This window comes from Diabrotica virgifera, chromosome 7, assembly GCF_917563875.1.
Source record: "Diabrotica virgifera virgifera chromosome 7, PGI_DIABVI_V3a".
Lineage (NCBI taxonomy): Eukaryota > Metazoa > Arthropoda > Insecta > Coleoptera > Chrysomelidae > Diabrotica > Diabrotica virgifera.
Window position 1 is genome coordinate 133,529,952 of NC_065449.1, and position 72,089 is coordinate 133,602,040.

Here is a 72,089-nt window from a genome sequence, read left to right on the forward strand (position 1 = left end):
AGTAAATTAGACGAAGTATGTAGATATATACAGGGTGTAACAAAAATACAGGTCATAAATTTAATCACATATTCTGGGACCAAAAATAGTTTGATTGGACCTAACTTACCTTAGTACAAATGTGCACACAAGAAAAGTTACAGCCCTTTGAAGTCATATATATATATATATATATATATATATATATATATATATATATATATATATAATAGCACCAAGGGTCTTAGAGGCCCATGGCTTGAAAAGTTTGTTTTTTTTTCTTCATTTTCACGTTTCTTTATGTACTGAGATCTGCTCTGGCTTGATATGTGATTTTTCTCCATTCCTTCCTGTTACTCATTTTTCTTTTCTGACCCTGTAGCACCATTCTTTCCAAATCTTTTTCGACCTCTTGCTTCCATCTATTTTTCGGCCTTCCTCTTCTCTTTCTTGAAGCTGTAGTGTAGTTTAGTACCATTTTTGGAGTCCTCATGTTTGGCATCCTTTCAATGTGACCTCGCCATCTAAGTCTCTGTGCCTTTATCATTCATTTGAAGTTACAAGATGAAGTGATTTTTTCCAATACATCGAAAACTATTAGAGATTTTTTATTGAAAATGGACATGTGGCATTATTATTGCTTTATTATTGGACACCCCATAAAAATTTTATGGGGGTTTTGTTCCTTTAAACCCCCCAAACTTTTGTGCACGTTTCAATTTAATTATTATTGTAGTACCATTTAAACACAACGTTTTAAAAACTTTTTTGCCTCTTATTGCTTTTTCGAAAAGTCAATTTTTATCGAAATATTTTGAATATTTGTCAAATCCACCACATATTTGTATATGGTTAAGTACGATTATGGAGACTTGGTAATAATATGCAGACTTATTTATGCTTTACATTTTTAGGGATATTTTGAACCATATTAAAAAAGAAGCCAGATCTCGATAAAATGTGCCTTATCGAAAAAATACAAAGAGGCAAAAAAGTTTTAAAAACATTCTGTTTAACTAATGGTACCTCAGTAATAGTTTAATTGGAACGTACACAAACATTTGGGGGGTTTAAAGGAACAAAACCCCCATAAAATTTTTATGTAGACATGTTAAAAAAGAAGTCGCAACTCGATAAAAACTGCCTTATCTGAAAAATACTAAGAAACAAAAATATTGAATTTAATTAATGGTACCACAATAATAAAATTGAATTGGAACATACACAAAAGTTTGGGAGGATCTAAGGGATCAAAACCCCCATAAAATTTTTATGGGGTGCACAAATTTCACCATAATTTTTATTTAAGATATTCCTGCCATAATATTGCCACATGTCCATTTTCAATAAAAAATCGCTAATAGTTTTCGATATAATCGTAAAAAATCGATTTTCATTTTGTAATTTCAAAGGGCTGTAACTTTTTTTATGTGCATATTTTTGTACTAAGGTAAGTTAGGTTCATTCAAACTATTTTTGGTCCCAGAATATGTGATTTAATTTATGACGTGTATTTTTGTTACACCCTGTATATACAGCCGATTACGCACCACCTTAAAAATTTAGCATTTTTGATGTCTCGAATTTCCTAAACCTGTTGTTGCATCTAAGTGATTTTTTTATAATATTCTAGCCTAGGCCCTAGGCTATTGGCTCCGTGCGTCTCCCCTCTACGTACAGTCACGTGATACGCTGTCAGATTTTGTAAGGACGTTTTAACATTGAGTCTTATGGGATTATTTTGTTAAACTTGAATATTTTATTTTGTAGTGATAATAACCGAATACAATTGTTAGAATTCATTAGTTATTAATTTATACTGTAATTTATAGTGCAACAAAATATTTTCTTTTTCGTTAATAAATATTTATTGACATAAACTGCGATAGTGAGGTTATGCATACAAAATCAAACTGATAATCAATATTGGAAAGTGAAGAATTTAGAGTGTGTTTTTATTTTCTGTTTATATTAATACATAATATCACTAGCGTGACACGACATTTTTTTAAATGTCTCATTTAAACATACACAAAGCGTCCTTATAAAATTTCAAAAAACCGCCACCATGAGCAGGTCGGTCGATTTTGCTTTGACACTTTGTTAACGCTCGGAGCGAATAGGTTAAGTACCTCCTTATGCTTGTCATGCATGGGGAGCTATACTGTAATATATATTATATCACATCGCACTCTATTGGGACCGTGCAAGTTCGGCAAAGCGACCTCTATTTCTACGCTCTGTACTTTTATTCGCACTTTTAATTATATTGGCCAATTATATTAGTCCTGGTTGCTGGATAATTGTCAAGGCCATAGTCCAAAAAAATAATAAGAAGAAAAAATAAGATGCAGGTTATGTTATACAAACGTAAACAATTGTTTGTAGTAAATAAAATTAGTTATTAAAATGCAGTACTGCAAGCAAAATACAATTAATTAAATTTATCTTTATATAATAATTGCATATCATATCAATATTGTGGAGCAATATATAATTTTTCTGCTTCAATGACAGAAGGTATGAAATATACGTCAATTTGACAATTTCAATTGACAATATGAATTATTTAAGATAGTTGCAATATTTCTCCGCGACTCGTGCACGGTCGTTTCTCGTTTCCCTTCCAAGTACTTGCACACCGCGAATAGTAATGAGTGAGCCTGCACATATGGAACCATTTGTTTTCTGTCTGCAGGCTCACTCATTACTATAGAGAGCGATATGATATAATGTACATATATTACAGCATAGCTCCCTGTGCATGACAAGCTTAAGGAGGTAACCTATAGCCTAGGCTATAATATTATAAAAAAATCACTTAGATGAAACAACAGGTTTAGGAAATACGAGACATCAAAAATACCCCATATTTAAGGTGGTGCGTTAATTTCTTGGAGAAGTGTATTGTAATTTAATGTAAATAATGTAATATCCAATAATTGTAATTTAATATAAGATGTAATATAAGTTCCTTAAAAAATATATTTTTTATTTCCCACGACATTAGATGGATGTTCAGCAGCAAGACATTGGACCAAACTGGGACGTCCTATGAAGGCCCAATTGACGCCCACCGAACGTCCCTTCGGATGTTAAGTGGACCTCCATTGGGCGTTTGGCAACGTGGCATTTGGACCAAAATGGACGTGCTGTTAAGGTCCAATTCACGTCCCCTAGAACGTCCGGTTAAGGTCCAATTTACTTCCGATTAAGGTCCAATTTACGTCCGATTAAGGTCCCATTTACGTCCGATTAAGGTCCAATTTACGTCCTATTAAGGTCCAATTTACGTCCGATTAAGGTCCAATTTACGTCCGATTAAGGTCCAATTTACGTCCGATTAAGGTCCCATTTACGTCTGATTAAGGTCCAATTTACGTCCTATTAAAGTCCAATTTACGTCCGGTTAAGGTCCAATTTACGTCCGATTAAGGTCCCATTAAGGTCCAATTTACGTCCTATTAAGGTCCAATTTACGTCCGATTAAGGTCCAATTTACGTCCGATTAAGGTCCAATTTATGTCCGATTAAGGTCCAATTTACGTCCGATTAAGGTCCAATTTACGTCCCCTAGGACGTCCGATCAAGGTCCAAATTACGTCCGATTAAGGTCCAATATACGTCCCCTCGGACCTTAGATGGACGTCCAATGGACGTTCGGTAGCGCGACATTTGGACCAAAATAGGACGTATAAAGGACGTTCCTCGGACGTCCAATGGACGTCCCTAAAGTCCGTGAAGGACGTCCAATGGACGTCCTTGTGCTATTAGGGTATTGGTCCATTTCCCTGGTAACACCTCCATGGCTTCTAAAATTTGCAAGCCAGATGGATGCTGCAGTGAAGACAAGAGGGAATTCTAAAAAGTTGCAATTCACAACCCCCGTCCGCAGCTTGGTAAAGTTAAAACGGAAAATGGACCTAGTTACTCTTCTTCTTTAAGTTCCATCTTCTATCGAAGGTTGGAAATCATCATAGCAATGCGGACCCTGTTGACTGCCGCTCTAAATAGCTCTGCACTACTGCATTCGAACCATTCCCGTAAGTTCTTAAGCCAGGATGTTCTTCGTCTTCCCACATTTCGCTTTCCTCGGATTTTGCCTTGCATAACAAGTTGTAATAATGAGTATTTTTGCCCTCTCATCACATGTCCCAAGTACTCAAGTTTTCGTCTTTTGATAGTTAGTATTATTTCCGGTTGATTTCCTATCCTTCTAGTTACTTCCACGTTCGACATTCTTTGAATCCATGTATTCGTAGGATTCTTCTGTAACACCAAAATTCAAAGGCGGCCAACTTATTCAAATGGACTTGTTTCAACGTCCACGCTTCCAAACCGTAAAGAAGAGTAGAGAACACGTAACATCGAAGCATCCTTAGACGTAGTTCTAACCTTATATCCCGACAACAAAGAAACTTTTTAAGTTTTAAGTTGGATTTATAGTTTGACGTAGCGTAGACGTAGACGCAACGGAGACGTAAGAAACGGACTGGAAACGTAAGAAAATATTATGTCAATTTATAGTTCGACGTAGCGGAATTTTTGCGCATGAGTAGAAAGAGTAAACAATGACTTAATTCTAATTCAACAACATAGCCTCTGGTAATACTATATATTATTTATCTATGACATAGCCTATAAATTATGCGAACAGTAATAAACAAACTTTGTGTTTATTTATTTATACTTATACTACTATTTATTATATTTATCTGTTTTGTGTGTTACATGGATTAGGAAATAAACGAAGATATGCTCCTTGGTGCCACATGCCGTGGGATTTCCAACTATTTTGTTTCATTTCTGGTCTTTAAAATGTTTATTGGATTTACCTATCGTATAATATGTGTATATAACCCCGAATTAGGCTAATAAACAACTCATATTTATCTGAAATATTGAAATGACTCTATGATATATTTTTATTAAATTAATAACTTAACATCCATTGTATTCAAATAATTAACAAAATTCGAGTATGTTGATAAACAACTTTATCTTTACAAAATTGATGAGGGAGTGTCCACTTTGGGTGACAGAACAAAATTCTTAATTTTGATTGGCCAGACGTAAGAAACGCACTGTAAAAGATGAAAGTTGGTCATCTCTTCCGTTACGTTACGTTTCTCTTATGTTCCGTCAGGCGCTTGCGTTCATTTATAAATACGAGTACACAAAATTCAGTGTTGATCTTTTCCACTGCGTCTCCGTTACGTCTACGTCTACGCTACGTCAAACTATAAATCCGACTTAATGAATGATGCACGTGCATGATTATAATGTAATACCAACAAGGACATGTTGGTAAAGGGGATTAACATTGATATGGCCCAAGATAGAATTGTGTGGAGAAATGCAATTAGGGAAGCCGACCCCGCATAGGGATAAGGCAAAGAGAATGATGATGATGAATGATGCACGTGCTATTTCAATACGTGTCTTAATTTCTTTGGTTTGGTCTACATTTGATGTTATCCATGTTCCTAAGTATTTGTAATTATCCACACTCTCAATCACAGTATCTTCAATAGTTAATTGGATGTTTACTTGTGCTGATTTAGTTATGATCATGCATTTAGTTTTCTTTAAATTCATCTTCAGTCCGTACTCATGACAGCGTTCATTAAAGCGTTGCAGAACGTTCTGTAAATCATTGTTGTTATCTGTTATTATTACTGTATCGTCTGCAAAACGTAAGTTGTTCAAAACTTCTCCATTGATAGATATACCTTCTATTGAATTTGAGAGCGCTTCTTGAAATACCGCTTCACTGTAGACATTGAAAAGTAGTGGAGACAGCACGCAACCCTGACGGACTCCTCTCTGTATTTTGATATCTTTGGTGTCCTGGTTGTCAACTCTTACCTTGGCAGTTTGATTCCAATATATTTTAGATATAATTTTCATGTCACGACTGTCAATATTTTTGCTTTTTAATATATCTACAAGTTTTTTATGTTGAACTTTATCAAATGCCTTTTGAAAGTCTACAAAACATAAGTACATATCCTGATTCATGTCCATGCACCTATGGGCCAGCACATTCAAGCCGAACAAAGCATCTCGCGTGCTCATACCATTTCTAAAGCCAAATTGTGTGTCACTGATTTCATATTAGAGAGTTTTAACAATTCTACTGTGTATTATTTTCAAAAATGTTTTAAGTGTGTGACTCATTAAAGATATTGTTCTGTGATCCGAGCAGGTTGTTGCACTTGACTTTTTGGGAATTGCTACAAAGGTCGATTGCAGCCATTGTTTGGGGATTGTGGCAGTCTGATGTATTAGGTTAAAGAGTTCAACCATTACATCAATACCATCTTCATCAATAAGTTTTAATAATTCGATGGGCACATCATCTGGTCCAGTAGCTTTACCCTCTTTCATGTTTTGAATGGCATAGATGACTTCGTCTCCTAATATTGGTGGTCCGGTATCCTCTGTGATTTCTAATGACAGTTCTCATCTTTCATCATTAAAGAGTTGTTGGATGTAATTGGTCCATTGACACAATCTCTCCTTCACGTCAGTAATAATATCCCGTTTATCATTTTTAAGGGTATTCGTTCTTGTGCTTTTTCTAGAACCTGTCATTTCTTTGATTTTTTGTGTAAATTACTCTATACGAGTAATACTAATATAAAATAAAAATGTATAACATTTTTATTCAGTTGCAATGCGAAGGCAAAACAATCTTATTTTTCACTTAGAACAGGGAGCGCAGTCCAGCCCTCTGAATCGACGATTTTCGACTCTTGCGCCTACGCCTCTCCGATGATGACTCCAATAAGAGTCGAAAATCGTCGATTCAGAGTGCTGGACTGCGCTCCCTATTCTAAGTGAAAAATAAGATTGTTTTGCCTTCGCATTGCAACTGAATAAAAATGGTATACATTTTTATTTTATATTAGTATTACTCCTATAGAGTAAGTAGGTCCATTTTCCGTTGGAACTTTACCAAGCTGCAGACGGGGGTTGTGAATTGCAACTTTTTAGAATTCCCTCTTGTCTTCACTGCAGCATCCATCTGGCATGCAAATTTTAGAAGCCATGGAGGTGTTACCAGGGAAATGGACCAATAAGTTTTCAATTTAAAAATCTTTTAGTAATATTTTTAATATTTTTCAATATTATTGTAATATTCAAACGAGCGATTTCGTATTTATATACGACTTTATTAATTATTTATTTATACAAGTTTTCTTTTACAAACTCTAGCTTAAAACTAAACTCAAATAAAAGCGCGCTCCGCGTAAATAGCAAATAACGTTATTCTCGATCATTCCAGACTTCGCCACCTCTAGCTATTGTGTGACCTTCCACATACCGCACGTCTTTCTCCACCGATTCCACGTACATCGTGCTTCCGCAAGAATGTTCTGGAGATGGAACCGTTTGGAACTGCTACTTGCGGCCGGTGATTCATTATTTTGCTACATTATTAATGTTGCTATTAGGATTGAAAACTTTACCTTTAAGTTGCCAGATGACGCTAGTCACCTACTCCATACACGTCAGTTCCAATGCGGGGATAAACTTTCATGGTTTGGTCACTTTGAGCAGAGAGCAGCAGGCCTACGCCTCTCCGATGATGACTCCAATAAGAGTCGAAAATCGTCGATTCAGAGTGCTGGCCTGCGCTCCCTGTTCTAAGTGAAAAATAAGATTGTTTTGCCTTCGCATTGCAACTGAATAAAAATGGTATACATTTTTATTTTAAAGTATAAACACTTTGACAGTGATTTGGAGGCATCGAAAAGGTGAGTTCATTGCCTTTATTCTTCAATATGAATCCTTCTCTATATATAATATTTAAAAAGGTACTTACCATGTTCATTGGTCGTTTTGCTTCCTCATACCATATGGTGTGAATTAGAATCGTGGCCGATGCTGACTTGTAGTCAATTCCTTCTACAGTGTTAGATTACTTTCCAAATCGCCATGGAGGGGGATCTGTAGCTGCTCTATCACCTGGAAAGTATGCCGAGCATACGATTATATCACGTCTGCCCTCTTCCACCCATACCTATAGTGATTTGTGCTGCAGTCACATCTTCCGTGTAGAAACTTGAAAGTAAGATGTGATTAATATCTTTCCTAAGTACAATACACGCTCTGGGTTTTATCCCATTTGAGCAATACAGTACCATAGTTAAGACGGATTCACGGCCGCCAATTCGGGCTGTTCCAGTAACCCAAGGCTCCTGGATTAGTGCTAAATATGTAGCTTGCATACGAAACGGCCTTGGAATGTTAAAAATTCGCCTGTATAAATTCAATCATTGTTAGCTATTGGAGTGGAGGGAAGACTTCTTATCCCCCAGACCCTTAGGTAGAGACATCTCTATTGGTTCTACTTTTAACCCTTTCTCGTGGAGGTAATTCAGCCTTTAGAGGGATTTTCAGTTGCATATCTTTTCGTTTTCGCAGTTGCTGGCCTTGTGAGGATTTCCCCTTTCTCTTTTGCCGGTCTGATTAAACTTTCCGGAGAATTTTGCTGTTCTCCCCTTACTTCCGTTTTCATCGGCCGTGATTTCTCCGAGGAAAAAGACGTCTCCTTTCTTCTTGCATCGTTTGGTCTGATGAGAACCTGACCAAAGTCGAAGAAGAGGCCGAAGTTTAATTTCTCAAAGGCCTTCGTAGATGGATACATACTGAGAAAGTCCATGTATTTTCTGGAAAAGATTTATCGTAGTGGAATACTTTCCAGTCCTACGTCTTCAAGCCCCAATTGATCTTCCTTAGTCTGTTGAGAATATTTTCAGCAAACATTGAGATATGTTTTTCTTCTTTAGGTATGTATCCAGTACATATCTGAGTTTTAGACAGATCAGTTCCTTCGCTTGCCTCAAGTTTTGATCCTGCCCATGGGTTGGGTCTTTCAGTCGTCTCAATAAGCCATCTATTTGGAACTTATGTTGTCAACACATATTATCTGAAGCCATCCTGGGCGATGGATGTGAGCAGCTGTAGAATTTAACTTCTGCCCAGTTTTCGGGTAGATCCTCGATGTAAGATTTCGGTCAACAAGGCCAATTTACTCAAAATAATCCAGAATAATCAAGTCTGGATGTGAGATCTAGTCTTTTTGCTTGCGTACACTCTGTCTTGGGATACGATACAGTATCTGAAATGCCTTTCAGCACTGGTAGTGATAATCTCAGGTAGCTTTGATCAAAGATTAGGAGATCATAGAGGGATCCACTATATGTGATCCAAGCTTGAAACGGTTCAAAAGGACTCAAATGTTTTGCCTCATCTAGAAACCAAAAATCGTAAATGTCATTGTTACATATTTTTATCTCACCATGTAGACATAAGAATATCGCTTCATATGCCAAGCGAATGTAAGGAATTCATTTCTGTTCCGAAAAAAAAAATCGTGAGGATTGTAGTTTATCAGTTTTGTTAAAGAAATACGTTATATTATTTTGCAGTCATGTCTAATTTCGGCTTTGTGTTTATATCATCGCTCGAAAATTGAACTTTTAACGTTCAGTTTGTGATGTAAAAAACAGTATCATTGTATATTATAATGGCCTTTGGTGCAGCGGTTTTTGGAGTTTAGATACACAATACGTGCTAATATCAGTATCAGAGAAGCGCAGGTGTAGGATTGTGCACTCAGCAATATCTTTCCTGAGAACTGTAGAACGAAGTGAGTTTTGCTGACTTTGCAAACTAATTTTGGATGGTTCCCTACTACGTAGGTTGGCCTTAGCCTTAGAATATGTTTTGTTTTTCCCTATTGGTCGATAAAAAGTATAGGAAGTTTAGTTATTTTTTTATTAGTCAATGATGAAAGAAGGAAGGATTAAAATTTTTTCTTATTGGTTGATTGGATGAGTAGGGTAGAATGAGAAATGGAGTGGGTTTTGGAAGGAAGCGTTTTGGTTTGAGAAGATTGATTCAAGTTGTGAGATTAAAGAATTCAAGTTTTGGACGTTGAAGTCAGAGGTTTGTTTGTAGCCTCGGGAAGAGACCGCTTATAGCGGTTTCTGAAGAGTTAAGTTGAAATTTTAGTTTGAGTGTTTTTGTGGAAGTTTTGATTGAGAACTTAAGTGAGAATGTAGCCGATTTCGAAGTTTTTATGAAGAAATCATGGCGTTGTCGCGTTCAGGCAAAAATCTGGTTAGTTTTAGTGTGTAATACACTACACCTAGGTCTACAAGCTTCGTAAGAGGTCAGTAATGAGCACTACTACAAGGAACCTAGTAATAACCAAGGTAAAAAAACTATTGCATTTAAAAACACATGGCTTTGAGGGAATATTACTTCCCAATTTTATTCTGTAAAAACATATTAAATATTTAAAAGGATAACAACAAGAAGTTTTGACTATCTATTAAGTCTGCATATAGGACTTCTAATAATCATTTCCAAATCCACTTTAGGTCCAACCAAGTCTCTGATATTATTAAATCCATATTTAATCATGGTTGGTCTCTCCAACGACAATCCCCAAGCAATCACAGAAACATCTTCAGGCAAGCCCATTGGGAGTAACATTTCTGGTCGGAATACACCAGAATTACCAGTTTCTATCCACTTTCCAAGACCCGGATGAAAACAGAAAATTTCCATACTAGGTTCGGTGTAGGGATTGTAGGCTGGTTTGAATTCCAGTTGGTCAATACCTAAAAAAAAGAAATATAGGGTGACTCAATGACGTAAAAAGTGACTTCAAGGTTACAGGCAAGATGATAATATTGTAACGTGACTATTGTAATTACTTATAATTACAATAAAACTAGCGGTTCGTGTATTTATATACGACTTTATTATTTATTTATACAAGTTTACTTTACAAACTTTAGCTTAAGACTAAACTCTATTCACAAAAATTATGCCTTATATATCCTAGTCGTTATTCTCGATCATTCCGGGCTAAGCCAGCTCTCCGACTATCGTGTGACCTTCCAACAACCGCGCATCGGTTCCACGTATAGCGTGCTTCGATCTAGACTTTTCTCGGCTTACGCCTTGCGGCCGGTGACTCATTGTTTTGCTACATTGCTCCCCTCTTAAGATCTGAGCGTCCCGATCAGCAACTCTAGATGAAGGCCCAGGATGGCGGAATCTACACGACTCTCCAGCTTTGCATACACCCTTCAAGAAGAAATAACAGTCTACTGTCTTTGAAGGATCCGACATCTTCGGGTTCATGCAACACACAGTAATTCGTACGCCAGTTTCTCTGAAGACCACTTCAAGCATGCTTCTCACAATCTTCCAATCCAGATTTTCTACTGCATGGCCTATTTTTGGTAAAGCCAAATCTTTGATGTCATAATTACACACGATTTTCTTCAAATTACTTAGAGCACGCCATATGTTCTCATAGCTTGGCGTGTCCGTATAAGACTTCCTGGTCACCATATACAGCAAAGATCGAGGACCATCTTCCAATCGCAGTACTCTTCCAATTTTAGGCTGCTGATTTCTTAACTCGTCCAGGCGGCCGAACTTTCTATTGAATACGGACGAGATTCCTTTAGTCATCTCGAGGTCTTGGGCAACACAGTGGGCTAGAGAGACGTTTTCTGGAACACCAAACAGATCTTGCTGAACTTCTGTGGTCACGCCGAATCTAGCACTCTTTCTTTCTGCGTAATTTGACATAAATTCCTTAAAACTTGGCTGTGCGGCATCTTTCATTTCCTGTTGGAGGACTCGGGCTTCTTCTGTTTCATTGGAGCCAGCATATGGTGCAAGACGATTTATGTGAATAACTTTTGGTTTACCGTTTGGCAACTTCTTAATTCTGTATATTACGTCATTTATTTTCTTCTTAATTTCATACGGACCTTCCCATTGTCTTTGTAGTTTAGGACACAAGCCGCGACGACGTTGTGGATTATAAAGCCAGACAAGATCACCTATTTCGAAGCTTTCATTCTTGCATCGAGAATCATATTGATCTTTCATTCTGTCACTGGCTATCTGGATGTGTTGTCGGGCAAATTCATGAATGTTGTTCATTCGTAACTTCAGGCGGTCGACGTATTCTTCGCCTGCAACATGTTCCTCGGAAGGTCTGCAGCCAAACTCTAGGTCGCAGGGCAAACGAACTTCACGACCCAACATCAGGCAGGTTGGAGTGTGACCTGTAGTTTCATTTACGGCCGAGCGGTAGGCCATCAGGAATAAATGAATGTGTTGGTCCCAATCTCGCTGATGTTCAGATACAACTTTGGACAAGTGTTTACCCATCGTTCGGTTCATCCTCTCGACCATTCCATCTGATTGAGAATGCAGGGGTGTTGTTCTGGTCTTATTGGCACCAATCAATTTACAAACGTTTTGGAAAAGAGCTGACTCAAAGTTTCGCCCTTGGTCGGAGTGGATCTCCAAGGGAACACCAAATCGGCTGAAGAATTCTTTAACAAGTACCTCTGCAACGGTAGCAGCTTCTTGATTCGGTAATGCATAGGCCTCGGTCCATTTCGTAAAATAGTCCATGGCTACCAGAATGTATTTATTTCCAGCATCGGTTTCTGGAAATGGACCTGCAATGTCGATTGCTACTCTTTCCATAGGACTTCCAACATTGTACTGTCTCATGGGTGCTCTCTTTTTACCAACTGGACCATTACCGGATGCACACAGTTCACATTTCCGGCACCATCTTCTTACATCATCTTTACAGTTCACCCAATAGAACCGTTCTCGAACCTTTTGCAGAGTCTTCGTAATACCAAAGTGTCCACCTGATGTACCGTCATGCAACTGACGCAATACTTCTGACACTTTACTTTTAGGTACAATCAACTGCAGCTTAGATTCTTGGGCGTTTTGTAACTGTTGGGGCTGCCATTGCTCATTAACTACGGTGGTTCGTCTCACGGGGCAAAATTGTTCCTCTAATTTGGCACAGTGATTACAATTTGCACTGCATGGTCGTCTCGAAAGGGCATCAGCATTTGAATGAACTCTTCCGGCCCTGTGTTCTATCTCATAATCATATTCTTGCAGTCATTCTAACCATCTTGCCATCTGGCCCTCTGGATTACGGAATTGTATGAGCCATTTTAGAGCAGCGTGATCTGTTCGAAGAAGGAACTTTCTGCCGTACAAGTATTTATGGAAATGTTCGCAAGCCTTCACTACACCCAGCAGTTCTCTTCTGGTAACGCAATAGTTTCTTTCTGGTTTCGACAGGACTTTGCTGAAATAAGCGATGACTTTTTCCTGTCCATCCTGGATTTGTGAGAGAACAGCTCCTATGGCACTGTTGCTAGCATCGGTATCCAAAACAAATTTTCCTGCCTGTCCCGGGTAGCTTAATATCGGTGCACTGATCAGAGCCCTTTGTAGTTGTTCGAAAGCTTTTTGACACTCCTCACTCCATGTATATTCTTTGCCCTCCTCCGTCAACTTTGTTAGGGGCTTGGAGATATTGGCAAATCCTTTGACAAATCGTCGGTAATATGTACATAGGCCAAGGAAACTTCTAATTTCATGTTTATCTTTTGGTACTGGCCAATCTTTAATTGCTTCAATCTTTTCAGGATCAGCTGTTACACCATTACTCGATACAATATGTCCCAAATACTTAACTTCTCGTCGAAACATGTGACATTTCTTCGGACTTAACTTCAAGTTCGCTGCCCTCAATCGTTGAAAGACTTCTATTAGATTCTTGGCATGTTCATCAAAGGACCTTCCAACCACAATTACATCATCCAAGTAAACCAGGCATGTTTTCCATGTTAGACCTCTTAAAACTGCCTCCATTAATCTTTCAAATGTGGCAGGGGCATTACATAAACCAAACGGCATAGCCGTAAACTGCCAAAGCCCTGATCCTATCGAAAATGCGGTTTTCTCCCGATCGGCTGGCTCCATGTCTACTTGCCAATATCCACTTTTTAAATCGAGTGTGGAAAACCAACGAGAACCGGAGAGAGTGTCCAATGTATCGTCTATTCTGGGCAAAGGATAACTATCTTTTTTTGTTACCGCATTGAGCTGGCGGTAGTCGATACAAAAACGCGTTGAACCATCTTTCTTCTTTACCAGAACTACTGGTGATGTCCATGGACTGTTCGATGGTTCAATTACCCCTTGTTTGTCCATATCCTTGATAATCTCTTCGGCTTCATCTCTTTTTGCAAATGGAAGTCGTCTAGGCCGTTGTCTGATTGGCTGAGCGTCTCCGGTATTTATTTTATGCGTTACTATGCTTGTTTTTCCCTTATCCTTCGTGTCAATAGCAAAAACATCTTGATACTCTATCAGCATAGATGTCACTTTTTCCGTTCGTTCATGATCAAGATCTTGGCATCTTTCAATGATCATCTCAACAAGCTCCTTTGGATACTTCGCCTTCGATGATTTCTCATTGGTATTCACAGAGCAAATTGAAGCCACGGGAACACACTGCCCGATCAAAGCTCCTCTACTTAACTTGATAGCAGTTTCCCTTAAATTCATAACTCTTACAGGGATCACATCTCGAACTTTTACCAAAGTTTTCGCCGTTAGGAACTCGACATTATCCACATCTTCGACCATCCTTAAACTTCCCTCTCGGCAGTGTCCATCAAGCATGGTCATCAGAATTTTCTCACTATTACCGGGTATGGTTACGTCGCATGTAGTAAGTAAGCGGATGACATCTTCTTTGTCGTCGTGAAAGGGCAACTCTTCACCATTGATCTTGAGAACTCCATTTTGAACATCCAATATTGCCCCCACTTTCCTTAGTACGTCCATCCCCAATATGAATTCGTCGGAGATCTCGGCAATTAATACTTGATGTTCAACTGTGGTCTGGCCAATGGATACTGACATATTAGCCTCGCCATATGTATTAATTAGCTCACCAGTCGCTGTTCTAAGCTTTACTGTTGCAGGTGATAATTTATTATGGTCTCGTATTACATCTGGACGTGCGATAGTTCTCGTTGCACCTGTATCCACCAAAAATGATCTACATCTATTACTGATACGACCTTCGATGTATAAGTTGTGGATTCCACCGGAGGACGTAAGGTTGACAGTTACTATGGGGGCTCTAGTTCTCGAGGTCGGCAGTTGCCCCTTGGTGTCGACCCGCTCTAGTTTTCCGACGGCTGTACGATCTTCTTACAATTACGACGAATGTGGCCTACGTCTCCACAATTCCAACATCTAGGCTCGCGTCTCTTTGGCATCTGATTACTTAATACTCTCCGTATCATTTCTTCCAGACGTTCATCGTTGTGTTCGTCACTTTCTTCAATGGTTCTTATTCTATGGCCTCGTGAAGTTTGACTAGCCGTTTCGTGTTCCAATGCAATAGCAAGTGCTTCATCTAAAACTTTCGGCCTTGCTAGTCGTAAAGCTTTCTGTAGTTCATTATCTTTCAGCCCATTGACGAAGGTATCTACCGCAATTTCTTCTAAAACGCTGTCTGGCACCTCTGGATAAGCCAACCGCACCACACGAGCCACATCTGCTTCAAATTCTTGCAGATTCTCACTTGCTCGTTGACTTCTACTTCGCAGTTGTGCTTTGTATACTTGTTGTAGATGGGCATCTCCATAGCGTTTTTCTAGACGAATGAACAAGGTCTGGTAACAATTTTCTTGACCCTTAGGAATTGATCTTAATATATCTGCAGCATCACCTCGCAAAGCAGCAGTCAAGGAAACAGCCTTTTCCTGTTCGGTCCAATGATTGGCGGTCGCAATAGCTTCAAATTGTCTAAGATATATGGACCAAGAGGACTTTCCATCGAATGGTGGTAATTTGAATCTCATATTATGCGACGTTTCGTCTCTCGGTAGTTCATCTTTCACTACCGGATCTAACGCTGCTGCATTAACTGATGGTTGTACTTTTGTATCGGTTATCATGCTCTCTAGTTGTTTGATCTTTTCTTCTACGGTCTCTACACTTTTCTGCATCTTATCGAATGTTCTAGAAACTTCTTCAAATTTCTCGTCATTCTGTCTACAAACGTCTTTAATTACTTGAGAAACACTTTCAAATTTCTCGTCGCTTTTTCTAGAAGTTTCATCGATCTTTTGAGAAACACTTTCAAATTTCTCGTTGTTCTGTCTACTAACTTCTTCAAGTTTCTCGTCGCTTCTTCTAGAAGTTTCATCGATCTTTTGAGAAACACTTTCAAATTTCTCGTTGTTCTGTCTACTAACTTCTTCAAGTTTCTCGTCGCTTCTTCTAGAAGTTTCATCGATCTTTTGAGAAACACTTTCAAATTTCTCGTTGTTCTGTCTACTAACTTCTTCAAGTTTCTCGTCGCTTCTTCTAGAAGTTTCATCGATCGTTTCAGAAACAGTTTTTAATTTCGATAAGATTACTTGTTCTGCTGACTGGAAGTGGAACGTCTTTGGGTCTTCTCCGTTCTTCGTGAGGACATCCTCGAGTCGTGCTTGTAGGACTATCTTGAGCCCACTGCTGTCCAGATCCCGTTCCTCTAGCTGTTCACGGAGCTGTTTTACTGTAAGTTCTTGTAGCAACATCTTTGGTCGGCACACACGTACTTTCCAAAATGTCTTTTAACAGTCTTTCCGAATACCGAACAATCAACGCACTTTAACTATTCCCGACGAATAAAGTCCAAAAGTCTTTTAAAGTCTTTCCGAATACCGAACAATTAACGCACTCCGGTTATTCCCGACGAATAATGTTCAAAAGTCTTTTAAAGTCTCTCTGTAATTCACTTATTTATATCGCACTAAGTTAACCGAACACCGACACCAACTGTAACGTGACTATTGTAATTACTTCTAATTACAATAAAACTAGCGGTTCGTGTATTTATATACGACTTTATTATTTATTTATACAAGTTTACTTTACAAACTTTAGCTTAAGACTAAACTCTATTCACAAAAATTATGCCTTATATATCCTAGTCGTTATTCTCGATCATTCCGGGCTAAGCCAGCTCTCCGACTATCGTGTGACCTTCCAACAACCGCGCATCGGTTCCACGTATAGCGTGCTTCGATCTAGACTTTTCTCGGCTTACGCCTGGCGGCCGGTGACTCATTGTTTTGCTACAATACATATACAATTATTATCCAAAAAATGAATTTTAATAAATATAAAACCCGCCAAATTTTAAATTAAAGACAGACCCACCGACCAATCACAGAAAACCTAGTCATTCTACTACTTTCTGTTCTGTGTCACTATCATTCGTTTGCTGTGATTGGTTGGGCACGATGTTAGATTTACTGTAGTCTTACGTCATACGTCTTTGGTTTGTATTATTGTATATACCAATAACGTATGTCGTAGATATATTAATATTATGTGACACATGACAGAAGCTCGAAACAAATGACTGTGAATGAAAAGCCCTATTAAACAGGTGCTGAAATACGTGACATATTTTTTGAAGGGAAAGAGGGGTAAGATCGCATTCTACCAAATCACACAACAACAACAACTTTTTTCTAGGAGCGGCTAAAGATACAGTGCGGCTCCCTAATTTGCGCGTGCGTGTCCTCAACTCCAACGTTGCCGTTTCCGAGATAGTTTGAAGGACAAATTACGTTGAGAAACAAGAAACGCGTCTAACTTCAATTGTATTTTCTATTTATCAGTCACATCTTTGATCGGATTATTGGATATTGGATTTATTTTTATATTTTGGATATTTGGATCTAAGTTGGTTATGTATGTCCTGTTTTATTCATTAAAAAGGATTCCTAAATAAAAGTTTATTCTCAGATACAGATTATGCATGGTTTGACCCAAATCAATAAGAAACAAGGACATTTATTGAAGCTATAAATATAATTTGTAAATAATTTTAAACTGTTAATTACAAGAATCACATAGACATTCTTTATAATTATTAATTTAGACATTTTTGTGTAGAAATAAATATTTTTAGTAGGTATAGATATATAAGATGTAATTTCAATTAATTTGAATGCACAAATATGCTTGTGAAATTGTGGAAAAGTTTAGGATTTGTTAAAATTCTGGATTAAAAAGTACAGTTCAATTCAACAGATATAACATAATATACGTATGGCATTAACAATATAAACAGGTTAATACAATAAAACAAAGGTTTTTGGAATTTTAATCCTTTATTATTTAGATATAGGGCCGGTGGTACTTTATGTCCCGGTTAAACCGTCATTAGCTAACCGGGGTTTAATCAGGACAGAAATGTATGCATAACATAGACATAAACACAATTGTACTTATTATTATGATTAGGAGTGCGAAATTGGAAAACCAAGGTGAGGGATAGGAAGCTGATTCTGGAACAGGTCAAGACCCACCATGGGTTGCGGAGCCAATGATGATGATATTATGATTATACATGATATTACAACGCAAGAGGCCCAAAGAGGTACTTTTCTGTCCCGATTAGCTAACCGAGGTTTAACGGGGACATAAGTCCTATAATCTATAAAGTTTTGAGCCAAAAGTATGTATTACACTTTATTTTCATGTCATCAGCATTTGTTTATTTAAACATACTGTCAAAAAAATTAATAAAAACAACACCATAAAGCTAATTTTTCTATTATTATTTTTGTCCTTTAAAATAATTTCCTTGTTCATACATTTTTGCTAGTTGTGGAAGGCCTTTTAACAGAATGAGATATAAAATAAATTTTAAAGGATACTCAAAATCAAACACCAATATCATGTATTTATAAATTGCTAATAATAAAATACTTAAAATCAAATCAGTCACCAATATAATATACCTATTTATTTATAAATTTATTAACAAACTGCAGTCCAATAAAAATAAAATTATCAACATTATACTACATAACAATGATTTTCCTTTCATGTTCGAAGCATACACTACCAACATTCGTCGGAATATATTCTTTTTAGTATGTGTGTAGTAGAAGCATAGCATGTACTATAAAAACATTCTAAATTTCATGTTTTTTGCATATACTTCGAAAAATATTCTCGGACCAAATATACTGAGCACATTCATGTATGTAGTTACTTAGAATATTCGTAAAAGTTTATTCTTGGAATAAACCTTTTAGGCTATTGATTATGTTCAAAATAAGAGAACTAAAAGGAACTACAACGTTAACGGGATTTTATTGTCTCATATCTGTCTCTAAATTAGAAAAAACCATGGAGTGCTGCCATTGAAATGAGTGAGTTTTTGAGAAAGGGGTGAATTAGTCCCTAGTCACAGGGCGAATTAGGGTGAGTTCTATGCACTTTTGATATAAACACATCTACAGGAAAATCATTCCAGGTTAAATTTACTATCCAAACATCACATTTTAAAGTCAAAAATATTTTTTTTACAAAAATATATTCAAAATAAAAGCAAGAAAAAAACACGAAAGAAAGCAATTTTGTTTTTAGCCCCATAACTATTTTCCACAGGAATATAGGTATAGGCATTGCTTTAGCGAAAAATAACTTCCATCCTTCCTCTTTAAAATGAAGTTTGGTAAAATTCTCTAAGATTTATAGTTTCCGAAATAGGATTTTTCTAAGTTTGCCGCTCACAGCATTTTTGGGCAATTTTCCCCATTATTTCGCAAACATTGTTCTGTAACTATTTCGTGCGCATTTCTATGTATGCAATATAGTTGAAAGAGAAATTAATTACCTTTAAAATAGTCTATTGTATAAGGTTATTTATACAGCTCTTTCTAAGGAAGTTATGCTTTTTCAAATTTCTCATTATGACTTTTTTTCTTGTATGTTTAAGTATATACATTGTGGAATAAAAAAGCTTATTTTCTTTACTTTAAAATGGTGTATTGCAAAAAATTCTAGGACAATTTTTAAACACGATATCCGTAGGATATCCAAGAGTATCCGTAATTTGAGAAAAATTTTAAATTTTTTTTATTTTTTTCAATTAGAAAAATATGATTGCATATTATATCATAATTTTTTTTTTCATAAAGTTAATAATAAAAAAGTTTTCCATAGGGTTCCAATCTTGTTTAAAAATAGTCCCAGAATTTTTTACGATACATCATTTTAAAGTAAATAAAATAAGCTTTCTTTTTTATTAGACAATAATATACCTACCAATTATATACCTACATATACAATAAAAAAAGTTATAATGAGAAATTTAAAAATAATCGTAAACTATATCAAAAATCATTAAAAGTATAAAACTTTTTAAAGGTAATTGACCATTTTTCCTATTAAATGTAACATTGCATATACCTAAAGCTACGTAGAAAAAAGTTACAGAACAATGTTTGAGAAGTAACAAGGAAAATGGGCCAAAATCGCTCTGAGTGGCGAACTTTGAAAAATCATATTTTGGAAATCATAAATCATAGAGACTTCTACTAAATGTCATTTTAAAGAGTAAGGATTGAAGTTTTTTTTCTTGCTTTTCTTTTGAATATATTTTTGTAAAAAAAAATATTTAACTTTAAAATGTAATGTTTCGATAGTAAATTTAACCTGGAACAATTTTCCTGCAGATGTGTTTGTACCAAAAGTGCATAGAACTCACCCTAATTCGTCCTGTGCCTAGGGATTAATTCACCCCTTTAAATGGTAGCACTCCGCGGGTTTTTCATATTTAAAAGTCCATTGACTATATGAAACAATAAAACCCCGTTAACGTTGTAGTTCCTTTCTAAAATACATAATCAATAGTCTATTTATCGAATATTGAATATCGAATCTACCAAGAACATGAAATTGTTATGGGGGAACCATTTAGGCTTGAGTTAAATGGAGAATAATCTTTTAAAACAAACACACACACACAACATTTAGTTACACTAGATTTGCTCCTGGTTGAAAATATAGGTACTGCCATAGCTTGTTCGATTAAATAACAGCATCCTCCTTTTCCAGTATTTCAATGTTTTCTCTATTAACAACTGCAATATTATGTAAAAGTATACAAGCTGATATTATTCTTCAAACAAAAGGTAACTTGCATCTCATTTCACATACTAATATGGGGAATCTTTTCTGCATAAAATACCAAATATTCTTTCTATAACAATTCTTGAGGCAATTTGTGATTGATTATACAGCACTTCAACTACTGTCTGACTGAAGATTCTGCAATGGTGTCATTTTATATACCCATAATATGCAAAAGTATTTAAAAACTTCTAAACCTAAAATAGCACTTCTGAGCACTTCCATATTGTATGATGGTTATGTTGTTCTTTAACTGACAAAATAATTAAATTCAACGTTTTTTCAATGATCTTATATTTTCTTAATACCCTTTTACAAGTACAGGTAAAACCTTAGACAACTAGTCTAAGGGTAAAACGGGTAAAACAAAATAGAATTTTATTTTTATAGGTTATTTTTATATTTACATTACAAAAATATTATGTCATTTGTCAAAATAAAAGATTCCTTACAAAGAGCGAGCATTTTGAATTTCCCGGCGATGTCAATGTGTAAACAACATGACAACGTTGTAAATATTTTGACGCATGCGCAAAGTAGGGAGCCGCACTGTATCTTAAGCCGCTCCTCTTTTTTCTATGTTCACATCACAGTCACAGTCATAGATGAGGGAGTGGGGGTCACAGTGTTTTCCCAGAATCCACCCCACCCAGTGTTTTATAGAGGAAAACAGTAATGAAGAACTGGTAAATTAGTCCTGTCGCCAGGGGGGGTACAACGGCCTCGTTAATTCAGATGGACTTACTCAAGTTTTTTTTATGTATTTTGACCCGTAGAACACGAATTTTTTGGGTAACAGTTGATCCGGATGTCGATAAGATTGTTATAGACCAAGAACTTGAGGAATCAAATAACAGCGATTTTTGGCAAAACAAAACAATATTTTGTATTTTTTGGGCCATTTTAAGTAAAAAATATTTCTACAAGTTTTTTCGTAGGATGCACAGTTTTCGAGATAAACGCGGTTGAACTTTAAAAAAATCGAAAAATTGCAATTTTTGAACCCGAATAACTTTTGATTAAGAAATAAAATAGCAAGTCTGCTTACCGCATTTGAAAGTTTAAGTCAAATTATATCGGTTTTGATTATTTGCATCGGTAAATATTTATTTTTTTATTGTTTAACAAAGCTATAAACACGTAGGGTTTCCCGTGCTTTTACATGCGTTTTAACGCATGTAACGTAGAAATAGTCTTGATTGCACTAGTACCTATTCTACCTACTCGTTCGATTTTAAATGAGAAATCATAGAAACATCACTCACGCACTAGTTGTTTGCAGCTTTGTTTAACAATAACACAATAAATTTTTAGCAATGCAAATAATCAAAACCGACATAATTTGACTTGAACTTTCAAAGGCGCTAAGCAGAATTGCTATTTTATTTTTTAATCAAAAGTTATTCGGGTTTAAAAATTGCAGTTTTTCGATTTTTTGAAAGTTCAACCGCGTTTATCTCGAAAACTGTGCATCCTACTAAAAAACTTGTAGAAATATTTTTTGCTTAAAATGACCCAAAAAATACAAAATATTGTTTTGTTTTGCCAAAAATCGCTGTTATTTGATTCCTCAAGTTCTTGGTCTATAACAATCTTATCGACATCCGGATCAACTGTTACCCAAAAAATTCGTGTTCTACGGGTCAAAATACATAAAAAAAACTTGGGTAAGTCCATCTGAATTAACGAGGCCGTTGTACCCCCCCTGGCGACAGGACTAAATAGATAATAGATACATATTTTTTTTGACATCACGAGGTTAATGACATTGCATGTTACATTATTTTTACATTTTATAAAGTATTTCTTCCAATTCAATTTTCCTAGTAAATTTATTCAGTGAATTTAGTAGGTATCTTTTAATTATTTCAATATCTTTAAGTAATACTCATTCAGAGAAAATCCTAACCTTAACTTTTAAGCTATTTATCTGTAGGTATCTTTGATATCTGTATATTTTATTGCAACATCTAATAAGTATCCTATAATTATTTTAAAGAAATCATATTTATTCGTTACTGTAATTTGAAATTGTCACATATTTCGCTCTGAAGGTCACATTTTGGTCATGTACTATCAAATAATGAATGTTTTTCTTCTATGTTAATGGCCCTTTTTTACATTACAATCTATACTAAAAACCACTCCTTAGTTTCTCTTTTTTCTCCTTTGACTTTTTCCTAGACTTTCACATTGAAACTAAGACTGGGAAATATTTGTTTTAGCCTTTTGGGAAAAAATACACTACAACATGGGAAGTCCTAGACCCTCATCCACCTGAGAGGAACCTATTCCGGCTCCAGTCAAGTCACTCTGGGAGTATGTCATTTGGGAAACACTTGGGGCGTTCCTGCTCCTGATTTTCATTCTACACCTGGACATATAGGAGGTATCGTTTCGTACCACCCAGGTGTTCATTTTGGGATGCAGTAGCGGACTTTTTAGGAGTCATTTGGATTTGTTTGGGAACATTTAAGTTTGTGTGGATTTGAGTAACTATAGTGTTTTATATTTCGGACTTTTGGTAATGCACTATGTTTATTAATATTTTTTCAGATTTAGCTGCCTGTATTTTTTTATATAACATATTTGTTTATTAATGTATTAGGTTCCCAAACTTATTTACGATCATATGGTACGTTACATTGTGCACAAGGTAATAAGCCTAGAAAATTAGGTTTCTATACGTTATTGGTTTGATATCTATTTAGTAATAACTTTCTTTTTCCTTACTTCTGGTGGAGTATATCTTTCTTTTTACTTTCACTCCAACAGAAGTTTTCTTTTATTTGTTACATTGGCTGCCCAATGCGTGATGCCAACCGTTTATGGTTCTGAGACAGTAGTTCTTTTAGTTCATTTTTCTTTTATCTGAATTTTCTGTATTATTACCTTTTTGATATCTTTGTATACATGTTATTTCTGATTTGTTTTTGTCTTTAATTTTAATTAATACTATACAGGTAGACTTATACTGCTTTTGGTTTTGGTTAGTTTATTCTCTATACCTCATTTTTAGTTTTAGTGGTACAGCTCATATTGTAGTTTGTATTTTTATTGGAAACTTATTTGTGTATTTAAACTGAGTATACATAACTGACATTATGTTCTATTAGTATAAATTTTATTCCTTCTACCAATGGTAGTATGTTTGCACATACAATTTATCTTTGACTATATGCATATATTTTTTTTCTAGTTTGGTTATATTTTACACCTAACTAGAAATTATTTTCAGTATTTAGGTACTTTATTTACTTTATTGATTTGATTATTTATATATTTTGCTGGCATTTTTGATTTGTTGGTGTGTCGCTAATATTGTCTCCATAAGTAATATATATTTGTCGTACAAACTTTAGATTATATTTTATATTTGGTATTTTTGATATTTGGGTTGTTTGGGAAGACAGGCACACACCACAAAGCAATATCAGTCCAGATATTAGTTTCTATACATGATACGTTGAATTCACATGGTTCGGATGATTACAGATGTTCATCCAAAATTTATTTTCTTTTATTGGTAGTGTTAACATAATCACAATTGGGATAGTAAAGTAGTTCCATTATCCATCTCATCTTCTATTTTGTTAATGTTGATAATAATATTATATCATAGTGGGTACCATAATATAATGCTTATAGAAATCAGATACTTTAGGTTGAGATTTAAATATGAATTCTTTGTTAGCTAAGAATCATTAATAATAGTCCCTATTTGTCTATTAAGTTTTAGAACAATACTCAGAAAAGGATTGACTTAACAGTGTTGTTTGAGCCAATATCTTCTTCGGTGTGTGTTTAGCTCAATTTTATTAAGTACTATATTTTAATCTAATGTTTTAATCATCAAGTAGTGCAGGTACCTACATTTCATCGACTCCATCTTTTGGCTTTGTTGTTGATGACTTTTAATTTATTACTTACTAATTTAACTATTATGTAGTAGGGGAGAGTTGGACAAAACCGGGTAGGTTGATAAAACCGGGTACCCCTTAATTATTCTAACTGTCTGCTGCTATCTATTAGACAATGTTAAAATTAATGTCCCTTTACCACCAACAGTCGCGTGTATTCATTTCTACCTCATTTGAGTCATATGTGCCGGAGCAGTAAGACCTCACCTGTTATTTTATGCAGGAAACTCGATTTTTAAGGTAAGTTTATTGGGACCGTGCAAGTTCGGAAAAGCGACACCTATTTCTACGCTCTGAACTTTTATTCGCACATTTAATTATATTGGCCAATCATATGGTCCTGGTTACTGGATAATTGTCAAGGCCATAGTCCAAAAAAAATAATAAGAAAAAATAAGATTTAAATTGTGTTATTCAAACGTAAACAATTGTATGTAGTAAATAAAATTAGTTATTAAAATGCAGTACTGCAAGCAAAATACAATTAATTAAATTTACCTTTATATAATAATTGCATATCATATCAATATTGTGAAGCAATATATAATTTTTCTTCTTAAATGACAATAGGTATGAAATGTACGTCAATTTGACAATTTCAGTTGACAATATGAATTATTTAAGAAAGTTGCAATACTTCTCCGCTATTCGCGCACGACCGTTTCGCGTATCCCTTCCAAGTACTTGCACACCGCGAATAGCTGTTTTCTCCTCTAATGAATAATTAATGGCCATTTCAAAATTTATTACATGTAACCTAGTATATTGCCTTTAATTTGGCCAAAAATTTTGAATATTATTTCATAACTTAAAAATTTAAAAAACATTTAATGTCTTGTTTACGAGTTTGACAAAACCGGGTAGTCCGAAAATCGACAAAACCGGGTACCCGATTTTATCAGACCTGTTGTTACTTCCAGTTTCTGCAGTGGTTTTTTTGCTTTTAGTTAACTACAACATGTGGCTTCTTCTGTTGAAGAAGCTAATAAGAAAGTTAGTTGGAACAATTAAAAAAAATCTCCAGTCGTAAAAAAATTAAAACTAAATGAACTGGACAAAAAAAAAAGAAAAAACGTGGTAAAAAGGGCTGCACCAAAAACAAAATTTTGGAGAGTTTGGAGGAAGAAGATAATAATGACGATGCGTGTCTATATTACAATTAACTATTTTCAAATTATAATGCGAAAGAAGGCTGGATAAAATGTGTGTCTTGCACCAAATGGGCTTATGACGCCTGTAGTGCCTATGATGATGTAGATGAAGTTTTTATTTGTGACTTCTGTTCATAGATTTTCGATTTTTTTCACATACTTTTAATAAATATTTTATTTTCTGCCCATTAGTCTTTTTACATGGTAATTAAGTTACTACCCAGTTTTATCATACCGGTTGGACAAAACCGGGTATTTTGCAATATTTTCATTAAAATAAAAAAAATTAAAAATCTAAGAATATTTTTAAAAATTGATATTGGTATATCAATAACTTAAGTCATTTGAGAATATTTCAATCTGCAGCAAACATTTGCTACTCTCACATAGCAAAAGATACAGACGGTTTTTGGAGTGGTACCCGGTTTTGTCCAACTCTCCCCTACTCTGATGTATGAGCTTATCATTTTGTTGTATTATTAATGGTGCACTTTTGAATATGTAGGCTCAGACAAGTATGTTGGTTTAATATTGATATTTGGTATGGAACTATGGAACTTATTATAATGTACACTACCATATCTCAGTTTATGTGTTATATTTTGAATATTTGATTATTTACTATTATTATTTTTATTATCTTGTTATTGGATTTGCCATATTGGAAAGATGTTGTGGTTCTTAATTTGATATTAGTTTGCTTTATCAACATTTGTCACAGATATCTTAAGTACTTTGTAATAATTTATATCTTTATGCCCTACGAAGTATGATTCTGGAATTAGTTTGGAAGTTTGACGTATGTACGGATTCTTAAGTCTTTAAGTATGGATGTATGTAGGATGTATGTATGTATGGACAATCTATGTATGTATAGAGGATGTATGTATGTATAGATGATGTATGTATGTATGTATGGATGATGTATTTATTGATTTCTTCCTGTGGACTAGTCTGTCATTACTCTGTCAATGCTAATGAGTGAATGCGTGGGTTCGAGATTCAGCAATTGGCCATTGCTATCGATTTCGTAATTTATGTCTTCATGGCAGAGTAGGCAGATGTTTATCCATCATAACATTTCTTGTCAGGAAATGTCTGCAGCAGGTCCTAACCATTCTTATGTAATTAGTCCACTTATTCCAGTTTTTGTTACAATTTGATAGGGAGGTTTATTTAATTTGTATTATATCTCTTACTTCATAGTATGTTGATGGATGAATATCCTAGTGTGCACGTATTTATCGATCAATGCTTAGACCATCCCTATACATAGTAGTTCCGTTAATTTAGTGTTTGAGGTGTTTGTATAAATGAGTTGTTCTTGTGAGTATCTTCCCACTTCTTTCCGTAGGCATTAGTTCTGTTACTTAGATTCTGGAATATTTCCTGAATAAATCTATGTACTTATGTGAGAACGCATGAATCTGTAGTTTTATTTAAAATTGGTTGCTCGTTCTCATCAATTTTTTTCCTATCACTTATCATATTTTTTTTCCTATCACTTATCATGGTGTCATAGAACTTGTAAGTTCACCATTCATTCTGTTTTCTTACTTATTTCTTACATAATTAGTTGGTACTTTATCTGTGTCTGGTTATTCTCATACATCTGTTGTAGCAACATGCTATAGTTCGCGAATACCAGCATGAATTAAGTTTATGTAGTTTCTATAATATTTGAGTCAATACACTTTAGGTATTTATCTTACCTTTGATTTAGTTTGGTTACATCTCTGTTACTTAGTCTGTTATTAATATTATTCTGACTTATTTTGATTACTTACTTAGTTTGGATAGGTTCATATTACCGGATGAGGGTGTATGTAGACCTAATTTATTTATTTTGTTCAGTATTAGTTACCATTGGATCCAATAATTTAGTTTATTTAGTATTAGTAAGAATTGGTCCATAAATTTGCCTGATCGTTCTTCTTTGGATATGCTTTTATATAAATCTGGTGTCCATTGATAGTCCGATTCTGGATAAGTGTCCGATTCTTCATTTATTTTGTGTATTTGGTTGGATAGGTTCGTATTACCGGATGTGGGTGTAAGTGTACGTAGACCTGATTTGTTTATGTGGTTTAGTATTGGTGTGAATTGGTCCATAAATCTTCCTGGTCGTTCTTCTTTGGATATGCTATTATGAATCTGGTGTCGACTGATAGTCCGACTTTGGATTAAGTGTCCGATGTCACATCTATTTTGGTTATTGACTTTTGGATTCCTTTGGTATGTTCAGTATTGGTATTATTTGGCATTTGTGAGAATTGTTCCATAAATCTTCCTGATTGTTCTTCTCTGGATATACTACTATGAATCTGGTGTCCATTGTTAGTTCAATTTTGGATTAAGTGTTCAATTCTTTACTTATTTAGTTACTGATTTTTTTTTATTCACTTTGTTACATTTACTTGTGATATTGTGCGAATTGGCTCACACCTTTTCCTGGTTGTTCCGTCCTTGGATATACCCTTTATAAATCTGATGTCCATGAATAGTTCAATTTTGGTTTTGGTGCCCAATTCGACACTTAGTTATTATTATGAACTTTAGTACAATATTTAGTTTTGTTTTGACTTTTAAGCAATATTATGTCAATATTTGGTAGTAGGGAGTAACATAGTAACATTTTAGTATGAGTGAGTCATATATTTATTTATTTTTCCTTGAACCTTAGTTTATGCTTAGTAGTAATCTTGCGAATCAACGTGGATTGTTAGACTATTGTAAATTTAGTTGTTAATATTTTGAAGTTTAGAAAAAAAAAATTTTTTGATAAAAATTTGTTTTCCCGAGTAGAAGGGGATTGTAACGGTCCACCCGTTATAATATCATTTTTAGCGCTTTAATTATTTTTTATAATTATTTTCTCTCGATCTCTTAATTAAATTTCTCTAATTTTCTGGTAATTCTCCATTTAGAAATATTATTTTCTCTTATATTCTAAGAAAATTATTTATTTTCAATACGTCACCATTAAACCAATTTAAAACTATCTTTTGGATTTGTTGGATTGGCAGCGGCCCTCTGGTGGTCAACATACTTCGCGTTCTGAGATAAATTTGACATTTCCTAGTGGGAGACGTCAAGTTCACTTGAGTTCACTGACCACTTGATTTGTGAGCCCGGAATAGATCGGTCACAGTACCCAAATGGCGGAATCTTTCTCGTAAGTACTAAGCCTTTATTGGGAAATAAAGTTCCCTAGGATGTACATGGTGTTCACAGTGTTTTCCTAGAATCCACCCAGTGTTTTATAGAGGAAAACAGTAATGAAGAACTGAGAGGTCCGGTAAATAGATACATATTTTTTTGACATCACGAGGTTAATGACATTGCATGTTACATTATTTTTACATTTTATAAAATATTTCTTCCAATTCAATTTTCCTAGTAAATTTATTGAGTGAATTTAGTAGGTATCTTTTAATTATTTCAATATCTTTAAGTAATACTCATTCAGAGAAAATCCTAACCTTAACTTTTAAGCTATTTATCTGTAGGTATCTTTGATATCTGTATATTTTATTGCAACATCTAATAAGTATCCTATAATTATTTTAAAGAAATCATATTTATTCGTTACTGTAATTTGAAATTGTCACATATTTCGCTCTGAAGGTCAAATTTTGGTCATGTACTATCCAATAATGAATGTTTTTCTTCTATGTTAATGGCCCTTTTTTACATTACAATCTATACTAAAAACCACTCCTTAGTTTCTCTTTTTTCTCCTTTGACTTTTTCCTAGACTTTCACATTGAAACTAAGACTGGGAAATATTTGTTTTAGCCTTTTGGGAAAAAACACACTACAACATGGGAAGTCCTAGACCCTCATCCACCTGAGAGGAACCTATTCCGGCTCCAGTCAAGTCACTCTGGGAGTATGTCATTTGGGAAACACTTGGGGCGTTCCTGCTCCTGATTTTCATTCTACACCTGGACATAGAGGAGGTATCGTTTCGTACCACCCAGGTGTTCATTTTGGGATGCAGTAGCAGACTTTTTTGGATTTGTTTGGGAACATTTAAGTTTGTGTGGATTTGAGTAACTATAGTGTCTTATATTTCGGACTTTTAGTAAGGCACTTTGTTTATTAATATTTTTTCAGATTTAGCCGCCTGTATTTTTTTTATATAATATATTTGTTCATTAATGTATTAGGTTCCCAAACTTATTTACGATCATATGGTACGTTACATTGTGCACAAGGTAATAAGCCTAGAAAATTAGGTTTCTATACGTTATTGGTTTGATATTTATTTTGTAATATTACTTGCTTGTTTCCCAAATATTTTATTGTTATTCGCTTTATTTCATTTGTTCGGTTAATTCATCGTTACTTTATTTCATTGCATTTGCTCGGTTAATTTAGGTCATCGGTTCGGTATTTATCTTAACTTCATTACTATAACTTTTATTCATTTGTATATTTAACTTTGCTTATTCACAGCGGCGTATCCAGGGATGGGGCCCAGAGGGGCCGGCCCCCCCCCAAGCGCTTCATCGAAATTACCAATTCTATTTTTCACCACGATATAAAATACAGAAGCGAAAAAAAAACATTCTCTCTCTCAGATATAGTTAATCTTCTTAGAAGCCAACTGCCCACCGCAACAAGATCATAAAATTACAGTTATTTTAAAATCTTGGGTTTGTCTCAGGGTAACTCTCTAACGCATCTCATCTAGCCGACGGTCAGCGACCTTGAGCCGAACAGGAGCGCCCTATCTAGATTTATTTTCTAGCCACAGCCACAGATTCATTCGCTTAATAACCGTTGGTCCGACGGGACGTCCTGTTTTCAGTATTTCAGTGGTGCGGTGTGCGGACTGCGGATTTAGTTTTCTGGCGATATTGTAGTATTTCCACTTCCACATGTGCTTCTCGTTAGTTGAAAAGATAAGAAATTTCATTCAGTATTCTTGACGCGACACCACAAAGACATTGTAGTAACGTTTTATTTCTAAAAGTTATAAACTATTTACAATTTGCTCAGTTTTTATTTTTTTAAAATGGACAAATTTATTATAAAGAAACCTCGTCTGGATATTGAGAGTGAGGGGGAATCTAGATCGATAAACGTAAGAAGATACTCAAATAATAATAATTATTGTGGATTCAAATTTTTATACTTTTGTGGCCTGTTGATAGTTTTCCAATTTTTTTATACTTGTTTCTTGTTTGATTTCAGGTTGCAACATGTTCAAATGATTTTTCCAATCCATCTACTTCTCAGGCCACTACCACCAGCTGTTCCAGTTTCCAAGGATGTTTAAAGACTCAAGTCGAGGTTGAAGGATTGGTATTACAACTTATTAGTCTCTCATCAGGAGGCACATATGCTGCTCTCTCTGATCCAACCAAAACAAACCCCGGCATGCAGTTCCAGATTGCATAGAAACGAAATGGCATAGATGATCTAGCGGCAACTGCTAGCAAAAGACTAAGTTTTCACTCTAATCTAATGGCATATAAAACAACATAATGTTACTCTACATTCCACCAGAATGAAAACATATGAAATATATGTTCTCACGGAAACAGAAAACTGCTAAGCAAGGTGGATTACATTGAATCAATAGACGACGAACTGAACTCCTTATATGTGGCACCAAAAAACTAATTCGACTGATTACAAAAATTGTTAATATGTGTATAAATGGATACCCCGTTCCCAACTAATGGAAAGCGGCATAAATTTCCTCAATGTACAAAACAAAGAAAAGCAAAAAATATAATCTATAGGATGCCTTTCTCTGGAACAAGAAAATAACAGAAAAGATATAATTTAATATCTATGAAACTGGTAAAAAGCATGCTTTTATACGATTGTGAAATGAGGCGATTAACAGAGAGAAATATAAGAAAGACAGAAGCCGCGGAAATGGATGTAATAAGACGAACACTAAGTACTTCGCTAACTCCGCCTGTGGTGACAAATGGGTGAATCGAGTAGCTCAGGAGTCACCACTGCCGGTCCTAAGCCCGGATAAAGGAGGAAGGTTGGGCAGTGGGCTGACAACCCACTCCCGGAAAAAACACACTGTTACGAAACCTGAACATTTGCCTCGGAATACAGGACGGAACTTTCGGAAACGACTCAAGCTACGAAACATGGACTATGCATTTGGAAACTGGAATGTGAGGACGCTAAATAGACCAGGAGCTCAAACCGCACTTCTGCAAGAACTAAAAAGATATAAGATCATGATTACTGCTCTTCAAGAGACGAGATGGCTGGGGAAAGGTGTCAGGGACACTAAAACGCACACAATTCTATATAGTGGGAAGGAACAAGGAAGCAAAGAATGTGGAGTCGCATTTGTGGTGGATAATGATTTTAAGTCAAAAATCATCGACTTCCAGGCAGTCAGTGAAAGGATATGTAAGTTGAGAATTCGCACCCACTTCTTCAACCTAACAATGATAAACATTCACTGTCCAACAGAAGATCAAGAGCAACATACAAAGGAAAGCTTTTACCAACAGCTGGAGATAGTATATGATAATGCGCCAAAAAATGACATCAAGATTATAATGGGTGATATGAATGCTAAAATAGGCAAGGAACCGCAGTTCTATGGCACAATAGGAAAACACTCTCTGCACAATGAAACAAGCGAGAATGGGGAGTTTTTGATAAATTTTGCCACCAGTAAAAACATGGTTATAAGTTCCACATGCTTCCCACATAAAGGCATACACAAAATGACATGGATTTCACCAGATGGAACCACAACCAATCAAATTGACCATGTGCTGATAGACAAAAGGGCAGCCAGTAGTATCTCCGATGTGAGAACACGACGAGGAGCATGCTGTGGATCAGACCATCTTTTAGTACAAACCAAATTTAGATGCAGAGTTAACAGCAAAAGAAACGAAAGACAACAAAGAACAAACAAACTGGACCTGGAAAAACTGAAGATTCAGGAATGTAAAGAGAAGTTCGAACAAGAAGTCGCAAATGAGTTAAGGACGCTAGAACTGCACTCCATAGAGGGCAAATGGACTAATATCAAAACAGCAGTACTGACAGCAGCAGCGTCCACCCTGGGAAACAAGAAAAAGGAGAGAAGAGCAGCATGGTTTGATGACGAGTGCAGACAAGCAATCGAGGAAAGAAATGAAGCACACAAAATGTACATAACAAGAAGAACACGGGAAAGACGAACATTATTTGAAGTCGCAAGACGGAAAGCAGACAAGACATGTAGAAATAAAAAGAGAGCCTATGAAAATGGACAAATAGAAAAAATGGAAGAACATTTCAAAAATAACGAAATTAGAGGGGCTTACGAATACCTAAAAAAGATAAAAAGTGGGTATAAACCTCAAACAAGTCTATGTAAAGATGAAAGTGGGCAAATAATCAGTGACCAACAGAAAGTCACAGAAACCTGGAAGCATTATTTTCAGACACTACTTGGAACTCAAGTAGACATGGAAGATGAAATGGGTATGATCTACGTAGAAGAGAATGGAGTAGAAGCTCCAACCATAGAGGAAGTTTTCGAAGCCATTAAGGCCCAGAAAAACAATAAAGCTCCGGGAGTTGATGAAATACCAGCAGAACTATATAAGGTAGGTGGCGACCACCTAGCAAGTCACATCCACGCGCTCATCAGAGACGTATGGCAAGAAGAGAAAATACCCGACGACTGGAAGAAAAGTATAGTATGCCCGATCTATAAAAAAGGAGACAAACTCCAGTGCAAAAACTACCGTGGAATCTCTCTACTATGTACAGCATATAAAGTCCTCACGTATATTATAAACCAGCGGCTCCAACCACTAGCAGAAAATATTATTGGAGAGTATCAGACGGGCTTCCGACGGGGAAGATCGACACTGGATCAAATATTCACAGTAAAACAGATCTTGAGCAAAGCATGGGAACACGATATTGATGTTCACAACGTGTTTGTAGACTTCAAACAGGCATACGACTCAGTCAAAAGGAACAAACTATACTATATATTGGCTGAATTGGCAATACCACACAAGTTAATAAGACTCATTAAAGCCACAATGGATGAAACTCAGGCATGTGTACGAATACAAAACCACCGGACAGACTTTTTTAACATTTCGCAGGGACTAAAACAGGGAGATGGGCTGGCCCCAACATTGTTTAACCTGGCACTGGAGTATGCGGTTAGGCAAATGCAAACTGGACGAGGAAATCTACTGATCAACCGAACGGTTCAACTGGCCGCTTATGCTGATGATATTAATATTATGAGTAGAACATCAACAGGAGCACAGGAAACATATGCAGAGTTAAAAACACAAACAAAAATGCTAGGTCTGGAAATTAACACAGAAAAAACAAAAATAATGACTCAGACGAGAAGAAATATAGTCCCAGAAAACATTATACATGAAGATGACATTGAAACGGTTGAAAAGTTTACATACCTGGGAGTAGAAATATATGCCGACGGATCAGAAGATGGAGAAATAAGGAAGAGAATAACGCAGGCAAACAGAGCTTATTTTGCCCTCTCCCATATATTTCGGTCAAAAAGTGTCCACCGAAATACAAAGATGAGAATCTATAAAACCTTAATTCGACCAATAACATGCTATGGCAGTGAAGTCTGGGTGCTGAAAGAAACATCCAAAAACAAACTCGACACATTCGAAAGGAAAGTACTTAGGAGAATACTAGGACCTGTGAGGGAAAACGGAATCTTCAGAAGTCGATACAACAACGAGCTTTATCAACTTTATAAGGAAACGTCCCTGTCAGACTTCATTAGATTACAAAGATTGCAATGGGCCGGACATGTGATAAGAATGGGAGAGGATAGGCTACCAAAACGAGCACTGAATGCTAGAATGCAAGGAAAGAGACCGGTTGGGAAGCCACGAAAGCGCTGGGAAGACACAGTAAACAGCGACGCACAAGCCCTTTTAGGAGTCCGTGTATGGAGAAGAGCAGCCACAGACAGGCAAGGGTGGAGGCAAAAAATAAAGGAGGCCAAGGCTCAATTTGGGCTGTAGTGCCGTAGAAGAAGAAGAAGAAGTACTTCGCTAAGGTCTGGAAATTAACACAAAAAAAACAAAAATAATGACTCGGACGAGAAGAAATATAATCCCACAAAACATTATACATGAAGATGACATTGAAACGGTTGAAAAGTTTACATACCTGGGAGTAGAAATTGAATATATGCCGAGGGATCAGAAGATGGAGAAATACGGAAGAGAATAACGCAGAAAATGGAATCTTCAGAAGTAGATACAACAACGAGCTTTATCAACTTTATAAGGAAACACCCCTGTCAGACTTCATTAGAATACAAAGATTGCAATGGGCCGGACATGTGATAAGAATGGGAGAAGATAGGCGACCAAAAAGAGCACTGTATGCTAGAATGCAGGGAAAGAGACCGGTTGGAAAGCCAAGAAAGCGCTGGGAAGACATAGTAAACAGCGACGCACAAGCCTTCTTAGGAGTCCGTGTATGGAGAAGAGCAGCCACAGACAGACAAGGGTGGAGGCAAAAAATAAAGGAGGCCAGGGCTCAATTTGGGCTGTAGTGCCGTAATTTCGAAACGGGAGAGGATAAGAAATGAAGAAATTAGAGCACGTATGAGAATAAAAGGTACAGTCATGGATGACATACAACGAAAGCAGCTCAAATGGTTCGGAAATGTCCAACGAATGAAAAACAGTAGACTCCCGAAACAAGTAATTTCAAACAATCACAAGTAGTAATTGTCATCTACAGGAATACAGAAGAGAGAAATACCTAAGAGAGCATGGATGAAAAGAATAAGAAACTCAATGAGCCCCAAATCCAAAGAACTTAGAGAAGATCAATGGAGCAGCCGAATTGAATGAAAGATGGGATAGGATAACGTCAAAAGACGTTCTAAACGGATTATGCATATCATATTATACATGATAATACATATAATGAAAAAGTTTATACAAGTAATAGGTATTATAAGAATTTGAGTAGCATCATGAGCAAGATCGATAAAATGAAATTACATTTTAGTCCAGAAAGCCACTGCGCATCCGCTAGGAAAAATATTCTAATTCGGATTTTTTGCACAATCTTACTCAAAAAGGACTCCTTTTAACAAATTTGCATGTTGCCAGGACCAAAAGATGGTCAAAAATTTTTTAAAGTTTTTTTTTGTCTTTTTCCTAAAATTATTTTTTTTGCATGTAAAAACGTTTTTTTAGGTTTTTTGGATCATTCCAAACAGAAAAGGTCTTTATGCCTGGTTGCACTAACAGATCTCAAGCTCCAGCTTAGCTGAGCTCTACTTATAAATAGGGCCTCCTTGAGTATCACTTACGTTGCACCATAATTTTAGATTCTTACCTTATTATCTATTATATCTATTATTATATTATGGTATTCTTATTGTAATATATTATAATTATATTAGATTAATTTTTATGATATTCTCGACTTAAGCTAAAGATCTGTTGGTGCAACCGGGCATTGTGACTTTTCTCTAAAAATGATAGTTTTTGACATATAAGCGATTAAAAACTGAAAAATTGCGAAATTGGCCATTTTTAACCCTCAAAAACTATGTGAAAAACTGAAAATTTAAATGTTGCCAAGGTAGGTAGATATTCTTTAAACATTGATTGATGAAATCCCGAAGAGTTTTTTGCAATATAATATTCAAAACGCCTTTGTTTTTTAATTGCTAATCAAGCGTGCGCGACACTATTTTACCGACATTATGGTGCAAATGAAAGGAATAAATTCGTTATTTCGTAAACCGGCGACTTTAAGGAAAAATGCCGAAACAGGTCGATTTTTATTTTTAAGTTATGATATTGTGGCATATATGGTATACTAGTGACGTCATCCGTCTGGACGTGATGACGTAATCGATGATTTTTTTAAATGAGAATAGGGGTCGTGTGCTAGCTCATTTGAAAGGTTCTTCAATTCTCTATTCAGTAATATAAACATTTACATAATTATTTATACAGGGTGTCCAAAAAATTTTTATTAAATTAAATTATTTGACAAAAAAAAGTAGAAGGACACCCTGTATAAATAATTATGTAAATGTTTACATTACTGAATAGAGAATTGAAGAACCTTTCCAATGAGCTACCACACGACCCCTATTCTCATTTTAAAAAATCATCGATTACGTCATCACGCCCAGACGGATAACGTCACTAGTATACCATATATGCCACAAAATCGACCTGTTTCGAGATTTTTCCTTAAAGTCGCCGGTTTACGAAATAATGAATTTATTCCTTTCATTTGCACCATACTGTCGGTGGAAAATAGTGTCGCGCACGCTTGATTAGCAATTAAAAAACAAAGGAGTTTTGAATATTGTATTGCAAAAAACTCTTCGGGATTTTATCAATCGATGTTTAAAGAATATCTACCTACCTTGGCAACATTTAAATTTTCAGTTTTTCACATAGTTTTTGAGGGTTAAAATGGCCGATTTCGCAATTTTTCAATTTTTAATCGCTTATATGTCAAAAACTATCATTTTTAGAGAAAAGTCACTAAATACCTTTTCTGTTTGGAATGATCCGAGAAACCTAAAAAAACCTTTTTCCATGCAAAAAAAAATAATTTTAGGAAAAAAAAACAAAAAAAAAACGTTTAAAAAATTTTTGACCACCTTTTGGTCCTGGCAACATGCAAATTTGTTAAAAGGAGTCCTTTTTGAGTAAGATTGTGCAAAAAATCCGAATTAGAATATTTTTGCTAGCGGATGCGCAGTGGCTGTCTGGACTATTTATAAATATAGAATTGTGTAATGTTTCTTAGAGGGTGTTTTGAAATAAAAATTATAATAAAAATTTTGTCAAAAGTCTAAATAATCTTTGTCCATTCATAAGCACTAATTCGTTTTCGTACCTGTAATAACATTATTGATAATCCTACCGACAGGGTTTCTTTACCTGCTGGCTGGCCGCGGGCTGGATATCGACAACAAGGACAGAATGACGGCCGAAAGAGATACCTTTTAGCAAAACTTTGAGATTTTTAAAAAAGTTTAAACAAAATAGCTGCTTTCTGTTACACTTTATGTTAGAAACAAAAACAGATTCGGAAAGTGGGAAAAATTATCTAGTGCCGTATTTAAATTTTAATTTTTTTACGTTAATTTTAAGCAAAAAGGTTTAAAAAAAACATATTGTTTAAACAATTTAATAATTGATAAGCAAATAGTGCACTAGAACTTTTTAATACCTTTCATATAAAAAAAGAATTATCTCAATATGTCATAGTTTTTGCGTTATTTTGTTTAAACTTTTACATTGGAATTTAGCTATGCTCAGAATCGTGAGGAACAGCCTTAACTCAGAGATTGTCAAAAATCTAGTAGTTATTTTTAATAATTATTTACTTATTTTGTATATCATTTATTTTTATTATTCCTTTATGTTCATTATTACATATTTAATTTATTTAATATTTATCAGCAGTGTAAGATACCTGGGAGAATGATCGAAGATCATTTTCATGGCGCCCATGATTTGTTAGTTTATTTATTTTGTTCGTCTTTAGAAATTATTCATCTTCATTCATTTTCAGTACATTATTCTTTTTTTATTATTTTACATACATATTTTACATATTACATTATTATGCTTCCAATTGGATTTCTCCTTTTTTTTTTAAATATATTGATTTTTTAACAGTAACTTTTTTTATTTTTTATCCTAGAAAGTTTAGTAAAAAATAATTCTGTAGGTTTTTATAAGATCTATAAGACTATTTATATTAAATTCTTTTGAAATCCTTAGTCGCAAAAAGAGGTGACTTTGAAAGGATTGGTAAAGGTGGTTTTTGCATGTTATTACAAGTTTTAATTGTCAATAGCTCACTTAATTTTTGCCGCAGAAAAAAATTTTACAAACCATTTTCTAGGGAATTAAATAAGCTACAATTTTATATTTAAATATTTTTTCGTATCTCTGATGCTAATCTTTTTATTCTATTTACCAAACTACAAAAATTCGTTATTCGATTTTAGCTTCATTTTTTTTAACTAATCATTATATGCCGGCCAAATCTCTAGAACCTATAAATAATAAGCTATACATAAATAAAGAAGACCAAGTAAGGTCAATGACTAATTTTAATTAGGGTGGTGAGTAGGAGGAAGTTTCCGATCATTTTTTCGTTGAAAAAAATAGGGACTGACATTCTTTTTATTATACGTCATTTAATTTTGGAGCTAGCAACTATTTTTATTTCTAGAGACAGATATTTTAAAACACTTTAAATTAGTTTCAAAAAGTTATCCTCGAAAAATGCAGTTGTCCCGTCTTTTGATTTTGAAACCACAATATTTAGCATTTGACGAATAATTTGAGCTAACATATAATAAAGTATAGCTCAATTACTTATTGGTCTTAAAGAAAAAAAATGGTTTTGTTTACTTTTCCAAAAGGTACATTTTTGTTAAGCAAAGTTGTTTTGATAAAACGAACACTTTTTGAGTTATAGTCCTGTCGCCAGGGGGGGTACAACGGCCTCCTGTATTCAGATGGACTTACCCAAGTTTTTTTTATGTATTTTGACCTGTAGAACACGAATTTTTTGGGTAACAGTTGATCCGGATGTCGATAAGATTGTTATAAACCAAGAAGTTGAGGAATCACATAACAGCGATTTCTCGCAGAACAAAACATTTTTTTGTATTTTTTGGGCCATTCTAACCAAAAAATGTTCCTACAAATTTTTTCGTAGGATGCATAGTTTTCGAGATAAACGCGGTTGAACTTTCAAAAAATCGAAAAATTGCAATTTTTGAACCCGAATAACTTTTGATTAAAAAATAAAATAGCAATTCTGCTTACCGCATTTGAAAGTTCAAGTCAAATTATATCGGTTTTAATTATTTGTATTGCTAAAAATTTATTGTTTTATTGTTAAAGAAAGCTATAAACACCTAGTGCTTGAGTGATGTTTTCAATGATTTCTCATTTAAAATCGAACGAGTAGGTAGAGAAGGTAAAAGTGCAAGCGGGGCTATTTCTACGTAGCATGCATTAAAACGCATATATTAGGCACGGGAAACACTACGTGTTTAAAGCTTTTTTTAACAATCAAAAAATAAATTTTTAGCAATGCAAATATCCAAAACAGATATAATTTGACTCAAACTTTTAAAGGCGGTAAGCAGAATTGCTATTTTATTTCTTATTCAAAGGTTATTCGAGTTGAAAAATTGCAATTTTTCGATTTTTTGAAAGTTCAACTGCGTTTATCTCGAAAACTATGCATCCTACGAAAAAATTTGTAGGAACATTTTTTGGTTAGAATGGCCCAAAAAATACAAAAAAATGTTTTGTTTTGCGAGAAATCGCTGTTATGTAATTCCTCAACTTCTTGGTTTATAACAATCTTATCGACATCCGGATCAACTGTTACCCAAAAAATTCGTGTTCTACGGGCCAAAATACATAAAAAAAACTTGGGTAAGTCCATCTGAATTAAGAAGGCCGTTGTACCCCCCCTGGCGACAGGACTATTATTAGCAGTAAACTAATTAAAAACATTGATTTTTTAGATATAAAACTAACTCTCTCGATAGCGAATAAATTGAAAACTATTAATTTTATCAAAAAAATGTTTAGAACGTTTTTTGCTAGAATTAATGTTTTTACCAACTTTTCCGGTCAAAATAAAATAAAAAATGTCCACGCCCGAGATGGGGTGGCAACCACCCCCATGGTAAAAGCGCCTTACGGCCTTATATAGATTTTGATCCTTAAACTATCCACTACTTATTCTCAAATTTTCAAGCAAATCTATCCATTCTGTAAAAATTGCGAGGTTTTGTCCTATTTTAAGCTTCATTACCTACTTGGACCATATTTCTTATATATTTGTACGTATATACGTACTGTTGTGATCTTATTTTTGAAATCTGATGCTGTTCTCAGATGTAATTTATTTTAATTAATTAATTAATGATTATCTCATTAATCAACAGATCAAATACCAATATAGTGTATACCAATACTCAGGGCTAAATTATAATATCAATTACTTACTTTCGTGGCTTCAAAATATTTCTCAGTGGATTCCTAATCGGGATAGATAAAAGAGAGTAAAATAATACACACATATGAATTTCAATTAGAAATTATAAAATCGTTTATTTTATCTAAATGGCATTCAATGCTTAATATTTCTTATATATTATCTTTCATATGAATTTCAATTAGAAATTATAAAATCGTTTATTTTATCTAAATGGCATTCAATGCTTAATATTTCTTATATCTTATCTTTCTATCTTTATTTAATATAACATTTACAAACATGGGAATCTTATTTCTTTTTATCTCCAAAGTTACTTTATTTAAAATGAACTATTATGATTTATCAGTGATAAATTGATTTAGGTTTGATGAAAATTTTTTAATAATGATTGTGTGCCTCAATTTTCAATGTGGTATTTATTACATAAACCATACATTCATGTCATAACAAAATAGACTGACCTTTACTGATGATTTGACAATGTCTTCACACAAAACACGTTTCCTCCTATATTGGGTTGCGATCAAACGACTCGTACCAGCTTCCCAGTAAAACCTCTGCTCCTTTCTGAAAACTACGCCTCGTACAGCTCTCGTTCCTGCCTTCTCCTGATGCTGTGTTCTACCTTTTTCAAACACTTCAACAAAACCGGGATACTCTAGACTCAAGGAGTTATATACTATCTCGACTCGGCCTAACACTCGTTCCACGATAACTTACTTTTTAATTTTCACAAAACAAACTAACTATACCGGCGTTTTACTTTTTTGTACCCTCTTCTCGAAACACTCGACTTCACCTCTCGATCGCCAAAAACATCCTGCCTCATATCTCTCATCCATTCTCCTACTTCCAAATTACCCCTTCCAGCATTCAAAAATCAACCAATCCCAAGCAACTTCAATTATCCGTATTTATCAACACAACTTTCCTTTTTCTAAATATCTTAATGGATTTCAAGAAAAAATAATATTCCCCATTTCAATTTTACTTTCTACATTAATACAACATTTACAAATTTAATGACCTATTATCTTATTCACTAAAGTATTAGTTAGCCGTAGTTAATGACAAATCCTTCCGCGAACACTTTCTTTGTACACATCACTCTAATTGTTTATTTGAGTCGTATTGTTCCCGCGGTTGGTAAACACTTCTCCGAATCACTCTCTTAAACGCTACCTATACATAATTTGTTTTATACAGGGTGTTCCAAATTTACATGCCCGTGGTCGAGAAAAATGAAAACCTTTATTTTAATTTGACTTTAATTTATAATTATAAACTTTTATTTCTTATATCAATTAGGAATATAACAAATCCCCGCCTTTGTATTCGATAAAATTTATCTGCATCTTTAATTAAATTTTCTCGAGGCAAAACCAACTCCCCGTATATTACCTTGCTTTAATCTATGTCTTATACCCTAACTTACTATCTACTTTATGCAGTTCTGTCTTTTATTCGTGATATTTGTATACATCGTGAATATTATAAATTCCTCGGATCTTTTCCGAGTTCCTTTGCCTCAACTCATAACTATTTATCCCATCTTCATTATTCACGATGTACGGGCCTTCGAAAACAAGCATTAACTTTTCGCAAATACCCCCAGGAAGATTTGATACTCGTAATGCCCTCACAAGTACTTTTTCACCCTTTTGGAAAGTCACTGGTCTTCGTTTTCTATTATGTTCCTGTCTTTGGATATACTTTTCATTGCTTCGCCGCAATCTTCTCTGTACTGTTTCAATCACCTGTTGATATTCCTTTGGCTCTGGGTCTTCCCATGGCCTTATCGGCATTACCCCCTTCATGATGTATTCCGGGGTCTCTTTTGTTACTGTGCTCGGAATGGTATTTAGATACATTTCTATTTCCGCTATTTTCCTGTCCCAGTGGCGATGTTGACCATCCGTCGCAATGCGAAGAAATTTCGTCACTTCCTATATGAAGCGCTCCGAAGGGTTACTCTGGGGATGCCTGATGCTGACAAAATTTGTCTCCATTCCCCTTTCTCGAAGTTGTCCCTTGAAACGATCATTTCGGAAATACGTTGCATTGTCTAGTAGAATCTTTTTTGGTGTTCCTACTGTGGCTATAAATTGTCGATTTTTCTTAATATTTCTTCCCCCTTTGTGGTGTGGCAACTGTATAATTTTACGTATTTTGAAAACACATCCACCATCACCAGAATATGTTTGTTCCTTTTAGTGGTCATAATTAGATCGCTTAACATATCTATTGCTACAATGTCCAATTTGTTCCGGGCTTCAATATTTTTTGCAATATTTTCGTTTTTGAAATTCCTACTCTTATTTTTTTGACATACATCGCACTTCTGGGTAATTTCCTTTGCAATGCGGTAATCTTGTCGGCTGATGTAATTTTCCCTAAAAACGAGCCAAACCTTTCTGCTACCGATATGTCCATTGTCCTCATGTAATTTCTTTATTATCTTTTCTGCCAATGTCTGTGTCACTAAATATAGTTCCTTTCCGTCTATTCTCTTAAAATATATGTTATTTTCTACCTCCGCTCTTCTTTTCTCTCTTTCCTCTAGGTCTTCCTGGTTTGTCCTTATCTCATTTAACGAATATACCCCTTCTTCTTGTATTAATCTATTTAGTCCCACCTGTAGAGTAATTGTTTCCTTTTTTCCGGTGTCCTCATCCCGTGTTAGAGCGTCGGCTATTATGTTGTCTTTTCCTTTTATATATCGGAACTCAAAATCATACTCCTGTAATAATAGGATTCCCCTATATATTTTATTATTTACTAATCGATTCTTCATGATATGTACTAAAGCTGCATGGTCTGTTTCGATTGTGAATTTTGCTCCCAATAAGTAAAACCTCAATTTGTTTACGCAATATAGTACACTGGCAAACTCCAATTCTGTTACACTATATTTTCTCTCATGTGTTTTAGTCACTCGAGATATAAAATATATCGGCACTTCTTGGTCGTTTTGTATTTGAGACAAAACACCTGCAATTTTTTGTATGGACGCATCAGTTCGGAGTATAAAAGGTATATTATAAATGGGATGATATATTTTCGTTCCTTTTGCGAATTCTCGTTTTAATGTTTTGAAAGCTTCCTCCTGTTCTTCTTTCCAATTCCATTTTATTCCTTTTTTCAGCAATTTTATCAGAGGGATTTCCTTTTGGCTCAAATCGGGAATCAGCTTTTTAAAATAATTAATCGTGCCAAGAAAACCTCTCAATGTTTTCAAATTCGTTGGCCTTGGGTATTCATCTATGAGCTTGACTCTGTCTTCGGCTAATCTTACTGTTTTGGTGTCCAATTTAAAACCCAAATAAATTACTTCTTTTTGAAAAAATTGACATTTTTCAATGTTTAATTTTAATCCCGCTGTGTCCAATTCCTCCAGAATTATTTTTATGTGTTCCAAATGACTCTGTGTATCTTGTGAAAAAATTAATAAATCATCGATATAATGAACTATGAAATCTTCATGGCGATTTAAAATGGTATGGAGAGCTCGTACAAGTGCTGCACAAGAACTCTGCAATCCAAATGGCACTACCTTAAACCGGTAGACAATACCATCAATTGAAAAAGCGGTGTAGTTTCTACACTTTTCAGCTAACGGTATCAACCAAAAACTGTGTTTTAAGTCAATTTTCGAAAATATGTGTGACCCGGTGATTCTTCCAAAAATGGCCTCGATGTTTAGAGGTGATTCATATTGTGATACAGTGTGCTGGTATTTATTGTACACGGCAGAAATTCCCACTACAGAACAAACAACAGTATCAACATTTGCTGATGATACAGCAATACTAGCCTCCCATCACAATCCTGCAGGAGCTACAAGAAACCTACAAACAAACTTGAACAAAATAGGAGTATGGCTAAAAAAGTGGAAAATAAAAGCGAATGAATCCAAATCAATTCACGTTACTTTCACGATGAAAAGAGATCAGTGTCCACCAGTGAAACTAAATAACAGCCAATTAGCACAAGCTGATAGTGTGAAATACTTAGGCATGCACCTAGACAAACGCCTGACATGGCGAACACATATATTCAACAAGCGAAAACAACTAGGACTTAGACTGCAGCAACTATACTGGATTATTGGCAGGAAATCAAAACTGACCATTCAAAACAAAATACTTGTATATAAATCAATTCTAAAACCAATCTGGACATATGGAATCCAGCTATGGGGCACAGCGTCAAATTCAAACTTAGAAATACTTCAAAGGTTCCAAAATAAGGTTTTAAGATTAATAGTCAATGCCCCTTGGTACGTGCCAAATACAGCAATAGAAAGAGACTTGGAAATCCCCACCATCAAAAGTGAAATAAAACGACATAGTGAAAAATATCGGGATAGAGCAAATACGCATGTGAACCCCCTCGTGAGTGATCTATTTAACACAGTAGGTGAGGTGCGCCGCTTAAAAAAATTTGTAAATTGTACAGATTGGACAGATTGTAAATATACTGGGAGTTAATAAAAAAAAAAAAAAAAAAAAAAGTCAATTTTAGAAAATATGTGTGACCCCGTAATCCTTCCAAAAATGGCCTCGATGTTTAGAGGTGATTCAGGTACCCCGTCAAAATAGCCCCGTCAAAAAAGCTCCGACAAAATAGCCCCGACATAATATCCCGCACACAAAATAGCCTGCAGACAAAATAGCCGCGGAATAATAGCCCGACGGCAAAATAGCCCCGACAAAATAGTCCCGACAAAAAAGCTCCCTTCAGAATTCATCATGAAATCATTCCTTAAAAATACATTTTTTCGGAAATGTTAATTATCCTCAATTCAGATGTTTATCTTAACCACACTAAATAAAAATGGTCTTTTCAGAGATCTCGAGTCCTGTCTTCCCTGCCTCTTGGAAGTTTGAACATTTAAGTTAAACGAAAATCAATGTTTATTTATGATATAAACATTTTTTTCTGTTTTCGGGAAACACTAAAATGCATTTTAAATTAAATAAATTAAATACATTCTTCCTTTTTGTCAAATAATTTAAATGAAAAAAAAAAAGTTTTTGGACACCTTGTATAAATAATTATGTAATTGTTTATAAGAGGCTGTTTTAGCCGGGGCTATTTTATCCGGGGCTATTTTGTGTGCGATCTATTTTGTCGGGGCTATTTTGTCGAGGCTATTTTGTGTTCGGGCTATTTTGACGGGGCTGTTTTGACCGCGCTATTTTGACGGGTCACGGGTGATTCATATTGTGATACAGTGTGCTGGTTGATATTCCTGGCATCTAAACATAATCTCAATTCTCCATTGCTTTTCTTTACTATCACAATTGGGCTAACATAAAGTGAATCACATCTTTCGATGATTTGATCTTCCAACATCTTATTAATTTCTTCTTTCACCTCTTGTCGATACTTATATGGAATCGGGTAAGTCTTTGATCGAAAATTTCCCAAGTTTTTAACCTCAAATGAATGTTCGTACTTTTTAGCCACTCTGTTTTCCTCATTGATCAAAGTTTCATAGCAATCGCAATTCTTTTTCTTTTCCTTCTCCACATATCAATTTTTTGTCTTTTTCCTCAGATTCTTCACATATGTTTACCGTGCATTCTGCATCCTCGTTTGCATATACCTCCTCTTCAAATACCACTGTTTCAATCATATTCTTTTCACTTTCATTTGTTATCTTTATTTCTTCTTCTCCTGAGCTCGTCTCTTCTTTTGAGGAATCCCAGGTTTTAACTTCTTTTATCTTTGTCTGACCTTTTCTCCTTTTTCTTCTTTGTCCTTGCTTCGTTGCCAAATTCATTTCCACTGTTTGTTCTTTACCTGATTCGTCCGTATTTTGTTTCTCATGTTCCTTGTCCTGTTCTTCTTCTTTTTCTTCTGTTAGTTTCATCGTATTATTTTTAAAATCTATCACTACATGTTTTTCTGCCAATTCGTCAACTCCTACTATCATGTCATGTGACATGTTTGGCATTATTACACATTGTAGTGCATACATATTCTTACCCAGTCGTACCATTACTCGTATGCCTTCATTTATAGTTGCCAATGTCCGTTTGTTTGCGCCCACTAAATTTACCCTAGGTATTTTGTAAATTAAATTTGTTAAGTTAACTTCTTCTATTAGTTTTCTGTTGACCAGTGTCTATCATAATTTTAATTGGTTTCTCGTTGATAAATCCATCCACAAATTTTAAATTAACTCCATTTTTCTTTTCGTTGTTTCCTGCCAATTTAATAAACTCCTTGGGGTGACAAAAGATTCCTGTTTGTTTTTTTGTTTTTAGTGAGCGCCGTCGTGAAAAGACGCCGGTTGCTCATCGTTGTTTATATTTTCATCATAATGTCTCTCTCCGTCATATTCTTCTGTCTGGGTATTATTTACCTCTCTTCTATTGTCTCTTGGTCTGTCGGATCTGTTTCGGTTTTCTCGATATCCCTGTTCATTTTGTCTACCATTATGTCTGTTTTCTTGATTTGAGCGTGTGGTGTTTCTATTCTGGTATTCTCGATTTCTGTCCTCATTCCATTGCCTATTTCTTTGTTCATAATTTCCTCTTCCGTTGTCTCTATTTTCGTTTTCCCTTCTGGGATTAAAATCTCGTCTTGTATAGTCCCTCCTATTTTGATTTCTATCTCTGTAATCCTGTGTTTCTCGGGGCCTGTAATCTTCTCGCGACCTTCTTGATTTTCTTTCTCTTAGACGTGATTCTCTTACTTGTAGGAATTGGCATAAACTATCTATGTCTTTGTAGTTTTGCAATGTGATATGGTCTTCCAGCGTTTCTTCGAAATGTCTTGCAATCAGTTCGACTAATTGTTCTGATGAATAATTATATTGTAAATGTTTTGCATTATTGTAAATTTGTAAAGCATATGTCATTTCTGAGATACCCATCCTATCATTGTATTTCCCATTTTGCAATTCCTTGTTAATTTCCAATTGTTGAACTTTTCCCCAGAAATAATTCAAAAATGTTTGTTCAAATTGTTGCCAACTGCCGAATTCTTCTTTGCTATCAAACCATAGGCTTGCTTCATACTTGAGATGGTTTCTGATTGTTTCTTTCGCTGTTTCGAAATTTCCGATGTGCTGTACTTTCTTTTTCAGGCTATTTATGAACGGCACTGGGTGTAATCTTCTTACATCCCCGCCAAACCGTATTTTCACGTCATCTGTGCTATGTATAACCATTTCTCTTCTTTCTCCAACATTTTGTTGAGTACTGATTTCCGCAATTTTTCTTTCGTTTTCTTTGATCTTTCTTTCCACTTCTTCTATGTCTGCTTGAATAGCGTTTTCCAACTTGTTTTCCAAATTTTCTATTTCCTTTTTCTGGCAATTCGTTAACTCCTTCATTTTATTTTGAATTTTCATTTCTTGTTCTTTCATCTCGTTTTTCATTGTTGTCAAACATGCTTTCATTTCCTTTTCATATTTTCCTATACGTTCCTCCATTTTCTGGTTGTTTTTTTCTATTGCTTGTTTTGTTTCCTCCTGATTTTCTTGCATCTCGTCCATTGTTCGTTTTGCTTCATCCATTTTTTTATCCAATTTTTGTTGTGATTCATCCATTTTTCGTTTTGTTTCTTCCTGATTCTTGTCCATTGTTCGTTTTGCTTCATCCATTTTTTGTGACTGGAGTTGCATAAGTTGTAATATCTTTTCTAATTCTGATAGTTCTTTTTTTTCTGTTTCCATGATTGTTGTGTCTAAAATATCTTCTTGGTCTAAATTTTCCTCTTGATCTGAATGTTCTTCTTGTTTTTTGTTGTCTTTGCTTTTGCTTCTTGTCACAGACATTTGTTTTCAAGAAGTACTATCCCCGCCAAATATGAAATTTGAATAGTATGTTACCAAGACGAATTTTTCTCACCCAAATTTAATAAATTGTCAATAAATATATCAAATGTAAATATCAATAAATTAAATCAATTATGTCAAATTTGTACCTAAAGATATCTAAAATTTTATGTCATCAAATGTAAATATCTCACTTTTTACTACGGGCATATAAATTTCCAACCACCGGCTTTTCTCTTTCTATTCCTTTAAATTTGCCACTAGAAATACTTTTCAATGCTTTCCACTTTGGGCGACATGTTGTTGTGATCTTATTTTTGAAATCTGATGCTGTTCTCAGATGTAATTTATTTTAATTAATTAATTAATGATTATCTCATTAATCAACAGATCAAATACCAATATAGTGTCAATCTCAGGGCTAAATTATAATATCAATTACTTACTTTCGTGGCTTCAAAATATTTCTCAGTGGATTCCTAATCGGGATAGATAAAAGAGAGTAAAATAATACACACATATGAATTTCAATTAGAAATTAAAATCGTTTATTTTATCTAAATGGCATTCAATGCTTAATATTTCTTATATCTTATCTTTCTATCTTTATTTAATATAACATTTACAAACATGGGAATCTTATTTCTTTTTATCTCCAAAGTTACTTTATTTAAAATGAACTATTATAATTTATCAGTGATAAATTGATTTAGGTTTGATGAAAAATTTTTAATAATGATTGTGTGCCTCAATTTTCAATGTGGTATTTAATACATAAACCATACATTCATGTCATAACAAAATAGACTGACCTTTACTGATGATTTGACAATGTCTTCACACAAAACACGTTTCCTCCTATCTTGGGTTGCGATCAAACGACTCGTACCAGCTTCCCAGTAAAACCTCTGCTCCTTTCTGAAAACTACGCCTCGTACAGCTCTCGTTCCTGCCTTCTCCTGATGCTGTGTTCTACCTTTTTCAAACACTTCAACAAAACCGGGATACTCTAGACTCAAGGAGTTATATACTATCTCGACTCGGCCTAACACTCGTTCCACGATAACTTACTTTTTAATTTTCACAAAACAAACTAACTATACCGGCGTTTTACTTTTTTGTACCCTCTTCTCGAAACCCTCGACTTCACCTCTCGATCGCCAAAAACATCCTGCCTCATATCTCTCATCCATTCTCCTACTTCCAAATTACCCCTTCCAGCATTCAAAAATCAACCAATCCCAAGCAACTTCAATTATCCGTATTTATCAACACAACTTTCCTTTTTCTAAATATCTTAATGGATTTCAAGAAAAAATAATATTCCCCATTTCAATTTTACTTTCTACATTAATACATTTACAAATTTAATGACCTATTATCTTATTCACTAAAGTATTAGTTAGCGGTGGTTAATGACAAATCCTTCCGCGAACACTTTCTTTGTACACATCACTCTAATTGTTTATTTGAGTCGTATTGTTCCCGCGGTTGGTAAACACTTCTCCGAATCACTCTCTTAAACGCTACCTATACATAATTTGTTTTATACAGGGTGTTCCAAATTTACATGCCCGTGGTCGAGAAAAATGAAAACCTTTATTTTAATTTGACTTTAATTTATAATTATAAACTTTTATTTCTTATATCAATTAGGAATATAACAGTACATACATAATATATGTGCCTACCATATATAGGGTGTCCCAAAAGTAGTGGAACGGTCGAATATTTCGCGAACTAAACATCGGATCGAAAAACTGAAAAATATGTGTTCAATCATTTTCAAAAATCTATCCAATGACACCAAACACCAACCCCCACTACACCCCCTAGAGGTGGGGTGGGGGGTAACTTTAAAATCTCAAATGGAAACCCCTAGTTTTTCTTGCAGATTTGGATTCGTTACGTAAAAGTAAGCAACTTTTATTCAAGACATTTTTTCGAACTGTGCATAGATGGCGCTACACTTGGAAAAAACGATTTATCCTGATACCATAGGTAAATTATAGAAACGGTCTAATATCTCGAGAAATACACTTCCAAATGAGAAACCAAAAAACAGGTTTTTAATATTTTTCGAAAACCTATCGACAAACACCAAACATGACCCTCTAACCCACCCCCTGGAGATGGGGTAGGGGGTAAATTTAAAATCTTAAATAGCAACCCCCACTTTTTATTGCAGATTCGAATTCGTCATGAAAAATTAAACAACATTTATTCGAAACATTTTTTAAAATTGCTGATAGATGGCGCTAATAAATCGTATTTTTCCAATTAAAGCGCCATCTATCAACAATTCTAAAAAATGTTTCGAATAAATGTTGCTTAATTTTTCATGACAAATCCGAATCTGTAATAAAAAGTGGGAGTTGCTATTTAAGATTTTAAAGTTACCCCCCAATCCACCTCCAGAGGGTGGGTTGGAGGGTCATGTTTAGTGTTATTCGATAGGTTTTCGAAAAGTATTAAAAGCCTTTTTTTGATTTCTCATTTGGAAGTGCATTTCTCGAGATATTAGACCGTTTCTCTAATTTACCTATGGTATCAGGATAAATCGTTTTTCCCAATTATAGCGCCATCTATCCACAGTTCGAAAAAATGCCTTGAATAAAAGTTGCTTATTTTTAAGTAACGAATCCAAATCTGCAAGAAAAACTAGGGGTTTCCATTTGAGATTTTAAAGTTACCCCCACCCCACCTTTAGAGGGTGTAGTGGGGGTTGGTGTTTGGTGTCATTGGATAAATTTTTGAAAATGATTGAATACGTATTTTTCAATTTTTCGATCCGATGTTTAGTTCGCGAAATATGCGACCGTTCCACTACTTTTGGGACACTCTGTATATACATGTGTAATACATACCACACCACAAAAAGATAACGAAAAAATTAATCTTTCATTATGAGCCTCCCTCTCGGCGCATAGAGTTTCTGTCAAGTAATTTATGGTGACGCTATTTTGATAAAACCTCAAAAATGCAATTTGAGTAATAGAACATCATAGCAAGAATAATCGGGGTTCTACTGTATATCAAAAGGCTTTCGGTGTAGTGTAACATGAAAACGCGGAACTCTTTAAACATGTTGGTGTGAAGATCGCGGTAGGTATAAATATAATTTTGTATGTTTCTATAAAAAAAAGTTGAACTTAACTTGGAACAGTTTTTTAATGTTTTAATTTTATTATAATATTACATAATTTCAAAATTGAAGTTGCATACCTATTCTTCTGCCTGAAATGTTATTACAAGGAAGTTTGAACGACATCAATATCAAAAAGTGCTAAACAAGATTTTCACAAGGATTTATGTCGAACTTTAAGTTATTTTCCGGCAAAGGCCGAAGTTTATTAATTACACATTAAATATTGGTACTGATTTTTCGGATAGTTGTGTATTAGTATCGTAAAATAGGAAAATATTTACAGACGAAGTTGCTCGTGCATGTGTGGTACATAGCTACCTATACTAAAATCACAATAAAGATGTACCGGGTGTCCCAATAAGAATGGCTCTCGGCCATATCTCAGGAACCGTTTATAGTACAGTTTTGAGAAATAGTTATTTATGTCCCAAGTCAGTAAAGTGATATGACTATCGAACGAGTCTGATATTATGAGCCTAGCGAGCGATGCGAATAACAGACGAGTTCCATAAAGAGTCTTTACTGACGCATACAAAATTGTATCGCCAATCATAAAAAACATTAACACTTGCTTAATTACATCCTAATGAATAAATAGTGTGTGTACTTGGTACGCACGTAAGACGTTATACTTCTATTATTATGATTTCAACGAAATAAATATACTTTAAACAGTTTAATCGTATTTTTATTTAAATATTAAACCAATTTTAACACTTAAAATAAAATACCAAAAATTAAAAATGCCGTTAATAGTCACGTTATGTTTATGAAGTGTAGCCTCCCGCAGCGCAGTTGCTTTTCCCTTGATGATTAGTAGAAAATCTAAATAAATATATTTGCTAACAAATTATCATTAATATCTGTCAGCGTCCTATATAAGTACATACAGGGTGCGCCAAACCTCTGATCTTCTTTGATTACGGCTAAACTATGAGATATACAAAAACATGTTTATAACAAAACTAATGTGTATCAAAGAGGTCTATAATTTAAAATTATTTTCAATTATACAGGGTGAGTCAGAACGACGGTATGAACCAAAGTTGTATTTTTTTAAATAGAACACCCTGTATATTAAATCATTTTTGAATATATTATTTAAAAATATGAAAAATTTGTATAAGGTCTTATAGGCCTAAAGTTAATAATTTTCAAAATATTTACATTTTTATTGAGAAAAATGGTAATATTTATAGGGTTGTGGATTATGTTTCCAAGGAAATAAAAATTTAGGTGATAGGTCAAAGTTTTTAAAATACAGTGTTATTTTTAAATAATTTAATATTTTTTACTTTTAGCCATAAAATATACAGTGTGATCACTATTTGCAAATACAAAATTTTCTCATTTTTTTTAAATGGGACACCCTGTATATTAGTTTTGCGTTTGGTAGTAAATATTACAACCTTTCTTTTGGTATAAGGTTGTATGTACCTAGCATGTTTCGTTTTGTAGATATTTTAAAAAAACTATAGATTTTACGTTTTTGCGGATTTTTTATTTAAAATTTTTTTTGCAAAAAAAATAATTATAATCTGGTTTTAGAAACATACACTAAAATATAAAATATGAAAATAAAAACGTAATTAAAGATTAAAATAAATCGTATGCTAGTACAATTCAATTGAATTTAATAACTTTAAATTATTTTACAAAAAATATTTTACCTTATTAATGAATACATAAATTAGTTACTAAATTAAATAAACAACCAAATTTTAAATCAATCGTAGTAATTCTTCTACCGCAGCAACTTTCCTGTACCAAATTAATTGTTAGTTATATTGTATTTACGAGTAAGTTCAGTTAATAACTTTTTAATTTACCTACATCTTGAGAACGTATAAAGTATGCTTTGAAACAAATGAACGTTATGGAAGTATATTAAGAAGTAAATAGTATCTATGTACCTACTCGTGTCACAAAAGCTGGTAATAATTTCTAATGGTTTCGCCCAAAACAAATGTCATATCCAAAAAATTTTCGGTTAAAAAATTAAAATTTAAAATACAGTGTGTCAATTTTAAAACTTACAATGGCTATATCTCACGAACAAAAGCTGATATCGAAAAATGCTTGAAACCGTTTCTAGGATGGTAAGGGGGAACTAAAATGACATGAAAGAGAACTCACCCCCATCAACCCCCTAGGCCCCACCCATCACAACCAAAAAAGTTTAAATTGCAAACCCCTACTTGTGATACATCATTGAAAAGGTTATAAAAAATGCTATTCAATGGTATAAATAATAATTATACAGGGTGAAGCGATAATTGTGAAACTTTAGCTTAAATCAAAAATTTAATAAGGTTTTGTTGAATTAAAAATTTATTAAAAATGTCAATTAAGTAAATACTTATTGTGAATTCCGTTGTTTGGTAAACAATAATACAGCCTATTTTCAAATTCTGCACGAAATTTAGCAAGTGTTCTAGTAATAGGGCGACATGCTTGAGTAATTCTTTCTAGCAATTCCCCAAGTGAAGCAAGTTGAGTTTTATAAACAACTGATTTAGGGTAACCCCATTGAAAAAAGTAATATACTATCCTACTATAAAAAGTACTATCCAATGGTATAAATAATAATGATACAGGGTGTTAATATCAGCTGGCTTACTATGACTTTTGTATTTGTAATGCTATCTCCCGGACTATTATTTTAAATGGTAAGTGTCCGCTCGTACTTTTTTTTAATTGAAACTTAATTTGCCATTTTTGCCTTAAATCAGTTGTTTATAAAACTTAACTTGCGTCACTTGGGAAATTGCGAGAAATAATTACTCAAGCATGTCGCCCTATTACTAGAAAAACATTTGTCAAATTTCGTGCAGAATTTGAAAATAGACTGTATTATTGTTTACAAAACAACAGAATCCACTTTGAACATTTACTTAATTGACATTTTTATCAAATTTGTAGTTCAACAAAACCTCATTAAATTTTTCATTTAAGCCAAAGTTTCACAATTATTGCTTCACCCTGTATAATTATTATTTATACCATTGGATAGCATTTTTTATAGCCTTTTCAATGATGTATCACAAGTAGGGGTTTGCAATTTAAACTTTTTTGGTTGTGCGTGGGTGGGGCCTAGGGGGTTGATGGGGGTGAGTTCTCTTTCATGTCATTTTAGTTCCCCCTTATTATAATAGAAACGGTTTCAAGCATTTTTCGTTTTCAGCTTTTGTTCGTGAGATATAGCCATTGTAAGTTTTAAAATTGACACACTGTATAAAAAATTGTTACAAAAATTTCAACTACAAAAGTATTACCAGTTTTTGTGACACCAGTAAATACTATTTATATTAATAAATAATTTGGATGATACATTTAACATTCATTTGTTTCAAAGCATACTTTATAATAATTTTTATATTCTCAAGATGTATGTAAGTAAATTTAAAAGGTAAATTAAAAGTTTAACTAAATACAATTTAACTAACAATTAATTTGGTACAGGAAAGTTGCTGTAGTAGAAAAATTACTACGGTTGATTTAAAATTTGGTTGTTTATTTAATTTAGTAACTAATTTATGCATTCATTAATATGGTAAAATATTTTTTGTAAAATAATTTAAAGTTATTAAATTCAATTGAGTTGTACTAGCATACGATTTATTTTAATCTTTAATTACGTTTTTATTTTCATATTTTATATTTTAGTGTATGTCTCTAAAACCAGATTATAATTATTTTTTTTGCAGAAAAAAATTTTAAATAAAAAATCCGCAAACAGGTAAAATCTATAGTTTTTTTAAAATATCTACAAAACGAAACATGCTAGGTACATACAACCTTATACCAAAAGAAAGGTTGTAATATTTACTACAAAACGCAAAACTAATATACAGGGTGTCCGATTTAAAAAAAATGAGAAATTTTTGTATTTGCAGATAGTGATCACACTGTATATTTTATGGCTAAAAGTAAAAAATATTAAATTATTTAAAAAATTCACTATATTTTAAAAACTTTGACCTATCACCTAAATTTTTATTTCTTTGGAAACATAATCCACAACCCTATAAATATTACCATTTTTCTCAATAAAAATGTAAATATTTCGAAAATTATTAACTTTAGGCCTATAAGACCTTATACAAATTTTTCATATTTTTAAATAATATATTCAAAAATGATTTAATATACAGGGTGTTCCATTTAAAAAAATATAACTTTGGTTCATACCGTCGTTCTGACTCACCCTGTATAATTGAAAATAATTTTAAATTATAGACCTCTTTGATACACATTAGTTTTGTTATAAACATTTTTTTGTATACCTCATAGTTTAGCCGTAATCAAAGAAGACCAGAGGTTTGGCGCACCCTGTATAATCGAATTAACAAAAACACCATTTCATAATATACAATTTGTATTTGCATTAATACAAAACTTAAAAGATTTAAGAATTCTATTAATTTTAGACGAAATAAAAATTTCGTATGACAGTAATCAAATACATTAGCATTAGACGATAATCATTGACATATTAAGCGTAGACTCGGCATACTCACCAAAAAAGCGTAACGCGGAAACAGCATGGAAATAGTCGATCGGTGGTCTATCTATCTCTTCCAAGCGAGCCCGCGCATGTGACTGACAAAGATGGCTAGACCACTCAATCCTATGTCGACGTTACACCCCGATGCATTGAGTGGCATATCCCTAGCCAAGTCTATCCTTGACATATCTCTGACGATAATACATCCAACTCCCACAGAAAACTGGAAGCACGTTGCCACTAGCGCCTCTGCCGGCTTGAGTTGAACTACGTTTTCTCAAGGTAAACATACAAATTTAATTTTTTTAATTTTTGGATAATTAGTTAGCTAATCTTGGTAAATTGTGTTTGTATTTTTACACAAAATATCTTATAAAATATGTTCGGTAAAATGGATTCTCGGCAAATACCTAGGATGGCAACAAAATTAACTAAAAAGTGTTATTACTTTGCCTTCATTCACCCGGATGAGAGTGTGTTTAGTTGTAATTTCTTTTTACAAGAAGGCTAACCCCACACTGTATAGAAAATTTATTTTCTATTATTAGGGCTAAGGATACAACTAATAGTGTGAAATTTAGGTGTAACTTATAAAGGGAGCTTCAGATAAAATTAATGATATATTTAAAAGGTATTTTCAAGAGAGTGTTGAAAATGTTAAATATAATTTAAAATTAAAATGTCACTTACAAGAAACTCTCCAAAATGTATGTATGTACCTACAAATTGTCACAAAACTTTTATAGATAAATATTTTTATCTTTTAATAAAAGTGTATGTAAATAAAATTATCGATAGTAAAAAGGAAAAATTATATAAATTAAAAGGTAAGAATATAAAATTAAAGAAAATAGCTCACGACTAAATTTGTATATTGATTTAATCCTATAAAATACCTTCCTTTTAAATGCATAGTTTGTGGTTAAAACCCATACCACTAGATGACACTATTTTGTTTGCTACCGCAAAATTAATGGGAAATGTCAAGAGTTGTATGTATTATCGTCGAATGTATTTGCAGTAATCCAATAATAACGATGACAGAAAGCTTTTGCATGATGGCCGATTTCGATGTTTAATCGATAGTTGTTATCAATATTGAATAAGTACCTAATTACTAAATCTGTAAAGTTTTGATTTATGTTTTATGAATATAATTGCAAAATACTACAGAATTTCACATTCTGACATAAATTTAATTAATAATAACGTAAATTTTGTACAATATTTTTAATAATTAAAGTAAATAAATTTTAAGTTCACTCAAATAAATAATTGATTACTGCCATCAACCATTTACATTCAATCTTAGTTTATTTTGATTAACTGCGGCAGGTAAAATAAAATTCTTCTTTCAGTACAATAAAGTGTTACTTTACTGCCGCAAATGACGTCAAAGGGTACAATAATGATTGACTTTAGTGACGGTTGGCGATAAAAAAAATTTAAAACAAAAGTTGTATCAGGAAAAGCCTGGAAATTGTTTTCATAATTGTAGGTCCACCGATAGAGGGCGTAATTGAATATCAAAAATTAAACGCTGTGTCTAGGTACACGCTAACGTGTACGCAAATAAAAAAGTTAGGTACACGCTTAAACGTCATCAAGTCAGTGACGTCACTATTTAGCGTGCACTCTGACTGGGTTTTTTGGTACACGCTAATTTGAGCCGCGTGTATGCTGTGGTAAGTATCTTTAAGTATCGCGAGTGTCAGAGTGTACTTAGAATTTGTCTAATTGTTTAACACTTTAATATTGATTAGTAAAGAGTTTTCTTACTTTTATTTGTTTAGTGTTTTTTTAATGAACTATGGAATGTGGATAATTATTTAGTTCTTTTAATGAGTTTAACAACATTCTAAAACAGTAGGGGAGATATGCCTGAGACGGCATACTTTTTTTTAAATGTTTTGTAATCGATAATCGATAGAGTTAGACATGTAATAAATATCAAAGTCAGTGCGGAACATTTACATAAATATAACATTATTTTTTAACAAGGTACATATTATAGTTTTTTTCTGAGAAAATAAATTGTAAAGTATTACATGTGCCATCTCACCCACATTCATGTGGGTAAGATGGCATACCCTTGAAATAAAGTCACTAATCTCGACTCATAAGTCACAAATAGTTTTTTTTTGTAGTCTTGGGTACACCGGCACAGTCGGAATATGACCACTTGCCACAAATTTGGCAAGATTAGTCATTTGGCACATCTTAGTCAGGTTTTTCGAGAACGAGATAATGAAAAGAGGCCATTACAAAAAATGCAAGCACCATCTTCCTCGTCACTTGTCTCAATATCGACGGAATCGATTTTGTCGGTTCGAATTCCTCTTAAAACGATCCATAACTGTAACGACAAATTTCAATCATATAACAAAATTAATGCAGTGTAAAAACGCATAAGGGTGAGATGGCATACCTATGCCATCTTATCCACCTGCTTACTATGCCATCTCAGGCAACATTGCAATCATACCGTTTTTTTAACTTAATTTTTCTTAAGCACATTTTTAAGATATACATCGATACAGGCGTGATAGGCATAAGGTAAAGGAACATCACAAAATTTAAAAACTTAACTCAGGTGTAAAGACTCGCGAATTATAATGTGATACAAAAAAAGTCAATAAATATTTTGTCCTACTTAATTAACATTCCAAAGGCTACTGCTGTCAAAATAAAACTAACATGCATAAGTTCAACAATGTTGACAAATTTTAACTTGAGGAACTGAAAACTGTCAAACTAGGCACCAAATTTGGAATAGTTTACGAAAAACGCGTGATATGCCATCTCAGCCAGTATGCCGTCTCAGGCATACTTCCCCTATGTAAAAATAAGAGACAAAAATTCGTTATTAAGGGTAGCAGAAGTATTAAGATAAAATATACAAGGCGATTGATTAATGTGATAAAGCTCAGTAGCTCCGCTATATAGTAATAGATAGCAATAAAAGTTGGTAACAAAAATTGTAGCAAACTTTGAGCTTCATATTACAAAATTTGTTAGAATATTACAGGGCGCGTTCGATAGAATAGTGGCAGACCAAACTTATGTTTTTAAATTGAACAACCTATATTTTATTTTATGTTCGAAATCTTCTTAACTTCCCCATCCCAAAAATTTAAAGTTTATTATGTTATATAGGGCATTTACAAAGTTATAACCAATTTTCTATGAAAATCGTAACAAGTTCAACTCCCTGTATAAATAAAAATAAACACTGGTTTATTGGTTTATAAACTGGTATGTATAATTAACTTACGTATAAAAATTATTTCAACAGTGTTTTGTACATGTCGTGTCAACTAAATATTTATTTTGCCTGCCTGAATATATACTTTTTCGTACTTCCGGGCCTAAAGTGACAACTTCACTCCCTTGTGACAGGTACTAAAGTGTCACATTTAATCCCTCCGGGATTAAATATTGACGAAACTCCCGGAACGATTAAATCACAAACAAACGAATTTAAGGGATATTTTATTGAAAAATATAATTAATTAGAATGGTAATTAACGTTAATATTCAAATTAATATTGTGACAGTTATACTTATATCAATATCTTCTCTAATGTTAATAACCGATTTCAGCATTGAGTAATGTGCCCAGAGAGTTGAGGCACAAACCGCTTTTGATTTATCATCGAAGTAGACTAACAGCGCATTTTCAGTAGGTTGTCTCACATTTTTTAAGCGGCACCACTTTTTAAAAGCATCGTACTGCTGCTCGTATAGTTTTCTAGATTTCGGTGGTAACAATTCTTCACCTACTTCGGCTGCTCTTTTATCAATATCAGATACACCTTCTTCACTCATGATACCAATAATTATCAATAACAATGTTTCTTTACAATGACACTAGTAATGACAATGTTTCTAAATTATAACTGTCACAACGCAATGTTACTATGGTAACTTATTTTAAAGACAGTTTATTAAATGAGTTGAAGAGAGAAAAAACTGATTGAAATTATTGAAATAATTAATAAAATCATACCGGAAGTACGAAAAGTATCGTATATACCTTGCGACTGAAGTACATTTAATCCTTCAGGTAAATTATGGCCCTCCCTGCGGTCGGGCCATAAACTTTACCTTCAGGATTAAATGTACTACTTCAGTCCCGCGGTATATAATGTACTATTATATACACATCGATTTATATTATTACTAAGTTTGAAAATTTGAAACATCTGAATAGTTCTGCTTCCCTTCCCCTAATATTAATAACAAATATTTTTCTATCAAACAAACACTAAACATATCAAAATAGCGTGTACCAAAATATACAGTCACTGCGCACGCTAAATAATGACGTCACTGGCTTGATGAAGTTTAATTCGCGTGTACCTAACTTTTTTATTTGCGTACACGTTAGCGTGTACCTAGACACAGCGAAAATTAAAACATCAAAATTTTACAAAATTTGCCTAATGAAAAGGCATTGAAAATCCGGTTATAATATTCTTCATAAAATTCTGCGCATATTTTATTTCACAAGTTCAAGTCTACCTTTGCAAATAAGAGGTGGGGGTGAGTGATAACTTTGTTATGAATAAATGGCTGTAAGTCCGGTTCTGCTTAATCGAATTTTGCAAACTTGGTCCTGTTGAAAACAGCTCTTTTTCGTCAATGTAAGAGTTATAATTTCGAAACAGACTAATAAGTAATATGCCAGCTAGGAGGCGTTACTTAATTTTTTTCAGAAATCTAGTTTTCTTTGGAAAATATTAAAGAAAATTATGTATTTTAAATCCTGTATTACAAAATTAGACCAAATTAGCAACAGAATAGCGAAAACCGCATGTAGATACCTTTTTTCTATCTCGAGATATCTTAAGAAACGTGTAAATTTTGAACATAACTTACTGTCACCGGTAAACGAAGTTAAGAAAAAGTAGTGCGCTGTGGAAAAAACAAAAAAAACATTTTGCAGATGTCAAAGTATATAATTAATTAAAACAACAATAAGACAAACAACACTATAAAATATAACAAAGAAATAAAAACAACTACTTAGTGACGACCTATATGTTCAAATTGTTGCCCATCATTTTCGATGCAAGTATTTACTCTTTCAAGAGTAAATTGAAGACGCAATCTCAATTTCTGCTCTCGAAATGCTTTGAGTGTCGTTTCGTATTCTCTGGATTATCTTTTCCCGAGTAGCGGGCCTAGCTACAAAATCAAAAGGTTTTAATCCGTCCCTATAAATAATAAGTCTAAAACAGTTAAATCTGGTCTGGCCAAAAAATAGGCTTTCACTTCCTATCCATCTATCAGCGAATGCCTAATCTAAAAAAATTTTAACTACTCTGGAGAAATGCACGGGACAACCATCGTGCTGTAACAACATGGACTTACAAACTGCTGGCGGTACATCATCCAGAAGAAGAGGCATCATTTCTTAAAAAATTTAGATAGCATTCACCAGTAATAGCATTATCGAAAATAAAGGGTTCAATTATCTGACCATCACCAGGTTTAACTGTTTTAGACTTTTATTTATGGGGACGGATTAAAGACCTTGTTTTTGCAGCTGGGCCCAATACTTGAGAATAGATTATTCAGAGAATACGAAACGCCATTCAAAGCATTTCGATAGCAGAAATTAAGACTACTGTTCAATCTACTCTTGAAAGACTACTCGAAAATTATGAACAACAATTTGAACGTTTAGGTCGTCACTAAGTAGTTGCTTTTATTTCTTTATTATATTTGGTTCGTCCACACAAGTAGGAATAACAATTTTTAATTTTCTTGTTTTTGTAAAGAATATTTTAATTCATTTTCTTTTGAATATTATAATTAATTATTAGGTACTGAAAGAATTTATTATTTCCATTGTTTCTAATTATTTATTAGTTTTGGGACACCCCGTATATACGAGTAGGCCAATACCTAATTCAGTGAGTATGTATTAATTTTTATCTTTATTTTCAAGTAAAAACCTTAAAGTTTTTTGTATATAATTACCTACCTACTCGTATCATTTTAAAAAGACAATTCGCCAACCAACTCTCTTGGTTAACAGTCACTTACAATTATTCCGAAAAGTGTATAGAAACTCAATATAGTCCTCGCGAGTGATTTATACTACTCAGCAATAGCAGTACGAGGAATAGCAGGCCTGCTCCAGCTTGTGCAACGAGAAATGACAAGGTAGGAGATATTTTTATTGCAATTTACTTTAAGGTCTGGTTTTTTTACTGTTATTTTTTTTTATTTTATTTTAAATTCACTCCTATGCTAAACAGTCCACTAATAAAGTTCTCACTGAGTTAGTAGTCTTCTCCAAGATGATTTATTGATCCGTTACGAGCCTGATAGATCCATTTTCTATATTTTTTTTCTTGCATTATTCATTTTTCTAAGAGGGTAATATAGTCGGGGAAAGTTTCTTTTAAACCTGAATTGCTTGATTTTATTGTCATACTTTGCTAATTTACAAAGATCAGAATCAAATTCAGGTTATTTAACCGCATTTCCTTTGACTTTATTTGTTTGTTATTCTTTAACATAAAGCGATAAAATATTCTTACAAAATTAAAATCACGTATCAATTAGTAAATTGGTTTTTTGTTTGTGCGGATCGTTGGTGGTACCTATACCTCAGTTAATGTTGTTTTTTAAGTAAAAAAGGAACACATTAATGTAAAAGTAGGTAATTATTATTAAATTGTCAACGTCGGCCAATAGACAAATTTTGTTATAATAATTATTACACAGGTTGACTATTATAGATGAAACTGTGTGTTTATTTTACACAGTAATTTTTATTTAAAGGGTTTATGTTTTACAATTTTTTTTTGTCTATAAATATTCAAATAGCAGAGGACATAGCATTTATTAGCACAAAGTTTGGTTGTATTTTATTAATTTTCGTGTGGTGAACCTATTTTTTTTCCTAACGCAAATTTCATATTTTTCTAAATTTATTAATTCTACATTTAAATTTACAAAATGGCAGATAAAATTAAAAAATATCAATCTTTAAGACAAGTTGAAGTGCAACAAATGACTGAAATTCATGATGTTGCTTTCAAGGTAGCTGCAGACGATAAGAATTTTTACCCGGTTTTGGAAGTTATGTATGAAGGATTGGAAAAAAATCGTGACAATTTTTATGATCTTCATAATAAAATAATTATGTTAGTTTCTGAGCAAGATAATGAGGACGCGCTATTTAAAGTCGAAGATGATTGCCGTAGTAATTTTGACAAATTATATTATAAAATTAAATTAACATACGTGCAAGCCTTTAGAAAATCCTCAACATCAAGTCAGCAAACTACATCAACTTCACAGTCTCATAATCCTTTACCTATAAATTATTTTAATTTACCGAAACCGGAATTGCCATCTTTCAGTGGAAAAATAACTGAATTTAGAAGCTTTATAGATCAGTTTGATGCTCGCGTTCATACTCTTACTTACAACCAATTGACAAATTTAATTTGTTACTATCGTGTTTAAAGGGTGCAGCGCGCGATGCTGTGGATCATATTGACATCACAGCAAACAATTATCCAATTGCCTATGATCTGCTTTGTGAAAGGTTTAATAATGTTAGGGTAATGGTAATCGCTGCCAATTTATGGAATAACCTTGAAAGTTCACCACAACTGACTTCAGAAGATCCAAAAGAACTACGCAAGTTGTTAGATACATTTTCGAAAAATGTGGCATCTCTAAATAAGCTAGGATTACCCACAGTACATTGGGATTTTATACTTGTTTAAATGATTTTAAAACGATTAACTGTTTCTTTAGTAACACGTTTTGAGCTTTTTCATAATAATTCAACCATCCCAAGCTATAAAAAACTGATTGATTTTTTAAATCAAAGTTGTCTCGCTTTAGATAATATTGATTTTCACACTAAACCAAAATCTAACTTTTCTAAAAAAACATACTTCTTCCAAATCTACACCATTGCTTGCTCAAACAGAACCTGAACCAAAATGTTCTATCTGTAAAACTAATGATACCCATGCCATTTATTAATGCTCCGTTTTTTTGGCAAAATCTCCTGTAGATCGATTTCAATTAATAAAAAAGAACAAGATGTGTATTAACTGTCTTGGATCACATCGTTCTAGCCTATGCAAATCTACATGGACTTGTCACTCGTGCCATAAAAAACATCATACACTACTTTGCTTCTCCTCTTCTAAGAAAGAAGAGAATGTTCAAGATTCGGCGGCATCCACTTCAAATTCAACGACTGGATCATCCGTTTCTGTGTGTTTTTCTTCCGCTGATAAAAGTACTTTGCTTTCCACTGCATGTATTGAGGTGCTTGATTGTCACGGTAACTACCAACCTGTTAGGTGTCTGTCAGATTCGGGAAGCATGACGTCCTTCATCTGTCAAAAGACCCTTAGGCGTTTAGGCGTCCCATGAAAACTTCAGCTAACATCCAAGGATTAGGTTCTATGCAGTCGAACACTAATTTAGGTGGGGTTACCATTTCTTTTAAACCAGTACGTAAATCTTCTCCTATTTTGACAACCGATGCGTTAGTCTTGACAAAAATATGTGAGGATCAGCCTTTATGTAATTTAGAAGTTAATACTTGGCCCCATATATTGCTAATTTAAAGTTAGCAGATGATAACTTCTTTCGTAGAGGATCCATAGACATTCTTTTAGGAGCTGATGTATTCTCTACAATTCTTTTGAATGGACGTATTTACGGCAATCAAGATCAACATGATGCAATTAATACTATTGTAACAAAATATTACTTTTGACCGACCGTCGTATAACAGGTCCCATCTCCACGCAGGCATTCCACGACGATGTTTCTAGATATGACGCGATGTAGCGGGACGGAAAGACGAGCAATTCTAAGAACGTCTGGACGATAACTAGAGATGGGCAGAGTTTTCGAGAAATAACGATGGGCTATAAATTGGAACTGTTTTTGTAAATGAGTTCAGTGTATAATATAAATTCGCCTGTACAGTTATGTAAATAAAGTCGTATATAAATACGAAATCGCTCGTTTTATTACAATGGTGTCGGTGTTCGGTAAAATACAGTAAACTTAGTGCGATATAAATAAGTGAATTCGAAAAGACTTTTGAACTTTATTCGTCGGGAATAATTGAAGTGCGTTGATTGTTCGGTATTCGGAAAGACTTAAGACATTTTGAAAAGTACGTGTGTGCCGACCAAAGATGTTGCTACAAGAACTGACCATAAAACAGCTCCGTGAACAATTAGAAGAGTACGAATTAGACAGCAGTGGGTGCAAGATAGTCCTACAAGCACGACTCAAGGATGTCCTCACGAAGAACGGAGATGACCCAGAGACGTTCCACTTCCAGTCAGCAGAACAAGTAATCTTATCGAAATTAAAAACTGTTTCTGAAACGATCGATGAAACTTCTAGAAAAAGCGACGAGAAATTTGAAAGTGTTTCTCAAAAGATCGACGAAACTTCTAGAAAAAGCGACGAGAAACTTGAAGAAGTTAGTAGAAAAAGCGACGAGAAATTCGAAAACGTTGCTAAAAGATTCGACGAGACTTCTCAAAAGATTGATGAAACTTTTAAAGAGGTCTGTAGACAAAACAACGAAAAACTTGAAGAAGTTTGTAAACAGAACAATGAGAAATTTGAAGAAGTTTCTAGAACATTCGATAAGATACAGAAAAGTGTAGACGACAATAAAGAAATGTTAGAAGAGAAGATCAAACAACTAGAGACTATGGTAACCAATACGAAAGTTCTACCTTCAGTTAATGCAGTAGTTTTGGCCGTAGAAGAGAAGATCAAAGAATTAGAAAGCATGATAACCGATACAAAAGTGCAACCGTCAGTTAATGCAGTAGCTTTAGGTCCTGTAGTGAAAGATGAACTACCGAGAGACGAAATGTCGCATAATATGAGATTCAAATTACCACCATTTGATGGAAAGTCCTCTTGGTCCATATACCTTAGACAATTCGAAGCTATTGCGACCGCCAATCATTGGACCGAACAGGAAAAGGCTGTTTCCTTGACTGCTGCTTTGCGAGGTGATGCTGCAGATATATTAAGATCAATTCCTAAGGGTCAAGAAAATTGTTACCAGACCTTGTTCACTCGTCTAGAAAAACGCTATGGAGATGCCCATCTACAACAAGTATACAAAGCACAACTGCGAAGTAGAAGTCAACGAGCAAGTGAGAATCTGCAAGAATTTGAAGCAGATGTGGCTCGTGTGGTGCGGTTGGCTTATCCAGAGGTGCCAGACAGCGTTTTAGAAGAAATTGCAGTAGATACCTTCGTCAATGGGCTGAAAGATAATGAACTACAGAAAGCTTTACGACTAGCAAGGCCGAAAGTTTTAGATGAAGCACTTGATATTGCATTGGAACACGAAACGGCTAGTCAAACTTCACGAGGCCATAGAGTAAGAACCATTGAAGAAAGTGACGAACACAACGATGAACGTCTGGAGGAAATGATACGGAGAGTATTAAGTAATCAGATGCCAAAGAGACGCGAGCCTAGATGTTGGAATTGTGGAAACGTAGGCCACATTCGTCGTAATTGTAAGAAGATCGTACAGCCGTCGGAAAACTAGAGCGGGTCGACACCAAGGGGCAACTGCCGACCTCGAGAACTAGAGCCCCCATAGTAACTGTCAACCTTACGTCCTCCGGTGGAATCCACAACTTATACATCGAAGGTCGTATCAGTAATAGATGTAGATCATTTTTGGTGGATACAGGTGCAACGAGAACTATCGCACGTCCAGATGTAGTACGAGACCATAATAAATTATCACCTGCAACAGTAAAGCTTAGAACAGCGACTGGTGAGCTAATTAATACATATGGCGAGGTTAATATGTCAGTATCCATTGGCCAGACCACAGTTGAACATCAAGTATTAATTGCCGAGATCTCCGACGAATTCATATTGGGGATGGACGTACTAAGGAAAGTGGGGGCAATATTGGATGTTCAAAATGGAGTTCTCAAGATCAATGGTGAAGAGTTGCCCTTTCACGACGACAAAGAAGATGTCATCCGCTTACTTACTACATGCGACGTAACCATACCCGGTAATAGTGAGAAAATTCTGATGACCATGCTTGATGGACACTGCCCGGAGGGAAGTTTAAGGATGGTCGAAGATGTGGATAATGTCGAGTTCCTAACGGCGAAAACTTTGGTAAAAGTTCGAGATGTCATCCCTGTAAGAGTTATGAATTTAAGGGAAACTGCTATCAAGTTAAGTAGAGGAGCTTTGATCGGGCAGTGTGTTCCCGTGGCTTCAATTTGCTCTGTGAATACCAATGAGAAATCATCGAAGGCGAAGTATCCAAAGGAGCTTGTTGAGATGATCATTGAAAGATGCCAAGATCTTGATCATGAACGAACGGAAAAAGTGACGTCTATGCTGATAGAGTATCAAGATGTTTTTGCTATTGACACGAAGGATAAGGGCAAAACAAGCATAGTAACGCATAAAATAAATACCGGAGACGCTCAGCCAATCAGACAACGGCCTAGACGACTTCCATTTGCGAAAAGAGATGAAGCCGAAGAGATTATCAAGGATATGAACAAACAAGGGGTAATTGAACAATCGAACAGTCCATGGACATCACCAGTTGTTCTGGTAAAGAAGAAAGATGGTTCAACGCGTTTTTGTATCGACTACCGCCAGCTCAATGCGGTAACAAAAAAAGATAGTTATCCTTTGCCCAGAATAGACGATACATTGGATACTCTCTCCGGTTCTCGTTGGTTTTAAACACTCGATTTAAAAAGTGGATATTGGCAAGTAGACATGGAGCCAGCCGATCGGGAGAAAACCGCATTTTCGATAGGATCAGGGCTTTGGCAGTTTACGACTATGCCGTTTGGTTTATGTAATGCCCCTGCCACATTTTAAAGATTAATGGAGGCAGTTTTAAGAGGTCTAACATGGAAAACATGCCTGGTTTACTTGGATGATGTAATTGTGGTTGGAAGGTCCTTTGATGAACATGCCAAGAATCTAATAGAAGTCCTTCAACGATTGAGGGCAGCGAACTTGAAGTTAAGTCCGAAGAAATGTCACATGTTTCGACGAGAAGTTAAGTATTTGGGACATATTGTATCGAGTAATGGTGTAACAGCTGATCCTGAAAAGATTGAAGCAATTAAAGATTGGCCAGTACCAAAAGATAAACATGAAATTAGAAGTTTCCTTGGCCTATGTACATATTACCGACGATTTGTCAAAGGATTTGCCAATATCTCCAAGCCCCTAACAAAGTTGACGGAGGAGGGCAAAGAATATACATGGAGTGAGGAGTGTCAAAAAGCTTTCGAACAACTACAAAGGGCTCTGATCAGTGCACCGATATTAAGCTACCCGGGACAGGCAGGAAAATTTGTTTTGGATACCGATGCTAGCAACAGTGCCATAGGAGCTGTTCTCTCACAAATCCAGGATGGACAGGAAAGTCATCGCTTATTTCAGCAAAGTCCTGTCGAAACCAGAAAGAAACTATTGCGTTACCAGAAGAGAACTGCTGGGTGTAGTGAAGGCTTGCGAACATTTCCATAAATACTTGTACGGCAGAAAGTTCCTTCTTCGAACAGATCACGCTGCTCTAAAATGGCTCATACAATTCCGTAATCCAGAGGGCCAGATGGCAAGATGGTTAGAACGACTGCAAGAATATGATTATGAGATAGAACACAGGGCCGGAAGAGTTCATTCAAATGCTGATGCCCTTTCGAGACGACCATGCAGTGCAAATTGTAATCACTGTGCCAAATTAGAGGAACGATTTTGTCCCGTGAGACGAACCACCGTAGTTAATGCGCAATGGCAGCCCCAACAGTTACAAAACGCCCAAGAAGATGATCCATGTATAAAAGAGTATTGGATTGGATGCAGCAAGGTGAGAGACCTAGTTGGCAGAACATTAGTGCATGTAGTCCAGAAGTCAAGGCCTACTGGAGCCAATGGAATTGCCTGGTACTAAAAGATGATCTTCTGTACAGAACCTTTGAGAACGATGATGGTACAGAATCTAAGCTGCAGTTGATTGTACCTAAAAGTAAAGTGTCAGAAGTATTGCGTCAGTTGCATGACGGTACATCAGGTGGACACTTTGGTATTACGAAGACTCTGCAAAAGGTTCGAGAACGGTTCTATTGGGTGAACTGTAAAGATGATGTAAGAAGATGGTGCCGGAAATGTGAACTGTGTGCATCCGGTAATAGTCCAGTTGGTAAAAAGAGAGCACCCATGAGACAGTACAATGTTGGAAGTCCTATGGAAAGAGTAGCAATCGACATTGCAGGTCCATTTCCAGAAACCGATGCTGGAAATAAATACATTCTGGTAGCCATGGACTATTTTACGAAATGGCCCGAGGCCTATGCATTACCGAATCAAGAAGGTGCTACCGTTACAGAGGTACTTGTTAAAGAATTCTTCAGCCGATTTGGTGTTCCCTTGGAGATCCACTCCGACCAAGGGCGAAACTTTGAGTCAGCTCTTTTCCAAAACGTTTGTAAATTGATTGGTGCCAATAAGACCAGAACAACACCCCTGCATCCTCAATCAGATGGAATGGTCGAGAGGATGAACCGAACGATGGGTAAACACTTGTCCAAAGTTGTATCTGAACATCAGCGAGATTGGGACCAACACATTCATTTATTCATGATGGCCTACCGCTCGGTCGTGAATGAAACTACAGGTCAAACACCAACCTGCCTGATGTTGGGTCGTGAAGTTCGTTTGCCCTGCGACCTAGAGTTTGGCTGCAGACCTTCCGAGGAATATGTTGCAGGCGAAGAATACGTAGACCGCCTGAAGTTACGAATGAACAACATTCATGAACTTGCCCGACAACACATCCAGATAGCCAGTGACAGAATGAAAGATCAATATGATTCTCGCTGCAAGAATGAAAGCTTCGAAGTAGGTGATCTTGTCTGGCTTTATAATCCACAACGTCGTCGAGGCCTGTGTCCTAAACTGCAAAGACAATGGGAAGGTCCGTATGAAGTTAAGAAGAAAATAAATGACGTAATATACAGAATTAAGAAGTTACCAAACGGTAAACCAAACGTTATTCACATAAATCGTCTTGCACCATATGCTGGCTCAAATGAAACAGAGGAAGCCCGAGTCCTCCAACAGGAGATGAAAGATGCACCACAGCCAAGTTTTAAGGAATTTATGTCAAATTACGCAGAAAGAAAGAGTGCTAGATTCGGCGTGACCACAGAAGTTCAGCAAGATCTGTTTGGTGTTCCAGAAAACGTCTCTCTAGCCCACTGTGTTGCCCAAGACCTCGAGATGACTAAAGGAATCTCGTCCGTATTCAATAGAAAGTTCGGCCGCCTGGACGAGTTAAGGAATCAACAACCTAAAATTGGAAGAGTATTGCGATTGGAAGATGGTCCTCGATCTTTGCTGTATATGGTGACCAGGAAGTCTTATACGGACACGCCAAGCTACGAGAACATATGGCGTGCTCTAACTAATTTGAAGAAAATCGTGTGTAATTATGACATCAAAGATTTGGCTTTACTAAAAATAGGCCATGCAGTAGAAAATCTGGATTGGAAGATTGTGAGAAGCATGCTTGAAGTGATCTTCAGAGAAACTGGCGTACGAATTACTGTGTGTTGCATGAACCCGAAGATGTCATACCCTTCAAAGACAGTAGACTGTTACTTCTTTTCTAGGGGTGTATGCAGAGCTGGAGAATCCTGTAGGTTCCGCCATCCTGGGCCATCTAGAGTTGCTGATCGGGACGCTCAGATCTTAAGAGGGGAGCAGTGTAACAAAATATTACTTTTGACCGACCGTCGTATAACAGGTCCCATCTCCACGCAGGCATTCCACGACGATGTTTCTAGATATGACGCGATGTAGCGGGACGGAAAGACGAGCAATTCTAAGAACGTCTGGACGATAACTAGAGATGAGCAGAATTTTCGAGAAATAACGATGGGCTATAAATTGGAACTGTTTTTGTAAATGAGTTCAGTGTATAATATAAATTCGTCTGTACAGTTATGTAAACAAAGTCGTATATAAATACGAAATCGCTCGTTTTATTACACTATATTTGGCTATGTGCTTATGGGAAAAGTAAATATTTCAAAGGCACCTACTCTTACTTCTTTATTTTGCCAAGTTGAAGATACGGTTTCTTTGGATCAGCAAATAAAGAAATTCTGGGAATTAGAAGCAGTCCCTGAAGTTTTTTGCTTAGCTCCTGATGACGCTAAAGTGAAAAATATGTTTATGAATACTTATACGCGTTAACAATCAGGACGCTTTGTAGTAGATCTACCTTTTACGGAAGAAAATCCTGTCTTTCCTAATATTAGATCACTTGCTCTTAGTAGGGTTTATTCATTAGAAAGAAGGCTTCAAAAATCTCCTGAACTTTATGACCAATACCGCACCTTTATGAAGGAATTTGTTGAGCTCGGTCACATGGAACCTGTCCCATTGAATAACTTCGATTCACCTTAGGTTTACTATTTATCGCATCATTGTGTTTTAAGACCTGAAAGTCTAACAAGTAAATTAAGGGTCGTTTTTAATGGTTCCGGGCATCTTCCAAATCAACCCTCACTCAATGACAAATTATTCACTGGTCCTAAGCTTCAGACTGACATCTGTACAATTTTGATTAATTTTCGATTGCATG

The 72,089-nt window shown here is 34.7% G+C and overlaps 1 protein-coding gene and 1 long non-coding RNA gene across 2 annotated transcripts; one reads left to right on the plus strand and one right to left on the minus strand.

Moving 5' to 3' along the window:
- Window positions 1-10,320: 10,320 nt before the first annotated feature.
- LOC126888615 (phenylalanine--tRNA ligase alpha subunit-like) lies at window positions 10,321-17,102 on the minus strand. Its single transcript, XM_050656972.1, has 2 exons — window positions 17,081-17,102; window positions 10,321-10,619 (listed from the first exon to the last, which is right to left on the minus strand). The coding sequence occupies exons 1-2, from the start codon at window positions 17,100-17,102 to the stop codon at window positions 10,321-10,323; spliced, it is 321 nt and encodes a 106-aa protein (XP_050512929.1).
- Window positions 17,103-17,250: 148 nt separating this feature from the next.
- LOC126888762 (uncharacterized) lies at window positions 17,251-18,476 on the plus strand. Its single transcript, XR_007699626.1, has 2 exons — window positions 17,251-17,348; window positions 17,398-18,476. It is a non-coding gene; the product is annotated as an uncharacterized LOC126888762 (long non-coding RNA).
- The last annotated feature ends 53,613 nt before the right edge of the window (window positions 18,477-72,089 follow it).

Bases quoted from the DNA above. Each gene is read 5' to 3' on its own strand.
- LOC126888615 (XM_050656972.1), bottom strand. From the start codon at position 17,102: ATGACTAGGTTTTCTGTGATTG. The intron at 10,620-17,080 runs GTCGGTGGGTCT...TCTTTTTTTTAG, and splicing joins GACTAGGTTTTCTGTGATTG to GTATTGACCAACTGGAATTC.